Raw genomic sequence first — 60,948 nt, 5'->3', positions numbered from 1 at the left:
GATTAATTAAAGCAGACAACATGACTTAGATAAACATGGGAACACAGAATTGGAAAGAACTGACAGCACACAAAAGACTCCATCTCTCCCTTCCTGGTGTCCCCAGAATCACAATACTACCAAATATTGACAAGTCTAGTTCTGATCAATCAAATACTGTTGTAGTGTGATTTCTGAGAGAAATATTGGGTTTGCAATACATCATCTCTTTAAGTTTTTTCAAATTGCTTTTAGAACTGCCTCTACCCACCATTATTCTTGTGAATATTGAGGGAGTCATAAAAGAACTACTACCCTTCCTGCTCTTCAAACAATCCATTTTTCGTTCTATCCGGCATTAGAGATCAGAATGTAGCACACTCTGAAGTCTGAAAATAGAAACAGTATTAGTAAACAACTGAGAAGAAACATGAACCATCAACATTGGGCCAAATACTAAAATTTGATTTAAAAACAAAAGTATTAACAGTCAAAATTTTTGAGTATTGTCTATTTGCCATTGAGCTTGAGCTTAAAGAAATCACAAGAGGTCCCTTGTGATCTTCCAAGAGTTGCTTTATTGTGTTGGTTTTACAGATGAGAGCTCAACTTCAGTTAAGTGACTTGCTCAAGGAATGAGGGGAGAACTTGTCTCATGTACAGATGCATTTCTTAAATGAGTCTTTGTGCTCCTATGTCTATCCTTTTCTGAAATCTTTCCTGAGTTTACTTTGGCATGATCCCTTTGACTATCTGGAGAATTCTGATTATTTGAGTGGATGTTGGAAGGCAAGATGTCAAACATATTTTTCTGTAGAAATTGGGTACACATACATACAAAATGTATACAATACGTACAAATGAGCAGAACTAAAAGTGCTCTACAGTATTATATGATGTAAGGTTTTATAATCACCACACGTCTTCATTTGCAAAATGTCATCAAATATAGGACATATCACCAATTAAATAACTTTTCAGGGAAAAAATTAATTCTACATTCAATGCACACATCACTAAGATGCATTCCACTGTAAAAAAATGTGAAAATATGAAACATATATATGTTATAATAAGAAATTACCATTATATCTCCCATACAAAAACATATATTCTTTTCAGGATATTCAATTTTGAGAGCAGACAATATATAATCTATAGCAGACAATCTATAATCTTCTCTGTAACTAACATTATTGCATTTCTGAAAAAAAACTTGCAAATAATAGGAATGAAATATGAGGTGATGTCTCTTATATGTAGAGCTCTTCAGAAGTGGTGCATTCTCTGCCTCTAAAATTAGGAAATCAAATTTGGTTTATTACCTTTCAGCATGTGGTTGGAGAGAAATTATAATTTCTTCCAACTCCAAACTTCTATTACTAAAATTATGAACAAAGTAAAAATGCTCCAGTTGACATAACTGATCAATAATAGTAACAATAAAGCTCTCACTGGTACCCTGACTCTTATCCCAAGATATGAAGAAATACACTAGACAATGATCAAATGGAATGAGCATGGGAGAGAGTAGTTGACAGTAGTTGATAATAGTTGAGAGTAGTTGATATTTAACTAAAAATAATAGGTCCTCTTGACCTATTATTTTTAGTTAAATCATTACATATAACCATCAGGCTTTTTTGCTTAGTAACCCTTTAGGAAATTTAAGGGTTTGCCTAGAGTGGACAGAAGTCATCATTGGCCACCAATGATCAGTTCTATGATAAGTTCATTTTAACCTTGAAAATATCAGAATTTTATAAATGTAAATTGCCTGTAGTCTTGGTAAAATCACCTGCAAGCTTGACAAAGAGACTAATAATAATAATAATAATGAAGAAGAAGAAGAAGCAATAAAAAGCCAACAAGTTGCAGAATGTTTGTCAACTGAAAAAAAATGCACAACCTAAAAGTTGAGAATTCATGTTTTATTTGGCGGACTTTCTGAGGACTTCAAGCCCAGTACGCAGCCTCTCAGAGTGCTCAGAGGGACTGCTCCAAAGAGGGAAGGGAGGAGCCAGGATATATAGGAGTTTTTGTAACAAAACAGGTAGTCGGAACATCAAAAGATTACTGTTAATTAAAGAAAACCGGACGTCTCAAGATAATGAATTTAGAGCTTTTCTGTGTATGGGAAGATGCAAGAGTCTAGACTCATTGAAATCATTCCTTTGATATGCACCTTAGCTACCTAGGGCCAGAATCCTGTTCTTTCCCATCCTGAGTCCCCTCAGGGTGCACCGTTGTGGGTGGTTGCAGAGGCCGAATGCTTGGCAGTAGACAGCCCTTTTGTTTCCATCCTGAGTTCCGTCAGCGCTCACCACTGGGGCAGCTGTAGTGGCTGATGGCTTGACGGCCTCAGCATCCTTTGTTTGCTGATATGGCATGCAACATTTTTTCATCCACATGTTAGAGTAATCTGGAAGTGAACTTGGGGAAGAATCCAGCTACCCCTCACCTGAAAACCTTAGGCTTGGTGATGAGGTGAGCAGGCTTGCTGCAAGCCTGGGATAGGGATTGTACACGTGCTCCCCTTCTCCCTCTGGGGGCCCAGTCCAGCTGAAATGACAAGTTCTTCACCGTCTATTGAGATGTTAACTCTGACCTCAGAGTTGCAAACCTGGGGCCTTGGCTTAATATTGGCCATGTTTCCTGGAAGAAAATGAAAGAGTCATTTACGTCTGGTTTGGAGCTTAATAGCATGCTGAAAACATTCAGATCATGTTCGCTATTGAGGAAGATTGTGGGAGAGACAGGGAGAGAAATGAAAAGAGAATGAAAGAAGACAGCTTTGCACCATCCTGATGCATATCTGGTCTGTAACTCGATGCCAGGGGCCCTCACACCAGGGTGCTGAAAGGATGTTCTAATTACCTGATGCAGAAGACCCTGCCTTTGTCCTCGGCCTCTGTACCTGAAAGTCCCAGGTGTGAGCCAGAGAACTGTCTCGGGAGCAAGGGCGGCTTGTGCAGCAGCAGAAGACGCTATGGAAATGAAGGTAACCTGGGACTGTCAACTCAAGTTACAGGGAGCATTAACAAAAGTCAAATCTCATGTTATTTTTTTCCTTGCCACTGCTGAATACAGCTAAACATATAGAAAACTTGAATTCTTACTAGCCAAAAAAGAAAAAGAAGGAAAAATAGGATCCCATCAGAATAAACTCGATCTTCTCTTGGTAGAAAATGACATTTTTGTTTTGTTTGTAGGTTTTGAGCAAAATCTATTAAAGAGAGACCTTGGGCATCTTTGCTGAAAGTCCGACTAGCCAGAGAAATCTTGTTCAAGATAGACTGGTAGCTTTTGGCTTTAAATGTCTGGAAAAATCCACGTTTTACTAAAGGTTCAGAGCAAAAGAATGATTTAATGATGAGACTGACAAGAACATGGAAGTTTGTCTTATACTCATGCCCTTTGGACGATTTTCTTAATCTTCTCAGGTCTGTATTTGGTTTTTTTTTCCCTGGCAAATCGTTTGCAGTAACTCATAGAGGAGAAAGCAGAGGGTGAGGGGTTAGAAGTTCTGGGGTCTTTCCCCATTTCTTGTCAGGACCTTTAGGCAAATCGGCGACTGACATTTTCTGAGCCTCCATTTCATCATAAGTCAAACGAAAGATCTGAATGTGCAACATGAAGCTTCTTTGCTGTTTTAAAGACCTGATTCTTTGATTTATTAACCCTCACCTTCATTGCCTACTTACTGACATGTTCACCCTCTTTTGTAGAGACTGTTCCGTTTTTTTCCTCTCCTCCTCCAGAAATATGATCCAAATTCTCCTGCCTGTCTTCCCAAGGACTATTTCTCTATACTTTAATAACTTTCACTGTTCTGATGACTGAAAAAAATGCACAACCTCAAAGTTGAGAATTATGTTTTACTTGGCAGACAAAACTGAGGATTAAGCCCAGGATGCATCCTCTCAAATAGCTCTGAGGGATTGTTCTGAAGAGGGAAGGGAGGAGCCACAATACGTAGGAGTTTTGTAACAAAAACCCAGGTAGTCAGGACATCAAAGGATTACTGTTAATTAAAGAAAACCAGACATCTCAAGTTAATGAATTTAGCGCTTTTCTTTGTATGGCAAGATGCAAGAGTCTGGATTCACTGAAAACATTCCTTTGATATACACCTCTGCTATCTGGGGCCAGTACCCTGAGTCCCCTCGAGGGGCACCGAGGGGCACCGTTGGGGGGTGCCTGCAGTGGCTGATGGCTTGATGGGGGGCATCCTGCCTCCATCCCGAGTTCCCTCAGGGTTCACCTCCGGCAGCTGTAATGTGATGGTTTGATGGCTACAACATCCTTTGTTTACTGATATGGCAGGCAACATTTTTCATTCACAGTTCTCTGTACTTTTCCAGAGTTACAGCTCAGGGGTGCAGAGCAACATTGAAGAGAGGGCTCTGATAAAAGCCTGACTAGTGCTGAGGTAGGAGGAGCTCCCAGGGCATCCATCATCATGTTTGACAAATCTAAATATCTGACTCCCTGTGCATCTGTCTGGGGAGGGGAGGGAGACCTGGGCTGTGAGAGCAAACCTGACCCCAGCCTAACTTGGCCACCAGCCACTGCGGTCAGTGCCCTTACCCCAGAGACATGCCCTGTTTTCAGCTCAGCACCTTCTTCAACTAAAGAAAAGGATTGGGTCAACTGCCTGATCTCTTTTAGCTCCAGGAGAAATCTTCTGAGACCACCACATCGTTTAGGGCCATGCTTGCTCCAAGCAATTCTGACTACGTTTCATATTTGTGCAGTTTGTTTTAATTTTTTCCTTTAATACAGAACAAAGAAACCTCTCCTTTTGAAGTCCATCCTAGGGGTGTCCTGCTCCATTTAAAATGGTTCACTTTGTGTTTAAATCTCATTCTCCAGAGGAGAGCTACTACCATTCAGATTGGTTGTCAGGCTTCCCCTCCCATTAGCAGATCATTAATAAACAAGTTAATAGGTAACACTGTACCAACACTATACTTTGTGCAATTCAATATGAACAGCCAAGCTCATATTGACTCATTGGTAAGTGCAGATTTGATCCATTTTGAGTAAAACAGATTCTGAGGGGGAAAAAAATTAGTAGTTTTAGGTGTTGAGAATTGGCCAGACTGATTCAGTGAAAAATCTGAATGAAAAAAGTTTTTTCAATATCAATTTTCATTTCCTAGAAATAGTTATTACTATTATTATTATTATTACCATCTGCTCTGTCAGACATCATTCTAAGTGTTTTTTATATATAATACCTCATTTGATTTAACAATGGCTAAATTAGGGCAGGTGGCTAAATTGCCAAGTAGAAGGATTCCCTAACTATATTCTAACAAATAGATGAATGCTATGGAGCCTCCTGAAATACTTAGTCTTTGGCAGGGATTAAAAAGCCTCCAGAATGTGGGCCATTCACATACCTGAGTGAAAAGAGCTGAGTGTGAGACGATAGGGAATGACAGGGACTGTGGAGAACTGCAGAGTACATTCTCTAGCTGATTGTTGCCAGGCAACAGGACATGGATGTCTTTCCTGATCTTGTGATTTTTTTTTTTTTTCAATAAAATCCAGAAATCTCCACATGTATGTGGCACACCGTCTTGTTTTTAGAGCACTGGACAGATCAAACAAGAAGCAGCTGAGAGACAGATTCGCCTTCCTGGTCTCCAGTTCATGACCTTTGCTCTCTACTGTTTATTCATACACATCACACACTACTATTTTGTCACAGATAATCATCTAGGATGTATACAGGGAGTCCCCAGCTTTGGAATGCCTGACATATGGATATCCCTTCTTTACAAATGACCACTATGAATACCCACTAGTGACTCATTTTCCTTCTATATGACTCTTCCAGTGCCTCCAGAACCTTCTCTTATCAAGCAGTTCAGCTATTCCATCCTCCTTGAGATGGTTTTCCCTCTGGTATATTTTCCCCTTATTGCTCCATGGCTAGTAATGGCATGGAGTCAACAGACTACCCTTGAAGCTTCAGATCCATCATCCCTGGATGTCTTCCTGCAGCTAAAGGCCTTAGCCATCACTGCCATTTGTCGAGGACCTGCTGAGTAACCTGATCTTCCCCTTCTTCACCGTTCTCCAAGACTTTGCTTTCCACCCTTACTTCAGAAGACTTGACCTCCCTCCAAATCTTGCAAGACCTCTACCGCAGTCCATTTTCCTGCTACCTAAGATCCTCACCCAAGAACCATGAACTCCCATTTCCTCCTGCTTGGGAGTCTCAATTTCATTTTCTCCCCTACTGTTTGAGACAGACAAGTCAAAGTGTGTTATAGCCAGTGAAAGGGTAGTAGGGTAGGGATGGGATCTTTGTGTAACTAACGTCCAAAGAAATATTGTCCCATAGCAACAATATTGAACTTAGAAGATTGGTTCTGAAGTACCATTGTGTACATACTGCCCTGAAGCTGGATGAGAGGTGATTAGATTTGTCCACCCAAGTGTCCATCAAAGGGCAGAGGCTGGGTAATCCCCTCATTTTCCCAAATCCCTCTCTCTGTGAAATTTTTTGAAGATGTATGACTTATCTTAAAAACTTATGAACATTTTTCATTTTACTCCTTGCTATATTTATTTAAATTTGAAAATCTCTTAGATGATGTATATGCATTAAAAATAGCCACTTCCAAAATATGAACCACATTTATTCTGGGTTTCCATAAATCCTATATGCTATTGCATATACTTGGCAATATATGAACCCCAGATTGAGAACCGCAGAGCAATATTATGATTTAAACTAGACTTTACAGATAGACCTAAAAATCTATTAATTTTCATGTGTGATACTATTTCCATGGAGGGATTTTATTACAAATGGCCAATCTTCAATATTCATTCTTTCAGTGCACATTTGTTGAAAAGGCAAAGGAAGTCAATCTTTATTGAGGGCCAAGAATGTGCTGTGTACTTTAAATACTTTGAATGTGCTATGTACTTTAAATAATTTATCTCTTTCAAACTTCAAAGTAACATTCTAAGACATATATATACATACATATATATATATATATCCCCATCATTTTACAAATGAGAATACTGAATGGAAAATGGCCAAATTGGTAATGGGGGCAGTGGTCACAAAGCCAGCAGAAAGGAGCAGTTGAAACAGATCCTAAGAAAAGATGTGAAAAGTGGCTATTGGATTAATGTTTTCTGTAATGAAAGCAGGTATAATACAAGTCAGTGGTCATGGTTCATTTTATGTGTCAACTTGACTGGGTCACAAGATGCCCAGATATCTTGTTAGGCATTGTTTCTGGGTGTGCCTGTGAGGGTATTTCTGGAAGAAATTAGCATTTGAACAGTAGACTGAGTAGAGTGCATTGCCCTACCCAGTGTGTCTGGGCGTCACTCAATACAGTGGGGCCTGAAATAAACAAAACTGTAGAAAGGGAAGGTTCATCCCTTACTGTCTTCTTGGTTGAGCTGGGACATTGGTCTTCTGCTCTTGGATGGAGATTTATACCATCAGCTCCCCTGTTCTCAGGCCTTCAAACTGAGACTAGAATTACACTACCCACTTTCCTGGGTTTCCAGCTTGCAGATGGCAGATCGTGGTCAGCCTCTATAATGATGTGAGCCAATTTCTCCTCATAATGCATATGTGTTTTATGCATTTTATATGCATATATATATATATATATATATATATATATATATATACACCCTCTTGGTCTGTTTCTCTGGAGAACACTGACTAATACAATAGTAAAAATGTGTTCACAACAAAAACTAAGATTCAATAAAATGGAAGCAGGGAGTTCTGAAAACTCGGACCTTAGAAAATAGAAACAGACATGTTTTTGGAATAAGTAAAGGACATATACATGGGAAGTGAAGTGAGAGAATGGGCTCTTTTTTCAGCTTTTTATTACACATGTAATCAAAAATAATGAAAAAAAATCCCAAAGTATTTTTCTTTTAAGATTCTTCATTCTTGAAGTGTGCTAGGAAATCAAAATCATTTTAATTTCATTTTCAAAAAACTTTATGCAACAAGAAAAAGGAAACTTTGTTTATAAAAAGATCGAACTATTACTAAAAGGTATGAGTTGGTTTCCAATTTCATTTATTCCAATTACATTTATTCCAATTGTCTTTCAGTATACCCACAAACACTTTGATTTATATCAGACATTCTGCTCTATTTTTTTATATTTTCATATGTTTTTGTTCCTCTGTTCCTTCTTTTCTGCCCTCTTTTGTGTTAAATATTTTTTAGAGTACCATTTAAATTCCTGTGTTACAGTAAACTATAACAGTCTTGCTCCAGTATAGCACAGTTCTACCTCCCACTATGTATTTTTATTATCATATATATTACATCCATATATAGTAAACTCAAAAATACAGTGACATAATTATTGCTCTAAACAATTTTACATTCTTATATTATAAAATTGGAAAAATTTATCTGTAGTCTTTTACAGTTTACCACATAACTTACCATTCCCAGTGCTCTCCACCTTTTTCCTGTGAATTCAAGTTACTCTCTCATATCATTTTCTTTGAGCTTGAAGAAATTTCTCTGGTATTTCTTGTAAAGCAAATTTGCTAGCAGTACATTACCTCAGTATTTGTTTATTTGAGAAATGTCTTTTTTTTGGCCCTCATTTTGGAGGATAGTTTTGTTGGATATGGTTGACAGTTCTTTCCTTTCACCATTTTGAATATATCATTCCATAGACTTCTGGTGTAATGAGACAACAGATATTAATCATACTGTTGTTTCTCTGTATGTTGTGTTGTTTTTCTCTTGTCATTTAAAATTTTCTCTTTGTCTTTCAGCATTTTGACTATGATATATCTAGGTGTTAATCTCTTCATGTTTATCTTACCTGGAGTTCATTGAACCTGGGTCAGTAGATTAACATTTTTCATGAAATATTTTATCTAACTTTTTTTTCTTCTGCTGGGATTCCTTTTATGTCAGTATATTTCATGCCTCACAGGTCTCTGATGCTCTCTTCATTATTCCTCAATCTTTTTTCTCTTTTCTTCAGATTAAATCATTTCTGTTGCTCTATCTTGAAGTTCACAGATTCATTCTTCTACCATCTTAAATCTTCTATTGATCTCCCCTATACATTTTAATTTATTATACTTTTCAACTCTAGAATCTTCATTTTTTACAGTTTCTATATCTCTGTTAAGTTTCCTCATTTGATTTTTAGTATCTTTATTTTAGAACAGTTTTAGATTTAACAGAAAGTTTCAAGAATCATAGAGTTCACATATACCTCACACCCAATTTCCTCTATTGTTAATGTATTTGTCACAACTAGTAAACCAATATTGATACATAATTATTAACTAAAGTCCATACTTTATTCAGATTTCCTTCATTTTTTACCCAGTGTCCTTTCTCTGTTCCAGGGTCTCATCCAGGATATCACATTATATTAAGTTCTTATGTTGCCTTAGACTCTTCTAGACTATGACAAATTCTCAGCCTTTTTGTGTTTTTGATGACTTTGACATTTTTGAGAGTACTGCTTAGTATTTTGTAAAGTGTCCTTCAGTTCGAATTTGTTTGATGTTTTTCTCATGGTTAGACTGAAAATGCACTTTTTGGAGGAGGATCATAAATTAGTTTTATCCTCATCACATCATGGGTACACAGAATAAACATGAGATGTCACTGATGATATTATCCTTGATCACCTCACTTTGGAAGTATGTGCGGTTTCTCTACTGGAAAGTTACTCTTTTCCAACTTTTCATACTGTACTTCTTAGAAGCAAGTAACTATGCACAATCCACACTTAAAATGGAGGAAATTAAATTCCACCTCTTTGAGATAGGAATATCTTCATAAATTATTGGAAATTCTTCTATATGGGAGATTTGTCTGTTTTTCCCATTTATTTAATAATTTGTTTGTACCCATATAGATATAGATATAATACATGAGATAATGTATTATCAGTAATACATTATTAAAATATACAAATACTTATATATTTGTAAAATATATTCATAAATGTATATTTGTGTATTTTAAATACACTGTATATTTAATGATATATTTATTAAATTTAATAAGCTATATTTAATATTTAATAATGTATAATAAATTAAATAATAAAATAATATTTAATAAATGTATATTAAATATACAAATATAATAAATTATCGAATAACATGCATTTACCTGTATCTTTCTGGTTTTTCAATATGGCTGTCATTTGAAACATTATTTATGTAGGTTACTACTATTCAATCAGATAAAGAAAAATTTTGTCAAATGACCTTTTAAAAACAAACAAATAAGATTTCCTGTTTAGATTGATTATTTAGTTTTTGCTGTGAATTATCCATGTAATCCATGAAGATTTACTCCTATATTTTTACTCCTTTGTTTTTTCTAAGGAGGGATCCAGCTTTATTCTTTTGCATGCAGCTAGCTAGTTGTCACAGAATCATTTGTTGTGAAGACTGTTCTTTCCTCCTTGAATTGTCTTAACCTCTCAAACAGATTAAATCCTCACATTTATTGATAAAAATCACTGATCTTGCTTTGTTGACATCTTTGCTCTTTAAAGGTGATGTGCAGGCCAAGTGGACCTGAGATCTGTTTCCATGGAGAAGCTGACACTGTCTTCTCCCATAACAGGCGTCTTCCTGTGTGTTTGGTCCAAAAGCCTGAGCCCTGCTGAATGGAAGTCATTGCTTCTATTCCATACTATCCTCCCTACATCTACATTAGTACTGGACAATTCTAAGCAAGACACTACCAATTAACATTACCCTGGAAGCAACTCTCACTTCACTTTTCAATACAGCACATTTTGGGTGATGAGACCCTTGCAAAAGTGAGAGATTGCTATTAGATAGTGTGCATGGTCAAGAACCAAAGTGGGTGAAACCAACATTGTGCTATAGAAGGTCAGAAGGGAGCTGAAAGCAACTCACCCCTGACAACACGCAGGGCACAAACCTGTTCCCTGTTTTACACAGATGCAACCACCAGAAGACTAAGGTGCACTGACCATAATTTCTTTACATTTATTTGTTTTCATAGAAAGGACATATTAATCACAATGATCCTCCCTCTGTCCCCTGCAAAGAGTGACAGTTATGCTGAAAAACCAATGTTCCCAGTGCCAAACCACCCTCCTATTACTGCAACCCCAAGATGCTTACTGATTCCAGGTCAAAAGTGTTTACTGGTGGCCCTGTTTGCACCATTTCTTTTATTAATCACCCCCCATCCCTAGTTTTTTGCATTATTACAAGTGATTCCGTCTTCCAGTTGAGAGGTTGCACAGGAAAGGGAACAAACAGATGATTCCTATGAGAGGCCAGGGCTTTTTGTCATTTATTATCTGAATCTCCATTCAAAAAGTAGTGATTCAATACAAGCTATTGGTTGATGCTGTAGTGGCAACAGGGTATAGAGCCCCTCTCTCAGGGACCATACCATCTGGTTGATAAGATGAAACATTCATGTCCCAAACAGTTCAAATTTGCCACAAAGTAGCACGTGGGCAAGAGCCAAAATGAACTAGAAAACAAAGATTCAATGAGAACTATTTGGCGCAAAGCCTAGAATATGGCTGAGGTTAGTAAATGTTTCCATTATTAATGTTGATGAGAACAAGAAGGACAATAGTGTATCAAGTACGAGTCTGAAGGAAAGTGGTGTTTGAGACCACTCTGTTCTAAACTGGAAGAAGAAATTCTTCTTTAGCTTCCTGGAAGAGCATTTGAGAGGGTTATTTCCCTCTTGAGGGCACTTAATTGATTCTATAAAACTATAAAAGAGACAGAGCTGCAAAACTTGATCTAGATTCCTAGAGTATCTAAAGGTTATTTTACATTTCACAAAGCAGCTGAGAGAGATTTGAAAAGCCCCAACGTTGAAGTTACCTGTTCTGGATTTGAATCCTTTTTCTTCCACAGAGTATCTTTTTTTTTTTTTTTTTAATTCTTTTAAATTGAAATATAGTTGATTTACAATGTTGTGTGAATTTCTGCTGTATAGCAAAGTGTTTTTTAAAATTCTTTTCCATTGTGGTTTATCACAGGATATTGAATACAGTTCCCTGTGCTATACAGTAGGACCTTGTTGTTTATCCATTCTATATATAATGGTTTGCATCTGCTAACCAAACTCCCAATCCATGCCTCCCCCAACCCCTTTGGCAAGCACAAGTTTGTTCTCTATGTCTGTGAGTCTGTTTCTGTTTCATAGATAGGTTCATTTGTGTCATATTTTAGATTCCACCTATAAGTGATATCATATGGTATTTGTCTTTCTCTTTCTGACTTACTTCATTTAGTATGCCAATCTCTAAGTCCATCCATCTTGCTGCAAATGGCATTATTTCATTCTTTTTGATGGCTGAGCAGTATTCCATTTTATATATGTACCACATCTTCTTTATCCATTCATCTGTCAGTGGACATTTAGATTGTTTCCATGTCTTGACTATTGTGAATAGTGCTGCTATGGACATAGGAGTGCATGTATCTTTTTGAATTATAGTTTTCTCCTGATATATGCCCAGAAGTAGGATTGCTGGATCATATAGCAACTCTATTTTTGGTTTTTTGAGGAACTTCCATACTGTTTTCCATAGTGGCTGCACCAATTTACATTCCCAACAACAGTGTAGCAGGGTTCTCTTTTCTCCCCACCCTCTCCAGCATTTATTATTTGTAGACTTTTTAATGATGGCCATTCTGACTGGTGTGAGGTGATACCTCATTGTAGTTTTGATTTGCATTTCTCTAATAATTAGCAATGTTGAGCATCTTTTCATGTGCCTGGTGGCCATCTGTATGTCTTCTTTGGAGAAATGTCTATTTAGGTCTTCTGCCCATTTTTCAATTGGGTTGTTTGTTTCCACAAAATATCTATGTGCTCAAGTTTTTAATCTCAGGGTTTTAGCTTTTTCATCTGCAAAATGGGAATAAAAATTCTTATCTCCCAGAATTTCTGTGAGATTTATTAACATAAGAGAATTATACTCTCATATTAACATAGGAGAAAGTGATTTACATCTATTAGATACTAAATTACCAATGAATGTGGAGTTAACAGTTTTTTTTTCTTCTTAGCCTGTGCTTCCTTTCATTGACTGCAGGGACTGTTAATCTACACTTAGACCAAGCAAATTAATAGTATCATTACCTTTTGCTTCAAATGATTTAAATTTGAACCTTGAATCTTAAGAAAAGTCAACTGCATTGTAGAACTGTCTGAAGATACGAATACAGTTAGATAATCACAAAGAAAAGAATGTTTCCCATTTGTAACAGAGCCAGCAAAGTGCTTCATAGAAAAAAAATTCCGTGGTCTAATGACCTTTTCCCGAAAAGCTGTATTGGGGTCACTCTATAATAAAAATTCAATGGCCCACACTGCAGTGGACAATTGACACATTTGAACACAACCCATGTTTGGGGGACTTTCTTTGCTTTTGAGTACTTGTATTTATATGCCTAGAAGCAGTCATATGCCCTTGGACTCACCAGTAAGGCATGTTGAAATTTCTATCTGGAAGCCAGTAACAATGAAAAAGCAAGAGCCACAGAAAGCCACTTGGCAACTGTACTGGATCCAGTTTGTATGCTCTCCCCAGATTAACTCATCCATGCTGTAATATAAAGAAAACTGTATTTAGTCTTTGTCCCCAGTAGACTCATACCTACTCCAGGGGTTCAGATTCTTTTGGCATAGAGCTTCAAAAAACCTTCCTGAGTGATAGAAGGGTCTTTTTTTATTCATAGTAAGCCCCTTTGGACCACATTTGAGTTTATGCTAACAAAGCCCCTAGCTTTCTTCAGGATGGGGGCTAATTGCCAGAAAAACTAACAACATGATAAGAAGGTTGGAATTTCAGCCCTACCTCCTGATCCCCAGAGAGGGAAGTGTGGCTGGAGATTGAGTTCAAGCACATGGCCAATGATTCAGTCAATCATGCCTACATAATGAAAACTAGATGAAAAACCCTGAACAGTGAGGCTCAAAGAGCTTCCTGGATAGTGAATATATTAACATTCCAGGAGGGTGGCACACCCTATGCCATGGGGACAAAACTCTCCTCCACCCACCCCCCTGCCCTGATCTTGGTCTGTGTCTCTAACATTTGGCTGATCCTGAGTTGTATCCTGTATAATAAACCTGTAATTGTAAAGTATAGCACTTTCAGTGAGTTCTGTGAGCCTTTCTAGAGAATTATCAAACCTGACAGCAGATCATGGAAACACTCAATTTATAGCCAGCTTGTAGAAGTATGGGTGGACCCCAGGACTTTCAGCTGTCTGAGGTGAGGACAGTCTTAGAGGACTGAGTCCTTAACCTGTGAGATCTGTTACTAAATTCTGGTAGTGTTAGAATTGACACTTTGCCTTTAGCTTGTAGGATTTGTGCTAACTCTAGGTCACTAACATCAGACCTGAGTTGAATTGTAGCATGCCCAGGTAGAGTTGGAGAACTGCTGTTGGAAAGCACATGTCTACTGCAGGATTCAGATTCTTGCTTATTTCGTGCTTGGAGAAACCCCAGTGATGGCTCACATTGTTCCTGCTTCATCTACTAGTACTCTGTTTTCTCTGCCTTCCCCAGTGGTGCACCCTGGGCTCCAGCATGGCCTCCATTGCCCCCCTTGGTGAGGGATGCAGCAGCTCCAGGACTCAGGTCCAAACCTACCAGACTCATGAAAACTCTGGCTGCTCTAGCAGTTTCATGGAGGGTCCAGATAATACAACCCCAGTGTCTTGTGGGATGTCTTTCACCAGAGAAGGAATAAGCAGGTATATCACCCATATTCCCTGCCATCAAGGAATTTTGCAAGATACAGTGTTTGCTTATAACCTCTCTAGAGACATCCCACATATTTAAATAAACACTGAGTTTTTGTGTGAAGTTTTAGCCAGTTCAATAATGCACTCCTTTCCTGTTTTTATTCTCTAGTCTTGCTTTCCAGGATTGCACCCACCCTTAAAGCATTAGAATGTAAGCTTTTCCTTAGACTTTATTTTCTAGGGAACCTGAAATAAGACAGAAATGTAGCTAGTAAAATCCTGTATTAAAGGGATCTGTGGCTGATGGCCTGCTTGCAGCATCCCATGTCCAGTGTCTGCAATGTGAACTGCAATACCTGTGCCAACTTCAGAGGCAGGATGGGCTCTGATGGAATCATCTAGAAGTATATTTAAGCATTGCCCCTGGTTGTATAACACACAGACATGTTTTTATGCCCCTCCTATAAATGTATTTACAGCTAAAAATCCTGTCTCATAGAAAAATAATTAAAAATTATAAGCATTATTAGCTACCAAAACCTTCCTATTTTGGAGGTGATAGGATGTCTTTATTATGTAATGATAATGATGGTTGAAGGCCAGTGTGTTTGTTTTTAAAAATATCTTTATTTGACAAAGTAAAAATTACCCTGCTTTTCTAAAATAAAACCCCAAAGAAGCGTTTATCAAATTCAAAAATTCTTGGAACCACTAGATTTCCCCATTAGAGGACAGGGTCCTAGCTATCCATTCTGTGGCTTTTCTTTGACCCAGATATAAGACCCACTGAGGCTGCCCTTTTCCACAGCTCTGAAAAGGAGTAATTAATTGGGGGTTTAGGGACTGTTGGTGAAGCAGGGGAGGTGAATAGTTTCCTCTTGTTAGGTATTCATCAGGGATACAACAGGGAAATTACTCACTAGATTAAGACTATGAAAAAAAATTATAGAAGACATCTTTCTCACACAGCCACTATCTCTCTTCCTACATTTCCCGTGTAGAAGTCAGTTACACTGTAAAATATCAGATAATTAGGTCACCTGTGTCTAGTGTTAGTAGGGCAGTGCATTTACTGAGTCCATATCTTCCAGAGCTCTTCTGCTAGATGAGACTATAATTGTTTTCTTTAAAAAAAAAAAAAAAAACCAACAAAAAACACTTATGGGGAAACCAGAGGAGGCAGATTTCTGGTTATAGTGGAGTGAAAATGTAGGCTAATATTCTCCCCCACAAAAAACATAAAACTGAACAAAATTGTCAAAAATGCAACCATTTCAGTGTTCTGGAAATTGACCAAAGCAAAGGCAAATGACAATTTGAAAAGTGTTTTTTAGGAAAAACTGCTAGAACTTTAAGTGAGAACAGTGGGACTGTTCAACTGTCATGTCTGAAGCTGCACCCATCTACTCCCTGGCTCCAGCTCGCTTACTCGGTGCTAGAGTATGATCAGGGTGGGGCTAGCCATAAAAACCAGCAGCCTTGGTTGGTTGACATGATTTGCAGCAGATAAAGTCCATACCTAGCAATGTTGTCAATGAAAGTAATAAACTTGGTAGACAACAAAAGAGCTCTGCTTGCCTGAGGTTGCAATTTCAGTGAGAATGGTAGACCAGCCGTAAGTTTAACAAAGAGATTTTAGTGAAAATCATAGAACAGTTGTATGTGCTCTTCATACATCCTATCTTCATACATTTCTAACCACTGCCATGTGCAGGGGAGACCTGAGAGATCCTGGCAGAGGGTAGGAGCTGAGGAAGACTTCACAAAGCCTGAACTTTGAATGCACTTCTCAACCCATAGACAGATCCACAAGGAGAGGGTAGATGCGTTAGGATGCATCAGCACAGCATAAGCACAGCATCTGCTCCATCACTGGCTGACCAATCAGCAACAGAGACACTATGCAGACTCAGGAACAATTCTAACAAACCAAGTGAAAAAATAAAAATAAGAATAAAAAATTTAAGTAGAAACATCAGTGACTGCACACTGTTGGAGAGACTAATTCCACAAACTGAATTAAGCTGAGTTAAAAAAAAAATCCCCACAAATCTGAATCCAGACTTGCTACAGTATTTTACCTAAAATATTCAGCTTTCAACAACAAAAAAATGAGACCTTCAAAAGAAACAGGAAAGTGTAAACCTTACTCAGAAAAAAAGCAGCTAAATGTTGACATTAGCAAGGATGTTAAGCAACTATCTATATATAACAGCTATTACAAATACATTCAAAGAATTAAAGGAAAATATAATGACAATGTGAAAACAAATAAAAATACCCAGCACTCAGATCTTGGTTTCTAATGGCATTCTTCAATAAAAGGATGCAGGAATCATTGAAGAAATGGCTGAGCCTGGAAATATACAGGATGAGCCTGGAGTAACTTGTGGTGTAAGAAAATAAGAAAGTACTCAAAAAACAAAAATAATCTTAAGGATTCTAAGCCCTCATACTCGGCCCACATTGAGCCTCCAAAAATTCATTAGAAGTTCAGCTGTTTTTCTTCTTATCCATAACTATGACTCTTTTCTCTTTCTCTCTGTTCTACCAAAGGTGAAAATAGCCATGGTTCCCCTCTCTCTTAGGAGGAATTTGTCCACTTTTGGCCTTTAGTTTATCAAATTGCTTTGCATTCTCAGCTTTCTGGCAGACTTAAAATGATAGTGATTTTGTAAATTATCTGACTTTTTAGTGGGAGTAACATTTTCTTGTGACTTTCCACATCCTAAATAGAGATGAACTTTTTCTAAATATTTGAAATAGTTCTCAAACTCTTATCAAAGTGATCTCCTAAAGTTCTGTCATACAGGTTTTTCTGCTGGAATCTTCTCTCCACTCATTTGCTTGGAAATTTCCACTTATTCTTCAAAACTTCAGTTACCTTTTACTTCTAAAATGTATAATTCAGGGTTTCTCAACTTCTATTGAAATCTAGGGCCAGAAAATTCTTTGTTGTGGAGTCTGTCCTGTGCATTGTAGGATGTTTAGCAGCATCTCTGGTCTCTACGTACTAGATGTTAGTTGCACACCACACTCCTCTGATTGTGACAACCAAACTGTCACCAGACATCCCCAAATGTAGAGAACCACAGGTATACCTTGATCCTTCTTCTGGGATCAGTGCAAGGGGCAGCTCTTATTTGCTTTTGTTCTCATGTTATCTTGGATCTACTTATCATTTTGGCACTTATATTTTCTTTTATTTGCCTGTTCCCTCTCCTCTCTCTCTCTCTCTCTCTCTAACACACACACATTTATCTCAGGTGAAAAGTAATTATTATTTAGAAACCTCCAATGCATTGAAGAAGGTCAGTGTTAAGAGGTAGAGAGGTGGGGAGAGAGTTGATGGGTGTGATGATGTAAATGATTTGGAGAAGCTTAGAAAAGCTAAAGGTCTATGTACAAGAAAAGGGAAAGATCCAGGGGAAGGGATGTGTACGTATGTGTATGTGCGCATACGTGTGTGTTGGCATGGAAATACGAAGTGGAGGGGATAGCCACCCGTCCTGGAGAGGGCTTTGAGTTGGAGGCAGAGAACTTAGAGAAAGTAATGGAAAAAAGTGTTGTGAGGAAAATAACGTTTGGCAATTGAAGTTGTGATTTGAAGAAGTTAAAGAGGTCTAGTCAGGATTCTTGTTGAGTTTTGCCATGTAGTATAAAATTGACATTCTCATTCTACCTAAAAAATCTTTATCATTGCAGAGTTGGATTTGCTTTTTAAGGTTGCAAAGGAAGTTCCAAGTCCTGCTTTGAGGTAGACAAGATGTTGATAACAGTCCCTCGGCAGGAGGGGGGGTGTATAGTTCTTATTTGTTTTTTATGTTGTCTTCATGCTGTTCTTATTTGCTTTTTGTGTTGCCTTCATGCTCTGTTTGCCACTTGAAGGCTCTGTGTACCCCTAGTATAGAGCAGAGTTTACGGCACATAGTAGACTCTCAATATCTGTTGTATAGGTCCATGGATGAGAATTACCTTCTCTCTGAAAAGTGATAAAATGAGCGGTGAATATTATTCTCCCAACTTCTGGGGAAAAGTAATAGCTTGACCATGCAACCTGGGAAAAGGACCTTCTGTGTATTTCTCATCCTCAGATGCCAGGTGAGAACTGGTATTCTTGGGATATAAAGTAGGAGTGGGAGGAAGAGAAAGAGGGGGAGGAATAACATTTATTGAGAATTTACAAACACGTCATCAATTTAAGATTGGAAGATGCACCAAAAAAGTCAATTATAATTTTAATGTCAATCATCATTTCTAAGACAGATGCAAATTTCATAGATATTTAAATATGAAATAAAAGTTAATATTAGAATTGGAAGTATGGTTAATGTCATGCACTCTTCTGAGTCATTTGAATAGTTAACTCAATTTTACCACTACCCTATGAGGAATCTTATTATTAGATGGAAGAATGATCTCTAAGTTTGGGGCCTTGATTCATCCCCGGCTATGAAGTCCTTGGAAAGCCAAATCCCCCATATATGATGAAAGATCCTTTGGTAATTCTGGTGGAAAACTGTTCCTGAAAGATATAAGGACAGAAGCTGATCAAAAGTATCTAAGAAAGAATGAGTGGTGGTGAGCCTAAAGACCATGTTCTAGAAATCTAAATGGGGAAGAATAAATAAGTGGATATCTCATTCAAAAGTATTCTATGATGTTAACATAACCCACAGATTGTGGGGCATGAAACAGTTAAAACATTTTTAAGTGATGAAAAGGGCTTCTGTACCAGGACAGCAGTTTGAATGGGTGCCATAGCATTTGAATACCAAGCAAGACCACTTTCCTTTTGCTCTACAGCTATGGACAGAGAGGGACATTTCTATGGGGAGGGTACTGGGGGAGGGGGGTCTAGAGAAAGAGTTTGTTGTTCCTGAGAGGACAGACATCTCAGCATGCTAAAAGTCTTTCCTTCCCTCCCAACCTCTACCCCAACTCCACAAAAGTTTGGGAACATCATGCTGAGAGGAGAATCAACAAAGACAAAGAAAATTAAGGAGATGCAAGAGGGAAAGCAGACAGGGGAGATGGGGTCATCTGACGGAGAAAATTAAACCAGAGTGGTTAGAAGTGTGGATTCTGGAACATGAGAGCTTGCATCTGAAAACTGGCTCCCTCTGTTCAGCAGCTGTGACGGGGGTAGCCGCTTAGCTTCTCCAAGCCTCAGTTTTCTCGTCTGCGAAACACAGATGATAATAGTATCTACCTCACTGGGATGGTTCTAAGATTGTTAACCTAGTGACTGGCACAAAGTTAAGTACAAGATAAGCATTAGCTGTGGTTATTCTTTATTTTATTTTATTTATTTATTTATTTATTTATTTATTTATTTATTTATTTATTTATTTATTTATTTATTTATTTATGGCTGTGTTGGGTCTTCGTTTCTGTGCGAGGGCTTTCTCTAGTTGCGGCAAGTGGGGGCCACTCTTCATCGCGGTGCGCTGGCCTCTCACTATCGTGGCCTCTTTTATTGCGGAGCACAGGCTCCAGACGCGCAGGCTCAGCAATTGTGGCTCACGGGCCTAGTCGCTCCGCAGCATGTGGGATCTTCCCAGACCAGGGCTCGAACCCGTGTCCCCTGCATTGGCAGGCAGATTCTCAACCACTGCGCCACCAGGAAAGCCCAACTGTGGTTATTCTTAAAAAACTTAGCATGCCTCTCAGATAGATATATAGATATGGATAGAGATATTAGTACATACAGTAACCCTGTGTGCATGGCTGAGCAATGTCTGTACAATCATAGAAGGAAGGAAAGTAACCAGGCACAGAAGACATGACTGGCAAGTTTGTTGACATGTGACCAAAAAACCAAGGCGAAATCCCCTAGAACAAAGTTCTCACCCTCTTTGGCAGGACACGGTGGCATGTCTTGGATAGCTAGGGGCAGAATTACAACTGGCTTCCCCAGCAATTTCTTGTAAACTGTAGCAAGTGACTGTTACTGATAGGAGTGCATTGCAAATAGACATTATCCTTCAGTGGTGTACCCACAAACATCACTGTTTTAGAGCAGTGGCTTTCAACTTGGGCTGCACAACAGAATCGTCTGGGGAGCTTTTAAAAATGTTTGGATTTCTAGACCCCCCTCCAGACCAATTGAATTGGAATCTCTGGGAGATTCGGTCATCTGTATTCTAATGGGCAGCCAGCACTGAGAACCATTGCCTTTGAGCAGTGGATCTCAAACTGGAGCGTGTATCATAACCACGTGGAGAGCCCACCCCCAGAGTTTCTGATTCATTAGATCTAGGGTGGGACCCAAGTATCAGTGTCCTTCAGCCAAAGACCACCAGGAACACACCTGTAGTTAGATAAGTTGGATTTATTATTTGCTGCAGGGAGGGGAAACACACACCTTGGGGAACCATGGATGTGTTAGGAAGATCCTATTATGGGATATGGGCTTTAGTTGTGTGATTTGAGGGATGCAGGTGGAAGTTTGCTCTAGATTGGATGCTGTCAGAAAACAGGGATGATTCTATGAGTGGATATCTCAATAAGTTTTATCTTTAGGGAGGGGAGACTCACAAGAGGCTAAGCTATAATTGGTAGAGAAATAGCAGCCACTCATTTTGGCCAAGAGAGGGGATGTTTGGTAACTTGTGGGCTGCACAATGACCTTGGTTTTGTCTGTATTTAGATAAAATTATGAAGTGGCCTTGTTTTGTCTTATTTTATCCTGGTCTCAGAGTAACCTTGCATGGGATTAGTGTTTTGTGAGATTGTTTCTGTTCAGTAGGGGAATAAGATGACCCACGGTGAGTGCGAGGCCAGCTTTCAAGCGTCAGATACCACCCCCTCCTCTTTCTCTCCTTTCTCACAAGTTCCAGGTGATGTGATACTACTGGTCCAGAGACCACCAGCCTTTGAGAACCACTGTCTGAGAGGGTAAAAAGACCTGAGACCTATGTTTGGAACAGGCACATAATAAAAATACATGAACACAACCTTAAAAAGCCAGGGCACAGAGTTTCAAGGGAACAACAAAACAAAATAAGAATAACATAGCCTGGCGGATAATGTAGCTTGGGGAAACTGAGTCCAGCGCAGATGAATGCAATACACCAGCTTTAAAGAAGGATGAGGCTAGCGTGTCTGATTGTGCTCTTCCTCTCCAGCTCCCAGCTGCCTTCTTGACCAACTTCCAGCTCAGGGCCTTTGTGCCTGTTTCCTTTGCCTGGTAGTGGGTCCATTTTTTACCTCATTCTTGCTCATTCTTCATGTATCCTTTTCAAATGTCCCTTCTTCAGAGAGGCCTGCCCAGACCCACCCCTCACACTAAATTAGCTTCCCTCTTCATCACCCTCTTCTTTTTCTTCAATGCACCAATCATGATTTAAAATCAGATATTTACTTTTATGATGGTTGATTTAACATCTGTCTCCCCCACTAAACTGTGAGCTCCCTGTGGGTAGAGACCATGCTTAATTTGCTGACCACTGTCTCTTTCCCTTCCGGCACTTTTCTGAAAGAACCCCTTCCTTCCACAGCATGCACTGAATCACAGATGGGGCCTTATTTCCCTCTATCCAGCCCAATCCATACTGCATCTTTAAAAAATTATTTATTGCTTTGGCTTGTCAATGACACTCTTCTCTGTTTTTCATTGCTTATATAGAGCCTATCAAACACTTTATATTTTTCTCTGATTACTTCCATGAAAAATGTAAAGTGCTTGCTGAAATCTACATGAGCAAAGAAACGTTGAGTTTCACATGTAACAAATCATGATTTGTTGTCAAGCTCTCCCTGTCTTGATTCAATCTCATGGTGGCTCTTTTAGATGCAATTTTATGAGAGCTAGTAGGGACTATCTTTAAAATAAAAATTTTCCTTTAGGCATTTCATTTGTTTGAAACATTGCTTGGGTTTGTCGTTTCAATTAAGTGTTCTGACACACTTCCCTTAACCCTTCTTCTGGGGCTGGGCTTGCTAAAGCAGCCTTCTTGGCTATGGATCTGGGATGAGAGAAGAGATGTTGCCAAGAATGAGATCCAACGGAGCCTCAAGAGTTTTAAATTTCAAGCCAAACTGGGTCCTGTTCAGATCTGGTTTAGCTGGCTCCTGGATTCTGAATGCAAATGCTTCAAAATGCTCATAAAATGGTAACAGAAGACTCTGTGGACATCAAATGGCACTCACAGAACATCACTTTAATGAGTTAAGCGAAATGAAACAGGAACATATGGATTCCATTGTCCTAAAAATACACAAGGGTTTAAAATAAAGGCAAATAAATAAGTTCCTTGGTGACATGTGTTTTGGGGTTTGCTGAACCAAACACATTGGAAAGTTCTCCAAGACATTTATCAAGTCTAAAATGCAGCTGGCTTCACCCACTCCCTCACGTGTGGTCACTGACTTGGTATGCCTACTCTTCCCTTGCGCTCTCAGAGCCATTTGCTCTTTGCCTAAGATGGAGCCAAGCTCACTGTCATTAGTATATACAGATGTGAACAAAGCTCCATTTTCCCGGAGCCTCAGGGAACATGTGTTCCCCAAGCAGAGAGAAGAAATGCTTTCTTTTCTCTCTACGCCAGCCCATCCTCCCTTTCCTTGGCTCACATTCTTTTCCAAAGCCTAGCCTCTTCCCTGCCTCTTCTGATCACAGGACCAGAGGGGTGATCAGTGGATATCCTAGGTGGAGCTGGCCTCCAATAAAGGCCTGTGAGCCTCAAAAACTTGAACTGGGTTGATTGTGAGGATTCCTACAAGCCCCTGAGCATTCTTTAACTGTAGACCCTTGCAGGTGAGTATGCACACTGTTGCCATAACAGCCTCCTCTTGTCTGCTCCTGCCTCGCAAGCACCCATCCTTGCAAATGTGAGAAGGGCTTCCTTCCATAATTACCCATTAGCGCAGAGGCTTCTTGAGTGGGAGAAGTAGGTAAACTATCATTTTGCCTCCAATTGTGCTCTTCTTTTAGACTTTTTGTATGAGCATGGGCTTTATTTTCCTGTGGTATGTAAGTAATATACTTTACCACAGCAATAAAAAATGGTTCTGCTGCCTTTGTCTCAGACACCCATCCATCAGAGAGAGCCTTTTGGCCATGTTCTGTAGGCCGTCAAAATCACTGGCCCCAAAAAAGCTTCAGAAAAATCATTGCCACCTCCTTTGAAAAGGTAAAATGGACATTTGGGGCTCCCTAAAGGCTTCTTGTTTCCTTATGACTCTTTACTGCCGCACAACTCCAGCAAGTAACTATCTCAGGCTGGAGCCAAGAATCAAGAGCTTCTGTGCGCAATGTGGTCCCCAGAAAAGGCTTTGAGCAGAGGGTCCCCTGCTTTGTTTTCTTCCAGGTGAACAACCCAAAACACACAGGGGGCCATCCCTTCCCTGAACAAAGTGAGTACAGACAGGCAGTCAGTACACACTGGAGTGTCACGTACAATCTGTTTGGCTTGTGGGGATGTGTCACTCCCCTGACGGGAAAGAAGTGACTTAGATTCCTACGCTGTGTTTTGGTTTGGTTTTTCCTGCTCTAATCTTTTCTCCTGCTCAACTATGTCTTGTTCCCTAATGCTTTGTGGCTTGTTTTTAAAATATATCATCAGGGTTTTTCTTGGGTCAAGAGAATGAGGGCATGGGGAAAAGGGTGTCAGAATGTTGGATAAGGAATAAAATGTTAGTTCAGATGGACAAGAGGCCAATTATCACTAAGGGGAAAGTCAAGAATGACTTTTTGGTCCTGGAGTCCTGACCAGCTAGTAGAATGGTAGTCATGTTCATTCTTGTCAGAAACAGCTAAAAAAGGGATCAAGAGTATATTGAAGGAGAATAAGTTTCCCTCACTGTGTTCCCTGGAGCCCCTCTGTTCCAGCTTCAGTCCTTGTTCAGCAAATAAAAGAGGGATTTGAATGCTGAGGGTTAAAGGGAAGCCTGTTCTTCTCCATTTAATGTATGGAAGAAAGAGCTGAGAACATTTTTCCTTGACATCACATGATCCCTGTCAGGCTCCCAGTCAATAAGGCAGGGTGAGATCTCCTGGTGTGCAGGCCTGTCACACACAAAAATGTGTCTAGAGACTCCTACCTCTATGTCCATGCACTGTCAAGCTTTCCAAGATCTCTCAAGATTTTCAGAGGAACATTTGCATAATCTACACTTCCTCACTGTTTTCTGTCATTTGCTGTTGTGTAGGACTGCAGCAACTCCCTTCCCCCTCACCCTCATTTTCCAGTTGTACATTGTGCTCACAGCCAATGCCGAATTCAATTTCTTTTTTTTTTTCACACACACACACACCGTATTTTATTTTTACAAGAGATAGACTGACACCAAGCATTGTACATGGATGACCACAACAAAAGCAACAATGATTGCAATTACCAAACATGAAACACACTCATACTATGTCATAATATTGACATTCAGTCCAGTAATCCTCCACTGTAACAGCTCCTTTACTTTGCAGTGAAAATTGATTTGTATATTCTTTGCCTCTGAGTCCTTGTGGGATTTTTTTTTTTTAATTCAAACAGAAAGTCACAAAAATTATACTCATCCTCATCAGTTCACTCAGTCCCATGTAATTAATTTTTTTTTTCATCTTGATCTTTTGTTAGCACTTTTATGAGTTCATCAGCTTTCCATTAGAGTTCTGAAAATGCTTATTCATTCAGTTCAGCAGTACAGTCAGTTACCAGAAACCTGTACTTGTCAGAGTCTTTTCTATGAATTTCTTGAAGATGAAACCCTTTTATAGGAACATATTTGCAAAAGCATCAGAGTACATCCAGAACTGTCTGTAAATGACAAAAGACTTAAAAATGACCACAGTTAAAGATTTGATGAAAGTTCATAATAATGCAGTTGACAAGAAAATTAGTTATTTCTGAGATATACATTTTAAAGTAATAACTAGGATTATTACTTATAACATTATACCAGAACATATAAGATTTTTAGAAATTTCATGTAATGTCTGAAACATTTATATTAACATATTTCCATACATATTTCCATACAAATACAAATATAAGATTTTTAGAAATTTCATGTAATGTCTGAAACATTTATATTAACATATTTCCATACAAATAACCCAAAGAAAGTTTAGTATTAGTTGTTTTGTTTGTTTGTTTTTTTATACTGCAGGTCTTATTAGGCATCAATTTTATACGTATCAGTGTATACATGTCAATCCCAATCGCCCAGTTCAGCACACCACCATCCCCACCCCACCGCAGTTTTCCCCCCTTGGTGTCCATATGTCCGTTCTCTACATCTGTGTCTCAACTTCTGCCCTGCAAACTGGCTCATCTGTACCATTTTTCTAGGTTCCACATACATGCATTAATATACGATATTTGTTTTTCTCTTTCTGACTTACTTCACTCTGTATGACAGTCTCTAGATCCATCCACGTCTCAACAAATGACTCAATTTCGTTCCTTTTTATGGCTGAGTAATATTCCATTGTATATATGTACCACAACTTCTTTATCCATTCGTCTGTTGATGGGCATTTAGGTTGCTTCCATGACCTGGCTATTGTAAATAGTGCTGCAATGAACATTCGGGTGCATGTGTCTTTTTGAATTACGGTTTTCTCTGGGTATATGCCCACTAGTGGGATTGCTGCTCACATTGTGCTCACAGTCAATGCCGAATTCAATTTCTGTAAAAAAAAAAAAAAAAAAAAAAGAAAAATGAGATTCAATTTAACCAAGCAAGTGGTTGAATTTGACTACAACAACAGACAGCCTTGTGCATCTCCTGTATACAATCCGAGAACGCCTTAAAATGTTCTTTTTATTCTTATTCAAAGAATGACTAGACAAGATTCACCAGGGACCATTTTGGGGAACGTTCTTTCCTGGATGGCAGAAGGAAGGGGAGGATGACCTCATAAATTTCTTCCATCACTAATTTTTACAACTCTTTATGAGAACATTGGCTTTGTAGGCTTTTACCCGGGGTAAGCTGGCATTCTTTGTGGGGAAACCATTTACATAGCCACATAGCCCTGTGAAATACTTGATTCAGCCAGATTGCATACATGGTGAGTGAAAAAGCAGACTCATTTTCTCAGTAAACACATCTGCCTTCACAATTGCTTTCCTTTGCCTGAGCTCTGGCGACATTTTGAGAAATGACTCTGCAATCAGTGAAAATAGGGGTGAAAGGAGAGTCTTCATCCGTTTGCTTTTTACCACCTCTTCCCCTTCCCTAAATAAGATGAATTAACCAGGTTTTACCTGCTGAAACGTATGGAAACATTGAATCTGTCTCTGACATCCTGCTACGACATTGATTATCTTGCTTTGTGTTTTTAGTTCATAACATCAACATAAATGTGGCAAGAACAAAGCTTCCAACTCAAATGGTGATGTTCTGAAACTGTTTGCCTTGATGCATCTGCCACAAAATCTTATCAAGCCCTTTCTAGAATTTTCTTTACATAGTTTCTCCATAGATGGGCATCATTTTTTCCTGTTTAGCCTACTTTATCTATCTGTCCTAAGTCCTCTTATCTATCTTATTTCTTTGCAGTACATGCCTAGGTTTTGTCTGACCAACCTAACTCACTCTGGCCCTGTTTTCTGGGAGCTACTACTTCTTCTCCAACACCACATTCACATTCTTACAAGGGGCGCAGCTGAATCATGACCTCACTCCAACCTCACCACGTCCCCAACACCAACCCTCAGGCACTGTTGATTGGGCAACAGTGGGTACCTGATTCAACCTGAACCAATTAGAAACTCTCCTTTGAGAATTTATATTCAAACCTGTCAGGCTGGTCTCCTAGACAAAGGAGATATAACATTGTAAACTTTTGGCTATTGAGTTTTACAGGAAAGAATAGAATTTTCTACCACATTGGGAAAGAGAGAAAGCTGGCCTGCAGGTACAAAACAAGCAGATAGATTGGGAGAAACATAAATGAGATAAAAGTTGGAGAGAGGATGCCTCTGGGATTCCCAAGGTCTCCCTTTTAAAGTCTGGCTATATGCTTACCTGTGGGTCCAATGAGTTAGTCTTGTATAATAATAATAATAATGTTTCCTTTTATGATTAAATTTGCTAGAATTGGCATCTGCTATTTACAACCCAAAGAATGGGTAACTAATCTATCTTCCAAATATCCTCTTATAGCATATGTGAAGCTACTTGACATAATTTGACATTGATCTGCCTACAATGACCACCTGGTTTTCTCTGACTAGATAGAGATCATTATCCTTCATGACGCAGTGGTCATCTAATGAACCCAGTAGCTCCTTGAATGTGGTCAAAGTTTCTCATCGCTGAGACCTGGCATAATAGGAGTTCGACACGAAAGCACCATAAAATGTCGATCGGGTCGAATTATTCTTTGGTTAACTCTGGTACTTAATTTTCAACACTGCTGATGCATCATTTTGTGATCCATTCCCTTGTGTCTCTTCTTCCTGTTCAAGCCCAACCACTTTCTCAAAGTTAAGAAAAATCTGTATTAAAAAACCTGTGGCTTTCATTACCAGTCATACTTTCTTCTGTCCTCTTTTTTTTTTGTAAAGCTTCTTGGGTACATTGCTTTTTGGAGACCGTAAACACTGAACTGAAAGTGTTTATTTATTTATTTATTTTTGGCTGTGTTGGGTCTTTGTTTCTGTGCGAGGGCTTTCTCCAGTTGCGGCAAGCGGGGGCCACTCTTCATCGCGATGCACGGGCCTCTCACTATCGCGGCCTCTCTTGTTGCGGAGCACAGGCTCCAGACGTGCAGGCTCAGTAGTTGTGGCTCACGGGCCTAGTCGCTCCGCGGCATGTGGGATCTTCCCAGACCAGGTCTCGAACCCGTGTCCCCTGCATTGGCAGGCAGATTCTCAACCACCGCGCCACCAGGGAAGCCCCTGTCCTCTTTTTTTAAACATCAGTTCAGGTCAACGCAAGGCCTTTCCTAGACTGCCTATTTACACCAGTCATTCATTTCTGGTCCTCTGAGCAATCCTCTGCTAATCCTTTCACTCCATTGAGGTGCTTCTGTCCTTGCAGTTACCTCAGTCTCTACAGCTCAGGGAGAAAGAACACATAAACTACTTGTAGACAGCCTAAACACACATGGGGGTGCAGGACACAAATAAATGTCCCTGCACACAAAGCAAGTTATTTTCAGCCCTGAGAACTCAGTGAGAGTTCATTGAAAGTAGCTTTCATTGAGTATGAGTCACAGGTCGTCAGTCTTTGTGATATAACCCATGAGTTAATGAATTCTTACAAGTCTTGATGAAAACCCTTCTTTGTCCATGTGGTTATTAATGGGTTTGTAAAATTGCATGATAAGGTGAAATGAAGCCTTAAAACCTTACTTCTCCTTGCTAGTGCAAAAACAAAACGAACAAACAATCAATAAAAACCCTGTCCCATAGCGTGTCTCATGGCTGGACCTATGGTTTTGAGATCTGTACAGTTTAGGTTAGCAAGAAACCTGCCTTTACGGAGCCACCTTTTTCATCAGAGGACCGACCACTTGGCATAAAAATTGAAAGCCTCAGTGATTTAAAAAAAGACAAAAAATGCAGGATATATTCATATTTCTGAGGTTATATGAGTCTGTGAGAATGTGATTTCTAAACGCAGGTTCTAATTTGCTCTGGCTACAAAGTGACACTCCGTGTGTGAGAGTTCCATTTCAGTGGTGAGTTCATCTTTTACTACCTTTTATCAGAGCAAATTATGGTGTACCAGATACTTACTTCTCTGCACCAGGAGGGGTCAAGTAGTTAATTAATGAGAATTAATCTGTAAAAAGGAATAAAATCTCCAATTTGAATCCTGGTTTATGACTTGGTTTATGATGCAAGTGTGAAACTTCAAAGGGAGCTAACTCAACGTGGCACTTTAATTGCATTTTATTATATTTAAGAGCTTTATGGAAATTTTGCTGCCTGCCAAGAAATGGCTCTTGGGAATACTTTCCTCCTCAACAGGCTGCTGGGGCCCCTGTCCCCAGAGCAACTACAGAGAGGAGCCGCTTGCACCTTCCTCGAATCTGAGAAAAAAGGTGCAAACGGCTGGTAGGCGGAACATTGGCTTAGGGAGCGGCCAAGGATCATTTCTCTGACGGAGGGTAAAGGTGCAGAACCCAACAATCCCCCCTTTGAAGGCTCCGAATTCAAACATTCCCAAGGGCAAACTGGAAAGTTTATGTTTAGGGACAGGCTTTTAAGAGGATCAATACCATGAGGTGTCAATTCTGTGGGGAAAGCAAAAACAAAAGCAAAAAACCAAAAGTGGAGCACACGCATCTCTTTTCTCTGTAGCTTAACTAGAGAGAACTTTCTTAATTGTGTTGGCTTTGGCAATAAGGAAAGAGACCCTTTCTTTAATAGCTGTATTGTTTCCCCACCCTCTTATCTTCGGGAGAGCATGACACTAAGGAAAAAGCATTCCTAGGTTAACATGACCTCGAGTCTGAATCCAGGGCTGAGGGCCAGTGTTCCAGCTTCCAGATCTGGTACTGACTTGTCCTGTGGCCTTGGGCAAAGCTGCTTAGTCTCTGTGCTGGGTCTGTCCACTCCTAAAATGACAAGGATGATGCCATCCACCCCTACCTCCTGAGACATTGTGCAGAGTAGTGTTTTCTGATGATGGCAGGCTGAAGGAATGCTTAGAAAGGGGAAAAGTTAGGGAATAGGTTGATTTATTTGGCAGGGTATCGGATAGAACAGTATGTCCAAAGATGTTTCTGCAAAAAGTAAATCAAGTAATGATATTTAAAAGTGACTTTGTTGTGAGAGGAAATTGCCCTCGGGCTTGAATAGTTTGACTTTTCCTTTTACCCCTACTCATGGATTAGCACTATCTTTTCATTAATGGTCAAATCTAGGGATCTTTGGAGTAAATTTACATCACTTGAAATGAAGGAAAGAAAAAAAAAAATACACCATTTCCTCAAAGGTAAGATGAATGCTGTAGAAAAAAATGAAATGTGGAGATTGGGATAACATTGGCAATTGGAGGGAGTATTGCAATTTTCCAGGTGCTATTGAAAGTTTTATTTATAGCTTTGGAAGTTGAGAGGGGAGATTCAACCTCATATCTAGTGCTGTGAGATGATGGTCAACATTTATCATTCATTTAGTTATTTAGTAAACATGCATTGAACATATTTATTGGGACATAGTTCTTGCCCTCCAAGAACTTAGAGTTTATGAAAAAAGGTGCATACATACAAAATTGTTGCAAGGTCCTATGACGAGTGCCATAGTAGAAACACAGAATGGTACCATACTAGTAGGGATAAATGAGAGGGACATCTTGAAAAGCTCTTTGGAAGTCAAAATCAAACCTACCTAGTAAGATGATGAAAGGATCGTGGAATGCTTCTCAGGTATAGTGATGTATAAGAGTTTCCTGGGAATCGGAGGAGATTTGGAGAGAAAGCAGAGGGACCCATATGTACAAAGGTGGAGAGGCATGAAACAATATGATAAATTCTGAAGACAGGGCCACGAAAATGGAGTTTCTGATGAAACAAAGAAGATGGCAGAAGATGAAGCCAGAAAAGTCAGCAAGGGGTCATCAGGGAGGGAGAATAACTCTGCAATCAGCCTGCTTTTTTATTCTTTTTTTTTTCTTTTGTATTGAAGTCTAGTTGATTTACAATGCTGTGCCAATCTCTGCTGTACAGCAAAGTGACTCAGTTACACACATACAGACATTCTTTTTTAAATATCCTTTTCCATTATGGATTATCCCAGGAGATTGGGTATAGTTCTCTGTGCTATACAGTAGAACCTTGTTGTTGCCTTCTTATTCTTATTCCATTGCTTACTCACCATGGCACCTAGGGCAAGTTCCTCAGTTCCCCCATAAGTAAGATGGGGCTAATAATGGTATGTATGTCATAACGTTGTTGTGAAAACTAAATGAAATAACATATGATAATACATGTGAAGATTAAAACAGTGGCTGGCACAAAATAACTTCTCAACTAATGTAAACTTATTGTTATTCATATATTAGTTGAAGAAATTTGGTCTTTAGTCTACAGTCAGAGGAAAGCCACACAAGTATCTTAAGAAAAGCAATGTCTTGTCAAGATTTGCATGGAGAATGAAAAGGAAATAGACTAAGAAAGGGGGTGTGTTAGAGGGGAGGGAAGATTGAGATTAAGGAGAGGAATTTATGGAACTGAATGACAGTGAGATGAAGGATTTCAGCTGTCTCCCAGGTCTGGGACTTGGGTGACTAGAACAGTTGGTGATAATAGTAACCCGAGTAAGAAGATATATAAGAAGCAAGAAGTGTAGTGGAAAAATAATAAATTCAGTTTATTTACATGTGAATTTTGAGATACCCAGGGACATTCAGATGGGGCTTTCTGCAGGCAAGTAGAGTCAGGTCTGGATCTCTGAAAAGAAGTCTGGACTAGAAGTACAATTTTGGGGTTTTTTGGATTGGTAAGATTATTCAGGGAGAAGGGCTAGTGTGTTAGTCTGAGAAAGACTAGAAAGAAAAGCATGGGGGAACCAAGAGAGAATGAGGCTGCAGAAATCAAGGGAGAAGAGTTTGATTAAATTTGGAGTCATGTTTTGACTCTTAGCTCCACCCTTCTTTCCTATTTTGCCATCCCTTCTATAGGCAACCTCTGGGTCCTCCCACAAACATCTGGAATTATTCGTATCATCTTCTGTGGGACACAACACTCTCTTGTGACTCCTTTACCCTTCCAAGCTACAGGGTTTGTTTAACACATGATATTCTTTTAAATCACCACATAAAATGTGGAGCAATATTGATAAGAAAGGTCCAGGCAAAAATTAAACATGAAACAACTTTCTTCCCTCAAATTTTATTAACACATAAAAATTGGAATTGGAATCAAGTATGTTTATGTGGCTAACTAGAAATCCAGAATCAATTAAGAGAGAGAGAGACTGTAAATTGTAAATTTACCCATGTAAGTTTTTTGTTTTTTGTTTTTTGTTTTTTTTAAATTCAGCATGAAAACAAACGCCATAAGCAAAGACAAAACTTGGAAAAGTATTTGCAATTCATATCACAGATGAAGGGGTAATCTCTCTCATTACACAAAGAGCATCTAGAAATCAAGGTGAAATTTTTCAGTGATAATAAATATAAATGGGCATAAACAGTTCACACACACAGAAGAAGAGATATGAATGGCCCTAAACAAATGAAAAGATGCTTACTCATTTATAATAAGAGAAATGCGAATTAACACTGCAATCACATTTTATGCTTACAAGTTTAGGGGAAAATACCCCCAAAAAAGCATGTTGTATTGGTGAGACTGTTGGGAAATAGGCACTGTGATACACTGCAGATGGAGATGTAAAACTGAAGTAACCTGAATAACCTTGAAGGAAGGAGATATAGTGAGATTTATCAAAATTACAGATGCCTTTACTCTTTGCTTCAGAAATCTCACTGCTAAGAATCTTGCCCACAGATACCCCCATACAAGTGCAAAATGATATATAGAGAAGATTATTCATTGTGACACTGTTTATAATAGCAAAAGGTTGCTATTACAAACCCAAGTGACAGCAATAAGGTATTTGGTTGAGTAAAGTATTATACATTCTTAGAATGTAGTAACATGCAGCCGTTGGGGGGGGGGGGGAAAGAATGACAAATTAGACTGCTGTGTACTAAGATGCAGAGATCTCTAAGACACTGTATATTAAAAATACAAGGAATATAACAGTTATTTATTTGCTACTATTTGTATGAGAAAGTAGGATGATAAGAACATATATATGTATTTGCTTATAATTACAAAAAAAAATTGGGGAACAGCTTTTTCTGGTGAATCCTTTATTCTTTGGTAGTATAAATATTTAATAAAAATGATTACCACTGGGGGGGGAGGAAAATGGGTCAGAAGGTATATTTTTAGTGGGATATGTTCTGTACACAACACCCACAAATAAATTTTAAAAAACATTCAGTAGTTTTATTAATGTTGTTAGAATTAAAATGTTGTAGTGTGAAAGAAAATTTTAGTTATAAAATTAAAGAAGTTAAGTAACAACCATATAAAATTAAAAATAAATTAGAAATATCAACATGAACTAGTAGTTTAAAAAAACATGTTATTTATTATCTAGCACTGAAGTTGCCTAGAAAGAAGGTCACCTTGGGAGCATACATGCCCCTCATGCCAAGAGTTTGGTTTTTAATATCATTGCCCCCTAAAGGGAGCCAAGATCTTTTAAGAAATATCTTAGGGCAGGGAGGCCACAAATGATAAACAAAAAAAGTTTTCACAGATTAATGAGATCCTATTAAATGGTATAGAATCTAGTTGTTGAGGCTCCAACTGGCCAAAGATATGACAATTTGAGCATCAGAAAGAATACTGTTTGTAACTTATATTGAATCTATGAAAATCCATGAATCTGCAAGAATGCTCAAAAAGAAAGACGGAAAAAATATATTGGTCACTATTTGAGGGGACTGTTAAACCAAATCAACTTTGACAATTTGTAATTTAAAAGGAGAAAATTGAGCATTTATCCTGTCTTTCTCAAAGAAATTGTATTCTGAGTTTACCAAACAGCTCCAGTTAGTAAGGGAGAGGTCTACTTTACAGAAGAATAGCAATTGATATATATGAAAAGAATAATAAGTTTAGAAAAATGATCGTGCAACCACAAATGAAATTTTTGATTCAGGCAGATTACTCACTGCTAATCAGTAGGGATGGGTTTTCTCCATCTGCCACCATGTCCCAAAGATCTTGAGTTTGAAATCATCAGGTGGATGGTTGATGAGGAACTAGACATTGGTATGGTGCCCAAAATTCCACTATATTTCTTGAAGGGAAGAACTTAGCAATGGAAGGATCGGACTGTTACTGGTGCTCAATCTAGCATCGTTAATGGTGGGGCAGTCCATTTGGAGTGCAATATGAAGTAACTGATGGCACAGGGAATATACTGTCTCTAAATGTTTAACTCGAATCTAATAAAGTCCTTCCTGTTTATAAGAAATATGGCAATAATTTCCTATTTGTAGGAAATATGGGGCGAATAGGGATAAAGTAAATGATGTCTTCAGAAAGCAGTCAAACAAATCATGGGAAAGAGTGACAACTAAACAAATGGGAGCAGAGATTGAATGGAGTGTTTTCCCTCTATCTTTTCATAGAGCCATACAACTTATTACCTACTAAAAATGGAATAAATAAATACTTAGTAGTGATTAGATATTTTATCATATCTTGTTAAACATGAACTCTAAGATATTGAAATAAGAGAAAAATAATTCTAACTATAGCCAGCTATTCTGCCATTTGTGAAGAGAGGGTTGCCAATCAGTAAGAATGTGATTTTTTCACCTGCCATTCTGTCTCAAAGTCATGTTTATATAATTCAGCTCTAGCTCTGGACCAGTAAGTGAAGAGTGGCCTTTTGTGTAAATATAGAAGTCATGCTCCTCCTCCTCCCCCTACCCACTTACCCATTGCATAAGAACCTAAGCCTGCCAGATAGTCAGGCAACAAGGAAGGAGCAGGAGAAATTCCATTCTTGATGCCTAAGGAGAATATCAGAGGGCATAGGGTTTTGATACTGATGTTTCAGGTTCAGTTTCTCATAAGGACCCATAGCTGTTCCCACAGCAGTTTAGGTTTGCCAGACCTACTCTTGCAGCAGCAAAGACCTGGTAGACCTGCTTTCCCCTTGCTGCTTACTGACATTAAATAGCAATCATAAAGAAGACCCTTAGAAAGGTAGATTGTCCAAATGTAGAACTTAGGGAAAGTTGCAAAGGGAAGATGCACCCATGGATCAGAGGTGCCCCTCCTTCTCCCCCGGGGGCCTGGGCGCTGACTGGCAATTCTCAGTGCCTCTGCTTCTGTGCACACATCAGGGGAATTAGATGGACCCAAACTTTTGATTTTCTACTTCCTGCACATGGCACAGATATAATTTTTGAGTCATTAGATAGACGTGACACTTTCTTATTTCAATGCCTGGTAAGGGCCCTTCAAGTCCCTGGGGAAAAGGCAGTGAGTGATCTTCTTTGTAGTGATTCTTATAAACCAAATAAAGGATAATAGTGACCTCAGGAGCAACATACAAAAAATGGAAGGATTTAAAACTAGCTTCCCTGGGAGGAGGATTCTTCTTGAACCATCACTGGGGTCTCAGACTGGAGGGCAGGGTGGGCAAGGGGACAGATATTGCGGGTATTTGCAGGGCTCCGAATTGAAGGGGAATTAAATTCAAAGTCTGATTGATATTTGACCTGGCCAGTCACCACTAGCCGCAAACACCATTCCCTTGAGCAGAGGAGAAATTATGCTCGTGGTAGACAAAAGGAACTCAGAAAGCAAGAGAACATTTGAGCAAAGAGTTTTGAAGAAACCCCAAGTGAAGGGTCCACAGAAGTGGAACAGTTGCAGAGAAGAGAAGTGGAGATTGGAAGACAACATCTGGGAAGATTCTCAAGGGCATCAAGGCAACATGGGGGTGGATAGGTTTATGGGGAGCCTGATTAAGCCATTTATTCAACAAGTATTTGAATATCTTCTAAGTGTTAGGCACCATCTTCTAGGTGCTAGGGACACAGTGGTGAGGAAAAGCAGACAATTCTAGCCTTGATGGAGCTACTGGCGGAAAAGGGCAGACATCAACTAATAGCTCAAACATCAAGGTCACAACTGTGCCAAGTGCTACAGAGGATAGGTGCTCAGTGCTATGAGAGTGTACTGTATAGTGGGGAGATTTCTCTTAATTGAGAAGGTCACAGATGGTTTCTTGAAGAAGTGATGCTCAAGCTGAATCTTGAAGTGAAGGTAGGATACAATTCAGGGCAGCAGGAATAGCATATGCAAAATCCAGAGGCGAGAAGAGCATGGCGATTCGAGGGACAGAAGGAAGGCCAGAGTGCAGGAGAGCCTGGTGCAAGATCAGAATGGTCTTTCTGATGATTCTTTATTTGGCGATGAAGCTGGCTGTTTTCCAAACATTCCCTCCCCGTTTGCTAGTCCAGGGACTGCATTACAGTGACTGTGTACTAGGTCAGGATGCCCATGACCCATAGCTAACAGATTCAAGAGTGTGCTTGTCAACCACTCAACAAAGGTTAATTGAACATTATTTAATGCTGGGTTCTGAACTAGGAGCTGGTGCTTTAAGACATTCACACTTCTCTGGGTCTTAGAGGTTTCGATTGGTCCATATTAGTGAAATGTTTCACCTGCTTGGATATTCTGACCAATCACTTAATTTTGACACAGCATCCGCCAGAAAAAGGAAGTGCTCTTGAAACCAGAACTAGCATATGTTATAATGAATTGTAGAGTACAGTCTTGCCAAGATATTTTCCCTAGTTTCTTGAGATTCCTCAACACAGATCCATAGTAAAGAACAACCCAACTGAAAAAGAGAACCCAGCTAATTTCTTCCTTATATACTTATCCATTAATCTGTGGGACATTTCTTCAACTCTCAAGTCTGCCTTATTTTTCCACAAATAGTACTACTGGACCTTTAAACCCACAGTAGGACTAAACAGATTTGTAAACCAAAATGTTTCTCTATCGATGGGGATGTTTCATCCTACTGAAAATATTGTTAAGAACAAGATCCTCCTAAGGTTCTGTTGCTCTCTAGGCAGCCTTTTATTCCAAGGCAGAAAGAGTCTGGACTCCGAAATGTTCAGTCTTGGGAGAAATTCCAACTTGGTAATGGTTTATCAATATCATAAGCAGGATCAGAATGAGTAAAACAGGTGTATGACAGATGTAATTCCAAATCCAAAGTAGTAAACCATGATTGTGCCCTGTTTCTATTTGACTTATAAGTGATTGATTTCATAAACAAATTGGTTTGGTACTGCTGCCTGCCTTAGCAAATAAGAAAACAAACATCCTTTAGGTAGTTTGGCTTTGTTATGCAATTATCACACTGCTGTCTGCCAGCATCCCCTGTTTGCCTGCAGCCATGGAACACTGATATAGGGTTTTTAGAAAATCCTAGAGTCTTTAGAAACTCCACATGAATCATTTAAAGGTGACCTGTTTGCATGGCAAAATGAGTGTACTTTTTCCCTCTCCTTTATCTTGAGTTATACCTTGTCAAATTGTTGCCTGGCATTAGATTATAGACCCTATATGTTAATGGTGGTTCCCTGTTAGTTTGTCTGCATAAATCTGGCTTATAATACTGCTAACTCTTGATTTCTAACTGCCCATTATAATTCAACAAGGACTAGGGCCACCACATTGTGCTAAGTCTCTACAAGGGTCAGAATAAGATTTATATATATAGCTCTGTCCTAGCATCTTAAAGTCTCTTGAGGAAGAAAAATTAATGCACACAAACCAACTAGAGGGTCTACTTTTGTTTCTTAGGAACTCCCTGTTCTTAAAGATTTTCACTGCACTTGAGGCTCCCAAGTGAAGATTATTTCCTTATTTTCTCTGCCTCTGTATTCCTGTGGTTTCAGTTCTGTCCCTGTACCATCACCAGACATCAAGCTCTGCCCCTTCAAAGTCGGAAAGTGACTCACATCGAAACATTTCTTAAGTTTAGTAGCTTCACCGAAGATTTCCGGAGTCCTGGACGGGGCATTGCATCGCGAAGTCCTCCGTGGTTTGACCTCCTACTGCTATACCCTCCTGACTCCCATGTTTTTCTGTCTCTGTACCTTAGCCTCTAAAGTAGCCAGCACATTCTTTCCCCTTTTCTCACAAATGGTTGCAGAGAAGTGTAGGTTTTCCAGGAGAAAAGGTCAGGGAGGTAATGGGTTTGCTACTTTAGGAATATGCAGGGAGTAGGACTGACTTGTTGTCTTGGGTCCACCCTGAAGCAGACCCTGAGTTAAAGAAACTTTTTCTTTAGGAGGTAATCCCAGGAAACAGAGATAAAGAATGAGGAAGTGAGACAGGAAAAAGAAGGAATCCAAGGAGAGTTCAGTGCTGCCAGGGAGCTCTGGAAGGGAATATTGAGGGAAATTTTTCAAAAGGCAAAATCATACCTCTCATGCAAACATTAACATGTATCAAAGATTTTGTTCAACTCCTCACTTGTTAAGGAAACCAGTAAGATGTTACAACAAGTTCAAATGAAAATTTTACTTATTCTCTGCTGGATAAAATCCACTGACTTTGTCAGGAGTGGAAAACATTGGCTTTACCGTCAATGCTCTACAAGTTAACGTGTGTCTCTGCATACTGGTGGAATATCTAGTCAAAGACAATCCAAGTTGCATACCCTTAGAAAATAGACAAAGCCCTAAGGGTTGCCAGACCACACCTCAAATTCCATTGAAAGAACATCCAATCATCTCTTTCACCCGTTTCGAAACCTTTCATAATTTTTGCTGGCAGCAGTGTAAAACATACCTCAGAGTTGTCCCACCTGAATGGCAAGGAAGCTGGAGTATTTATGTATTGAGTCCAGTCTGCCATTGGTTGAGGAGTTTTAACATTCTGGCTTTTCCAGCTTGCTCTATTCATGGGCCAAGCACAGTATCCTGACCATTAAAAAAAAAAAAAAGCCCTCAGGCAGAGTCGCAAGTACTGGCAGGAAACAGCCTTCTGTGTGTAGAGGTGAATGCCAAGGGGAATTGAGGAGAAGAGGAGAAAAGGAGGGCACCAGTAGTGCCTGCTTTATTTGTCTTATCTATTTATTGGCTGATTTACCATTTTGTCTGTTTCACATTTCCCGCCAGAATTTAAGCTCCCCGAGGGCCAGAAATTTTCTGTCTTATTTTTCACTATCTCCCCGACACTTAGCCTACTATCAGGCACATGGTAGGTAATCCAGAAATATTTGATGACTGTTGTTGAATAAATATGGGCCTCAAGCTGGGCCTTGAAGACAGACTGTAGTCCCAATTAGAGGAAGGGATTTTGCAGGAACTTCTAAGAGGCCCATACAGTCAGGCTTTGTGCAGCATCCTTGGAACCAGTTACTTGCTCCATAGCCAACCTCCACCACAAGCCAAGCCTTGTTCGTATGAAAGCAGACAAACACAAAAGTACAGACTCTGCTTTCAACGTACTTGAAAAAGACCAAGAACACAATATTACACCTTCTTCCCACTGTTATTACTACGCATTCGATATTTTTATGCTCATACACGCTAAGACCCTTATATACACTTTCCAGGACTCCGGGCAAAGAAAGTAGAAAAGAGCCGAGGGACATTTTCTGGGGAGCACACGGTACGCTTGTCAGGACTGACATGGAAAAGTCTATGAAAAAGCTAACTTGCATGTAGGCATCACTGAACAGACCCAAGAGATGTACTGGTTTTATTAAGTAGCCAGATGGCCTTCAAGAGTAGCTAGAAGAGCAGACAGGCCCCAGATGACAAATGATGAGGGACCCTCCCTATGGGCATTTTTTTTTGAGACAATGTGTTGACATTAGGTATGGAATAAATCCATAACTGTACTGTTCATGCAAATTCTTAAGACGAGCAGGTGCTATTCACCGACCTTACCCAAATGAAATTTTGCCAGAGAAAATAACCCAACTCTCTCTTAAATTCAATTTTGGCAGGCTCCTTCCCCCACCCCCAACCCCCCCAAAAATTCAAAACAAAATTCCAAACAAAAAACAAAGTGGGGAAAAAATAACTTGATAATTGCCCTTCATTTGGAATGGTTGACAGATGCCTTGCAGAAATTTGAAGTATTGTCCAGCTGCTTAGAATCTACTCATTTTAAATGGAGTGCTCACGAAAGCATCACCATTGTCAGATTATAAGGGAGCATTAAAAAAACACTGTTAAATGGATACATGCATTTTTATTGATGTCAATACTATGTACCAGTGACATTAAATGGTTTAGAAATTCAGAGAACGTTGTAGATTGCACATAGGTTTTAGTCCTCAGAAGAAACTCTAGGGTTTGTCCCTGGTAATGTAAATGTCCTTTATGTGTATGTATGTGTATGTGTTTGTTGTTGAATCCATATCTGGATTCTCTAGGGAGAGAGGGCTCTAAGAACCTGACCACCCTTTCACTAGCTGACTAACCCACTGAAGGCCACCAGATACCCAGAAAATAAAATAGCAGTGGATAGGCTATTCCACCTCCTCTTATAGGTCATGAGTTTACACTTTAGGATGACTTAGAAATTATCCAATCATTCATTCAAAAGAATTTTTTGAATTACTACTGTGTGACACACACTGGTTTTTTGGTGTTAGAAAAAAGATTTTTTTCCTTCATGGAGCTTATGTATTGTTGTGGAGAATAGCAGCAGATAGATCAAAGACACACTTTACAAAACGCTAAGCAATGAATGTACAAAATTGCAGAGAAACATTTTAGTAGAGCACATATGCTAAGAAAATAGAGAAATATATGCAGTAACTATAAAAATAGAGTAGGGGAACTTGGTGAAGGGAACTGAGAGAAAATTATGGAAATTTCAAGGAAGCCAGCAATCCATCACTTGTCAACTAGAACTTCTAGAGCCTCTGCCACGTGCCCAGGACTATGCAAGAGGCACGTAAAGAAATTTTAAGTATAACTTTTGCCCTATGGGGCCCCAGATCGCAGTGAGGCTGCAACTCTGCACAGATAACAAAATTAGTGAATAACTCCTGTATGTAATTAAGAAGAAAAAAGTCATCAGCATAGAGAAGGAAAGTTCCCTACAGAAAGCATGTCTGGGGGAGTCTTGAATAGGAAAAAAGGACCTAGGTTTTACTCTGGCCAATTCTACCCAAGAGATTATTCAGATGCAGAACCAGACCAAAGTGCCTCAGATTCTTGCCTGTTCTAAAACTCCAGCTTCTTTACCATTAAGAGAGTGATCGTGATGGGAACAGTATATAGCAGCGTCCAGCATTTCGTGTGACAAGCAGGAAAGCACATGGCAACTGTAAAATGCTGTCAGAACATTCAACAGTGATCACCATTCCAGGAGGAGAAGCAGGAAATTGAGATTCTGTCCCCACACCCTCCTTCTGAATTACCACTGCCTGTCAGCAGATATGAGGAATCTCTTCCTTAAAGCCCTGCTTAGCAGACAGTTTCATCCTCTGCTCTTTACACCTGACCTAACGGAGTGTGCAGCAGCAGCGTCTATTCAGGACCCAAATATCCAGGAGACGGAGATTTTCTTTCTCTTCAGGTCTAGGTCAGCAAAAGCCTGATCTGGCAATTTGAGAACAAGTTCTGTTTTACAATTATTCTGATTGCAGGAGCATAAATATTGACAGAAAAAAATGCCCCTGGAATGGTGATAAATGCAAAGCACATGCAGGATTTGTATAACACGCACTGGGCGGGCTCCATCAGACAGACTGAAAGCTTTCCAGTATCCAAAGGAATCGAATACAGCAGAATCCATGCGTGTTAACATGCAGCTTCCAGACACAATGTTTGCAGAATCATGAGGAGCTCATGGAAAGGACTGACTCTGTGTCATGTACGAGTACACAGAAGACAGCACTAAAATGAGGGGCCAGCACCTGGCTTCTATTTCTGACTCTGCCAAAGATACCCTGGCAGTGTCTCCAGAAACTGCAAAGCTGTGGGTTTTAAATTGTTGGGAAAAGTTAGCCTGTGGCATTCTTTGCCCATGGGAACAGAGAGATAATTTTGCTACTTTTTTTTTTTCTTCCTTCTGCAATTGTCATCACTGTCTTCTCTTCTTGTTTGGAATTTGACCAAGTGCTTTCGGGACAATCTGGGGCTTAAAGTGAGGACTATCACTTTGACTTGGTGACCCCAAACTCTTTCCTCCATGCTCAGAATAGGGCTAGACCAATGGTTGTAAAGCATCATGTTATGACTAAAGATCACATGAGTAGTTTCTGCTTGGAGTGTGGACATTTGTCTAACAGAAAATACGCCCCTTCAGAGCAAACATCCTCTCAACTGATAATAGCTCATTAAGAACTAGGCTAATTTAATTCTATTGGAAATTAATAAGGTTCTAGAAATGTAGATGATTCATAGTTAATGTACCAAGTATCAGTCATTCAAAATATGTGAATACTTACTTCCAGCATAAGTAAAAATATTAAAGTATAGAGTTCTTCCTTTCAAGAAGGCCAAAAAAAGGAACTCTGTTCAACATACATATTTTTTAAAAATGCTATAGTTGGAGCAAACCCTAGCAATCTCTTAAAGTCCGTTACCAATGTAAATGAGCTGGCTGGATTTACAATAGACTCGATGAAACTTCAGAGGATCTCTGGCTTGGAAGAGCTCTCATCCAGATGAACTGCCTGGAGAAGAATGAGAATAGACAGAGGAACTGGCTTGCAGAAATTAACCCCTTCTGGGCTCATCCCTGATGTTTTCAGAGGGAGTCATCTGGATAACCTTTGGAGGGTGACTCAGTAGAGAGGAAGGAGCAGGAGACCAGGAGTAAGAAGTCCAGGCTCCAATTTACTTGAAACCTCAGAGACTCATTTTCCGCATCAGTAAAATGGGGCTAATAATACTGCTGTTTGCACATCTCACAGGGTTGCTGCATGGAATAAGTAAACCCAAGAACTTTAATACTTTGAAAGATGTTAAGTTCTGTCCAAATCTGTATTATTCTTACTGAGGTAAAAGAGCAAAACTGTGGAAGCATTGGTTATTAGCGTTGAGTAAAAGCTTGAAGACCCAGGGAAAGGACACCAGGACCGGGACACTGTACTGGGACCAAGTCCAGCCGGGGACATTTCCGCATAAGACCCCAGGATCGGCCCTGGGCATTCGACAACCTTGTGTGAGTGTTCAGTGGTGACACTTCAGCATTCTTGGCACCGCGCACCATGATGAAGGTCTAGCAGGTGCTGGTTCTCCTTATCAGCTGTGTCTGACAATCCTATTTCCAATGAGTCAACATATACACTGTTCTCTCCTCGCCTCGCCTCTCCGGCCACTCCTGGGCTCAAGACTGCATATGGGACTAAAATGTCACAGTTGCCATCCCCTGCAGGTAGTGAGGCCAGCAAAGCCCCCGCCTGCCACTGCTGAGCCCACGCCTAAGTCTGCTCCAGTGACAGCTTCTCTGTGGTCCCCTGCATCTTCACAGGCACAAGGAGGAGCCACTCACAAGAGGACCTTGACCCAGGCCTCTGCTGCTTCTGCAGCTTCGTGTCGCAGCCTCAGACCCACCCTCCTCTTCCCTGCTTCGTGAGCCTGCAGCTCAGTGAACCACAGACCATCCTCCTTTATCTCCTGGCTCCAGTTAGGCTCTGCTGCTAAGGGTGTAGGGGAGGCTGTGAGGCTGGGGGAGGGAGAAGGAACCTACTGTTTCTTCGCTGCTACTTGTTCTGGTCTGTGTCCTTGTAGCATCATTTCTTTACTCAGAGCAGCAGCAGTTGAATTAACCTCAAGGCTGCCCTTCGGTTTCCGTGGGCTCCTCCTCCAAGTCTCTAAACTTTAAAAATACCAAAATTTCCCTTTATTCCTCATCTGTGGGTAAAACAGCTGCTCCTGCAGTTACTGCCTGTACAATGTCTCACTATGCAATTCTTGCCTCTTTGCTTCTCTAGCACAGGGAGTCCTTGCTTTGCACAGTTACAATAGGTATGAGTTTCAGTTACCGCAGTTTCGTTAACTAACACCAGTTTCCCAACAACACAGTCAAATTTTAGTTACCGTGATATATTAACTAGGAGTAATTGCATAACATACAGAATTTGTTGCCAGCTCTTTAGTCCACAAACCACTATGTAAATAACAGACGGGCACCATGATTGGTGACCAATCACATTATTTCTTTCCAAATCCATTTGATTGGTCACTCCATGTCTCTTGTTGCTCCCTTCACACACACAAACAGCAAAGCATGTGGTTGTGTTGTCTCTCCGATGCCCAGTGATAGACCCACGTGACATTTGATGAAAACAGGTAACTGAAAGTGGGAATTGGCCAATAAAGATGAAAATGCAGCAAAAAAGTGAAAAGTGATACCATTAGAAGGGGAATTTAGATTGGACAGAAATGGAGTTATAGGAGAAAGAGCTGACCATCGGGAGGGAACACTGATATTGCTGTCCTTTGACAGACTGGCTGTGTAGGCAGAGGAAGTTAGTGAGGGCAAACTTACCAAATAAATGAGAAAAGTGGATTTGGCTTAAAGAACGAAGATGTCCCAGAGGAAAGGACACTGGCAAGACACTTCACAGTAAAGAAACTCCAGGAGATAATTTATGACATCGAAAGCATGAAAGGTAAAATGTTGAGAACTGATCCAAACTTAGAAATGAGTATGACAATTTGCCAAGGCACAGAAAAGATGCTTGATCAGTATGGTAGATTATAAGACTGGAAGAAGACAAGCACTGTTCAAATGCTTCTTCTTCTTCTTTTTTTTTTTTTAAAGAAAGTGATTTATTAGAAAGAGTAGGTCTTACACAATTGTGGGAGATGATGGAGTTGGCCATTGTCTTTGTGTCTAGTCCTGAGCCTGAAGTGATCATAGATCAACCAGGCTGGTGATTGGAAGCCAGCAGGAGGTGGAGAGGAGCAAGGACACAATGGAACCTGTAAGGATGAACTAGAATCCACAAGGACAAGTTGGAACCCATGTCTGTCTCTCACCACCTCTAATTTCAACTTTGGCCATGGAGCTGTCCACGCATGGCTTAGGAAATGAAGAAGCTGAAGTAAGAGATCTGGTAGGAGCCTGAGGAACAGTAGATTCAGGTGCTGCCCCACACCAGTGAGGTGAGCTAGTAGATCTAAGATAGCATGCGCGATCCGCCGCAGCCCATGAAGCCCTGCACCAACCTTCAGTGCATGAAAAGTATGGCTGGTGCTTCCCTTCTGCCTTCCAAATCTCCCACAAAATCTCTCTTGTGGCCTAAATAACCCAGAACCATACGAGGAAGGGATTTCTGGGAAACATGGTTCACCTTAGTTAAGTGGACACAATTCAAAGCCACCACATGTGCCCTGTAAGACCTGGCATGATCTGACCCCTGCCTATTTCTCCATCCTTGTCTGAGTGAACTCTCCTTTTCTATTCTTTTTTTCTTTTAATTTTATTGAAGTATAGTTGATTTACAATGTTGTATTCATTTCTGCTGTACAGCAAAGTGACTCGGTTATAGACATACATATTCTTTTTCATATTCTTTTCCATTATGATTTATCACAGGATATTGAATACAGTTCCCTGTGCTATACAAATTGTTCTTGAAAAAATTTTACAAAGATATAAAACACTTTAAATCCCCATGTTTCTAATGCTTTAAATTATAGTGTACTAAGTAAATATCAGTTTTTGTATGTTTTTCATTTCCTTATACATTTACAACTGACAATAGAGACTTTTTAATGTTTTGACAGAAATTTCTAATGTTCGTAGAACAATCGTAATTTTTTCCTTTGATTATTAGGATCACTTTCTGTAGCTGCAGCTTGTACAATTTTTACACTGCCATATTACCAGGAAAAGCAAAGACTGCCTATGTCTGGTTAATTTTTTAGAGTAAATTCTCTCTGTTTAAGGTGTGGATTCTGTTCCCTGACTTGACCTGGATCAATATGCCAGCCTATTGGAAATCCCCACCTCTCACGGCATTTTTCTGCCTTTCACTGTGAGTTAGTAGGAGGGAGCAGTGAATGAAGAATCAGAAGCCTTGGGTTGGAATCTAAGTTCCGTTAGTTTCCTGAACATAAGTCACTTAACTCTCTGAGTTCCTATTTCCTCACCTAAAAATGAAGTTGATAACAAAATCAGCTACAGTAACAGTTGTTATGAGAACCCAGTGACACACACATGTGAAGTACATATAGTAGTAAGGTACTGAGGTAGGCTGGTTAATGGCTCCCAAAGATATCCACATCCTAATCCCCAGAACCTGTGAATATTACCTTACATGGCAAAGGGGGCTTTGCAGATGTGATTAAGTTAAGGGTATTGGGATGGGAGGATTATCTTGGATTATCTGGGTGGGCCCTAAATGTAATCACAAATGACTTTAGAAGAGGGAGGTAGAGGGAGATTTGACTACAGAAGAGATGATGTTGATGAAGGAAGCTGACACTAGAGGGATGCATGGTAAGATGGGGGAAGTGGCCCCAAGCCAAGGAATATAAGTGGCCACTAGAGACTGAAAAAGGCAAGGAAATAGATTCTGCCCTCACAGGCTCCAGAATGAACCAGCCCTGCTGACCTTAGGTTTAGCTCAATGAAACTGATTTTGGAATTCTGACCTCCAGAGAATAAATTTATCTTGTTGTAAGAAACTGAATATGTGATAAAATGTTACAGCAGCAATAGGAAACTAATACAGCTACAAAGTGCAGATATTATTGCTACTCTCAGTGAAACTGCTAATGCAACCCCTTCTCCCTTAAGTCTTTTCCTTGGATTCATCCTACTTAGAATTAAGACCTTTAGAAAGCACCAGGAATGTTAAGTTGGAGGAAGACAGACAGCTGTGCTCGTTCACCGTTTGTCAAGAAGAACCCAGGAGGGGCTTCCCTGGTGGCGCAGTGGTTGAGAGTCTGCCTGCTAATGCAGGGAACACGGGTTCGAGCCCTGGTCTGGGAAGATCCCACATGCCGCGGAGCGGCTGGGCCCGTGAGCTACAATTACTGAGCCTGCGTGTCTGGAGCCTCTGCTCCGCAACAAGAGAGGCCGCGATAGTGAGAGGCCCGCGCACAGCGATGAAGAGTGACCCCCACTTGCCACAACTAGTGAAAGCCCTCGCACAGAAACGAAGACCCAACATAGCCATAAATTAAAAATAAATAAATAAATAAAAATTAAAAAAAAAAAAAAATAAATAAAAGTTTAAAAAAAAAAAAAAAAAAAAGAAGAACCCAGGAGGGCACAACCCTGTCTTCTACTGTGCTCATTCACATGACCTGAAGATCACACTTTGTCCAAGTGTATTCTGATGAATTCTCTCCAGTGGAGTGAAATGTTCTGTTCTTCTTGTACATCTTTTGCCAGAAAGATGGAAGTAAACCAGTTGCATCTTTCTTCTTGGCTTCCATTTCAATGCATTATGCATAGTGAGATAAATTCTCTGGGCCTGCCCTCCTGAGCAACTCTAAGGGAACTGTCTCCAGAGAAAAGAGTGTTCTGGCAAAGTTGTATGCAGCTTTAGGACCCATAAAATGACAAGCTTCTGTAACTCCCAGATAGAAGTTGGAATGACATGTTTACATCACTGGCAGTAAAGGGGTTATATGTTTGCCTCAGTGACCCACAGAATGTTGACTCCCATCTTTGTAGTTTTGTTTTCTTTCTTTTTTTTTTTTTTTTGGTCTCTGCCTTTCAGTCATCTGGGTGCTTAAATTGTTGATTGGCATATATTTTTAAAAGAACAAAAATCAATGGTAATAATGCTTCAGTGGGTTTAGCACTGCCTACCTGGTCATGCCCAGAAATGGGAACCAGCCAGTACATGGCCTGCTATCTTTACTGGAAGAATCTAGTATTATGGGGATAAGTCTTAACACGTGCCTTTCTTGGTAAAATGCCAGTCAAGCTTTCTCTTGAATGGATTGGCTTAGCCTGTCATTAGTCAAACTGGTGGCTCCAAAAGGAAGTTTCTCCAGCAGTACCCTTACTGGTCATGCCTGGATGGCCTTACCTAGTCCCCAGCATTGTCAGCTGGGGTATGTCTCAGTGGGGAGCTGTGGAAAGGCAGCATGCTAAGGGAAATGGCTAGGAGGCTTGGTGCCGTGCTCTTTGGAGTTTTCTCTAAGATAGCTCAGCAAAATCCAATCTTAAAGTTATCACAGTTGCAAGTGAAGGGACAACATGACATGTTGTGCCCCTCATCTGAAATAGAAAAACATACACAATATCACCTTATGTAGTATTTTTGCCAAAAATGTTTAAAAGTAGTGTACTTATGAGAATTCAATCAAATAAATACAGAGTGTGGGACATTCTGTAAGACAGCTCCTGGAATCTTCAAAAAAAAGTCAATGTCATGAAAAACAAAAAAGGCAGGAGTCGATGAGAATATTCTAAGTTAAAAGAGACTAAAGAAACATAACAACCAAATACAGCGTGATAACTTGATTGGATTCTAGATTTTTAAAACTGCTATAAAATATATCATGGGGTCAATTGGGGATATTTAAATATGGACAGTACATTGGATTTTTCAGAACAAATGTTAATTTCTCTGGGTGAGATAATACTTCTTAGCTAGAAAAATGTCATATTCTTAGAAGATATAAGCTGAAATATTTAGAAGTGAGATATCATGATATAAGCTATTTACTTTCATATCTTTTAAATAATTATAAATAAAAAGAGACTAAGAGAGAGCACATATGTGATAAAATGTTAACAACTGCAGAATCTTGGTGAAGAGTAAATGACTGTTCATTGAATTGCTTTTCAACTTTTCTACAGATGTGATATTTTATTATTTTCAAAATAATTGGGAGATTTGAAATATATTTCATTTATCAAAAAAATTCAGAGCACTATAGAAATTTACTTCATTCTGAGAGTATCTAGACACAACTTTTTTTTTTTTTTCAAATTTAACCAGGTGCCCTCTGTTTATTTTATTTTATTTATTTTTTATTTTTTTTTACACACACACACTGTATTTTATTTTTACAAGAGATAAATAGACTGACACCAAGCATTGTACATGGATGACTACAACAAAAGCAACAATGATTGCAATTACCAAACATGAAACACACTCATACTATGTCATAATATTGACATTCAGTCCAGTAATCCTCCACTGTAACAGCTCCTTTACTTTGCAGTGAAAATTGATTTGTATGCTCTTTGCCTCTGAGTCCTTGTGGGATTTTTTTTTTAATTCAGACAGAAAGTCACAAAAATTATACTCATCATCAGTTCACTCAGTCCCATGTAATTAATTTTTTTTTTCATCTTGATCTTTTGTTAGCACTTTTATGAGTTCATCAGTTTTTCATTAGAGTTCTGAAAATGCTTATTCATTCAGTTCAGCAGTACAGTCAGTTACCAGAAACCTGTACTTGTCAGAGTCTTTTCCATGAATTTCTTGAAGATGAAACCCTTTTATAGGAACATATTTGCAAAAGCATCAGAGTGCATCCAGAACTGTCTGTAAATGACAAAAGACTTAAAAATGACCACAGTTAAAGATTTGATGAAAGTTCATAATAATGCAGTTGATAAGAAAATTAGTTATTTCTGAGATATACATTTTAAAGTAATAACTAGGATTATGACTTATAACATTATACCAGAACATATAAGATTTTTAGAAATTTCATGTAGTGTCTGAAACATTTATATTAACATATTTCCATACAAATAAACCAATGAAAGTTTAGTATTAGTTGTTTTGTTTGTTTGTTTTATACTGCATGTTCTTATTAGGCATCAATTTTATACACATCAGTGTATACATGTCAATCCCAATCGCCCAACTCAGCACACCACCATCCCCAGCTCACCGCAGTTTTCCCCCCGTGGTGTCCATATGTCCGTTCTCTACATCTGTGTCTCAACTTCTGCCCTGCAAACTGGCTCATCTGTACCATTTTTCTAGGTTCCATATACATGCGTTAATATACGATATTTGTTTTTCTCTTTCTGACTTACTTCACTCTGTATGACAGTCTCTAGATCCATCCACGTCTCAACAAATGACTCAATTTCGTTCCTTTTTATGGCTGAGTAATATTCCATTGTATATATGTACCACAACTTCTTTATCCATTCGTCTGTTGATGGGCATTTAGGTTGCTTCCATGACCTGGCTATTGTAAATAGTGCTGCAATGAACATTGGGGTGCATATTTCTTTTTGAATTATGGTTTTCTCTGGGTATGTGCCCAGTAGTGGGATTGCTGGGTCATATGGTAGTTCTATTTTTAGTTCCTTAAGGAACCTCCATACTGTTCTCCATAGTGGCTGTATCAGTTTATATTCCCACCAACAGTGCAAGAGGGTTCCCTTTTCTCCACACCCTCTCCAGCATTTGTTGTTTGTAGATTTTCTGATGATGCCCATTCGAACTGGTGTGAGGTGATACCTCATTGTAGTTTTGATTTGCATTTCTCTAATAATTAGTGACATTGAGCAGCTTTTCATATGCCTCTTGGCCATCTGTATGTCTTCTTTGGAGAAATGTCTGTTTAGGTCTTCTGCCCATTTACTGATTGGGTTGTTTGTTTTTTAAATATTGAGCTGCATGAGCTGTTTTTATATTTTGGAGATTAATCCTTTGTCCGTTGATTCGTTTGCAAATATTTTCTCCCATTCTGAGGGTTGTCTTTTCGTCTTGTTTATGGTTTCCTTTGCTGTGCAAAACCTTTGAAGTTTCATTAGGTCCTATTTGTTTATTTTTGTTTTTATTTCCATTACTCTAGGAGGTGGATCAAAAAAGATCTTGCTGTAATTTATGTCAAAGAGTGTTCTTCCTATGTTTTCCTCTAAGAGTTTTATAGTGTCCAGTCTTACATTTAGGTCTCTAATCCATTTTGAGTTTATTTTTGTGTACGGTGTTAAGGAGTATTCTAATTTCATTCTTTTACATGTAGCTTAGACACAACTTTTAAATCATATTGTGAGTTCTCTTGTCTATCAGTTTTCAATAAAGTAATAAAATCAACAGTAAATATAGTGTTGATAGTCCCTTAAAATACACAGCGTTGTAGTATTCAGAGTATATTAATGCCTGCATCCTATTTGATATGACTTGGCCACTGAACACAGAGGTCCTCATTACAGATGAAAACCAGTTGCCCGGCAAGCCCAGTCCTCTTTCCATCTCTTCACTTTGCATTGGTGATGTCTACTTTTCTTACACAAATAGCCTTCCAGTATGGGAGCTGGACTCTGCCTCAATATATATATCCTGACCCCCTGATTTTGCTCTGCTCCCCAGATCCTGAGAGCTCTTATTCCCAGACAAATAATGGATTATATCTGATGGGGTGGGGGAGTATTTTAGCTGCTCACACAAGACTGCTGGCCCAAACTAATTAATAGTGAGTATGCTTACCATCAGGAAAAGTATGTAGAGTGAGTACTACACTAATTATAAAATTGTTGATTATTGGAGACCTGAAAAGGCAGGAAAAGAATAGAAATTTGAAAAGTAATAAGTACTTGTTAGGACCTTTTTCTTTTGATTATTGGAGAAATTGAAGATTTAAGTTCCAGGACTTGTTTAAGGTCAGAATTCCACCTGATTTTTCTTAATATTTGCACAGCTTAGAGAGACATAGTTGGAGGTTAATACAAAGGAATGTCTTATTGATTTGAACAGTGACTAGAGGCATGGCTTACTGAGAGCAGCCTTCATGAGAGACATGCACAATAGAGGGACTGTTGTAACAAAGAACCGAAAAGGTTAAATAAATAAATAAATAAGAAGGCACTCTCATCCTCAAGCTTGCCATCAAAAAGCTTAACTGAATTTATGTGGAGAAATGCTTTACTGCGTACATACTAACTCAAAAAAAAAAAATCACTAAATTGTTAAATAGGTAATAATTATCCAAGAGAAGACGAGAGATCCATACAGCACTCCAGAGGAGTAAATTGTAGACTCCGACCCAAGATCTATAACAACAGCATGGAATGTGGTACAATATCAGAACAATGACATTAAACACTATAACACTTCTGCAGGAACTTGTTACCATCATGGGAATTTCCTAGTCTCAACCCTTAACCCTCCCATTAAAGTTAACAGACACACCCACACTTAGAGAAAGCCTTGTCTGGTAACAGAGGCTCAGGTCTCAGGAAAAGCCCTGTATTTTACTCACATCAAAAACCTAAGGAGTCTGGGCAAATATTAACCAGTAACATTTATTGAGCACTTACTATGCATCAGGCCCTGTGCTAAGAGACTTATATGCAAACCTCCTCTAACCCTTAACAACAACCCAGTGGGGCAGAAGCTATATTTTATTTATTGTGCAGGAAGAGGCTGAAGATCAATAAATCAGACCATTTGCTCAAGTTCACACAGAAAGCAAGTAGCAAAGCTGGGATTGGAACCTACTTAATCTGCTTCCAGAGCTGTGTGCTTTCTTTTTTAATAAATTTATTTATTTATTTATTTATTTATTTATTTATTTATTTATTTATTTATTTATTTATTATTCTTGGCTGCCTTGGGTCTTTGTTGCTGCGCGTGGGCTTTCTCCAGTTGCAGCAAACAGGGGTCACTCTTCGTTGCGGTGCGCGGGCCTCTCACTGCAGTGGCTTCTCTTGTTGCGGAGCACGGGCTCTAGGCGCACAGGCTCAGTAGTTGTGGCGCACGGGCCTAGTTGCTCTGCAGCATGTGGGATCTTCCTGGACCAGGGCTCGAACCCGTGTTCCCTGCATTGTCAGGCGGGATTCCTAACCACTGCACCGCCAGGGAAGCCTGACCTGTGTACTTTTAACATTCATGCTTACTCTTCAAGCAGGAGATGGAAGCACAGTAATTCTGTAACCCATAATAACCTCCTTCATGTAGCTCTTCGGAGTTTAGAAAATTCTTTGAAAATAGTATTTCAAGTGACCATTACCCGAATGCAATGGAATCAGCCACGTCTGTAAAAAGAGGAGCCTCACCGTGGGCAGGACTCTGAGCCCATGAGCGGGTCTGGGCTCTCCATGACCCCCATCTCCCATGGACCCCACCCTGCGGTTGGTGCCAGCTCCTTTTGCACAAAACTTCTTGGCAAGTTCTCCGTTTTCTCCTTGGTCTGGTTCCTCAGGATACAAGTAAAAATGCAGGATTGGCTGTCTCCCTTGAGGTTGCCTCATTTGCCATCTGTCTCAGACTTGGGCCCACCCAGAAGCTCTGGCACACTCAGTTTTTTTGATCATTTTCCTTCTTTCTATTGATCCTCATGGAGATTTCAGTCCGGCGGGGACATTGGCTCTCTGGTTTCAGGAACTTTCTCTCCACTTTAGCAGTTATCGGCCCCATCCTCTAATGAGAAGAGAGTAGGCGATAAAACATCCACAAAGCCTGGAGTGCAATACAAATTATCTGCAGCTTTCGGATGTTTATTTTACTAATTATCTGCCAAAAATGTGATTTCTTTTGCTGCCTGGCAGAAGGTTTTTGACTCTCCTTTTGCAGACAGAATTGCTTGATAAGGTTTATAGATGTCAGCAGAACCAGGGAGACTGGCCTTTTCCAAAACTGCATGGCTTTTAAGCAGCTGTGTCGGAAATCAAGTGACGGACCCAAGGCGAGTGGACCCAATGAGATCACACACATTAAAAAAGAGAGTGAGATTTTATGACAGTGCTTAGCAGCTATAGACATTTGGAAAGATATCAGAATTTACTCAGAATTACCTAGCACAAACAGGGTGATAATTGAAGAGTGGTTATAGGTTACAGGTGGATAGCAATGAATGACCAGGTGAGTGAACAAATGCGGGGACAAACATTAGCTAAGCATTAACAGTGATGGGTGGTTTCATGTGTACAAATCCTCCCCATGGCTCTGTGAGGTAAAGACTGTTATTTCAGTTTTTCTAGAAGAAGAAACTGAGGCTCTAAATGGTGGAGATACAAGTGCCCAAGATGATCCAGCCAGAAACTGGAGACTTCTGAATACAAATTTCTCTCCCTTTAGGTTGTTTAAAAATGTACCTGGGATTTTGTTGTTATTCAGGTTTGGTGAGGCCAACAGATCAGGAGACAAATGCCTTTGAAAAGATAAGAGTTTGTTACTCACGGTTCTCCAGAGGAAGGGGCACGGCACACCACACACGGCTACATGGGGAAGCACCAGGGTTTGTCAGGAGGCAAAGGAGTGAGAGAAAAGGATGGGCACAAAACTTCATTGTGCTTGTTGCCCGGAGGAATGTGTGAGGCAGGATAAGCAGCTGAGCAGATGTAAGACTGGGTAGTTTGAGTAATTTCAGCAGACTCTGGGATACTGGGAGTCTCTAGCTGTCTGGTAACTGACCCTGGAGTGATTTAGAGCAGAGGGATAGTATCCTCAACATCAGGGCCTGGTAAAAGGAAGCAGGTGGAGGTATGGATTCAGGATTGGTTGGTTTGCATATGAAAGGCACGCCCACCGGCAATTGTTAGCTATCTCTAGGAATCGGCTAACCCCGAGAGGGGCAGTCCTTCCCCAGGTCTGCAAGGCCCCAAGATAGCAAAATATCATAAAATATAGAAAATTTAAAACATGATTAATAGTACATGGGTAAAAGGTATAGTTTTTATATCTGAGATTAGAAATGCCTAATGACTTAAATTCTGGAAGCTTAGGATGTGGTCTTCCAAAATACAGCTGAAAACTAACCTAAAATATTTGACAGTCATTTTTAAATATCTCAAAGTTCCTTGACTTCTGTGTTTGGGGTTCATCCCAAAGCAAAACCTTTATCCCTAGCTCTAGTCTTGCTGCCTCTTCATTTTTAAGGAAATATCTTCCCTGGCTAGGAGGCAACCCCCTTGCATGTTCTGCAGCTATCTGTTGATGTGGTCACTCTAGAACCTGCATGTCAATTGAGTTCCCAATTTTTCTCTCAAACTTCAGAGACTATGATTATTTAAGAATATAACCTGTGTTACCTTTGCCTTCTCCATTTTTGGATGAGTTGAAGTCCACAGGCAGAAATCTCCTCCTTTGTGTTCATGCATACCTATTATTAAATAATTATCATGATAACACTTATAAAAATATCTGATTTTTCTTGAGCATTTACTCTGTATCTGGCATTGTGCTAATTATTTTATATTCATTTTGTGATTTTTATCCTTGCAACAACTCTATGAGATAAATATTGTTAGTCCAGTTTTTAAAATGAGGAAACTAGAGCGGGGGAAAGTAACTAAATCGCTAGGACTAGTAAGGCTGTGCCTAATTCAGCCCCAGGTCTGTCTGATATCAGTGCTAATGCTTTTCACCATCAGCTGCCTTTCAGTCTTCAATGTACATTTTTCTGCTACAGCAAGGTACCACTTATTTGTATCTGCCAGTTTCATGGTCTCACTGACATTGATGATTCAACAAATCCCCAAACCAGGTGTGCGCTCTTTATTGGAGGGGCAGAAGTCAGGGACAGAACCTTAGGTCCTGAGAGAAGAGGAAGTGGGAAAGCCTGGCCCAGGAGGAAGGGAAATTCAGTGATAACTTTGGAGGAACTGGAATATCAAGCAGGGAGTATCTGAGGTCATCATGGAGCCACCAAACAGGGACTCAGTTACTGAAAGTGAGAGGCAAGGCAGAACTTGGTAACAGAAGAACAAAGGAAAAGGCCAGCACTGGAACTGTCATAGGCCAGAACAGGGCCAGTTGCTGGGTCAGAAGGGTGCAGACCCTGAGAGCTTGACAGGGGAAGTGTCCTCTACTGGCTTTGTTAGAAATCATGAGTGTTCCTGGGTCCTGGGCGGGGCTGAACCTCTAGGTGAGACCTAAGTATTCCAGCTTCAAGAGTGTAGGGTAAGCAGAGGTCTTGGGTCGGAGAGACCTCGAGAATATGCATTGCAAACACTTGGTCACTAGTCTTATCAATCTACTGTTAGGTTACCAGCACCAAGGTTCAGCCCTGTGTATTGAAGCAGAAGGGAAGCACTTGTGTATGTACTCTGAAGGGTGAATGCTGAAAAATGACCCCATACACACGTATTCTTAAACTAACTCCCTGCTTCGCCCGAATTTCTTCCCATCATAGGCATTCCTTTGGATTCAGACATAATTTTTCTGAAGGTTCTAGATAAAATATTACACTTAGTTGGGTGGAGTAAGAGGTTGACCCATTGGCACCCATTTCAACGATCCATGAGCTGTATGTGAGGATATCACAGTGGTGAGCCTACCTGGCAGAGACAGGGACCTGAGGACACAATTAAAGGACAGTGCAGGTAAATTTTAATGGGGAATGCCACCCTAAAATACAGCTAAGTAAGACCCAGGAGGGCTGCCGTGAGTGGAGATCTCAGTACTGGGGAGGTGGGGGAGGGGAGCAGGGGAAAGAATGAGCACCCACTGTGTGCCTTTCACGTGCTAATACCGTTCCATGCCCTGTATCTTACTGAACACAAAGATTGCAAAGTAGGTATCCTAATTCTGCTAGCTATGTGGAAATCGACTACATCTTAACCCCTGCAGGGGGTTAAAATAAGTGTCCAAGGTCTCTCAGCTAGTTACTGGTGGAACTGGAATGAAAATCCAGATCTGACTCTAAAGCCCATGTTCTTTTCCACTGTGTCAACGGGGCAGGAAATGCCGAAGACAAATTTGTCTCTCCTAATTTTCCCCAGAGTCCACCCCAACGATAACCAGAATTGATGCACATCTGCGAAGTGGGTCCTTTAACATAAGCCATGTTCACAGGCTCTGACTCTTCAGTCCTGTGGACCAAGGTTATTTGATAGCGCTCCAGGGAGGCCAACACTCAGGGTCACTATTTTGGAATGCTAAATGCTTTCCTTCATTTTCAAATTGCTTCTCTGTTTAAAAGGCAACATGACAAGCTTTTTAAGTTTTAAAAATGCCCGCAGGGAGACGTGTACATGTCATTTTGAACTGTGATTGTTGAGAAATGTCTGTTTTTATTTTTAAATGTTCCTTCAACTCACGAAGACATTTAAGAAACAAAAATGAGGCTTTTAAAACATCCTACTTATCCCCGGAGTGATTTGTTCTTTGCAGAGCAAGAGCCAAATGGTAGTCAAAAAGGACTGCTTAGACTGGGTTCCCCAGCCCAAGGGGTGGTCTCAGGATTTTGAGGGACTCCTTAAGGTCTTCCATTACCCTGAGTCCACTGACACCCTCAAATGAAGTGTGTTGCTCTCAGTACTAGCCCAGGTAGTACAAATCTATAGCCATTTATTGAGAGCTTACAAGATAGTACACTCTGTCTCCACTGTTCCACACACCAACATATAGGAATTAGGAAGTAGACCTGATTAATTATGTCTAGGCTTTGAGACAATATTCTATTCATTTTCCATCTGTATTATATGGAAATCACTGGAAGAAATGTGGCCCAGGACAAGCCTTGGTGACAAATGAATCTAGGAGATGGTGTGAGACACAAACCAGGGTTGTAGAGTAGAAGATGACCAAACACTGTGTAAGGGTTGAATAAGAAAACTCTTCATCATCTGAACACTAAGTCAGGAAGAATTCCAAATGAAGATTTTAAGCCGGTTGCTAACAAATACCTGGTAAACCCAGTGGGATAGCTGTTTTTGTTTTGTTTCATAGCGTAAGTGAAATCCTTTCAGCCACGTTTGAGCCTGAAAGATTGGAGGGATAACATTTTCTTTGTTTACCATTAGGGCAAATAAGAACTCCTGTTTTCTTCCCAGTGTAACTCAGAGAAAATGAAACTTCAACTCTGAAATATTTTTTAAAATGTACATTCTTTGATCATAAGATTAAAGGATACAAGAAAAGTTGACTACTTCAAAAAATTACATATAGGTTAAAATTCAAGAATTCATTTTTATAACCTCAGATTCATCAAGGGTGCCAAACTCAAGCTGTCTGCCACTTTCATTTATGTCTCATGGGGTGGCCTTGAACAGAGCAGTGCCTCTGTTTTTCTTTCTACAAATACTTGTATAACAGCTAACCTTCAGGTTGAGGGACTTGACTATTTCAGTGAATATAGGCATACCTCAGAGATATTGTGTATTTGATTTCAGACCAACGTAATAAAGCAAATATCACAATAAAACAAGACACAAATTCCTTTGTTTCCCAGTGCAAAAAAAGTTATGTATACACTATATGTTTACACTATACTGTAGTCTGTTAAGTATTCTCAATAGCCTTATGTTAAAAACAAACAAAAACAATGTACATACCTCAATTTAAAAGATTTTTTATTGCTGAAAAATGGTAACCATATGATCTGAGCCTTCACTGAGTTGTAATCTTTTTGCTGGTAGTGGGTCTTGCCCCAGTGTTGATGGCTGCTGGCTGATCAGGGTGGTAGGTGATGAAAGTTGGGGTGGCTGTGACCATTTCTTAAAACAGACAACAGTGAAATTTGCCACAGAGATCGACTCTTCCTTTCATGGAAGATTTCTCTGTAGCATGCAATGCTCTTTGATACCATTTTACCCACAGCAGAACTTCTTTCATTATTGGAGTCAATCCTCGCAAACCCTGCCTCTGCTTTGTCAGCTAAGTTTGTGTACTATTCTAAATCCTTTGTTGTCTGTTCAACAATCTTCACAGCATCTTCACCAGGAGTAGATTCCATCTCAGGAAAAACCACTTTCTTTGCTCACTCATAAGAAGCAACCCCTCATCCATTAACGTCTTATCATGAGACACAGCAGTGCAGTCATATCTTCAAGCTCCATTTCTAATTCTAGTTCTCTTGCTATTTCCCCCTCTGCAGTGACTTCCTCCACTGAATTTTTTTTTAATATTTGGATTTTATTTGAGTATAGTTGATTTACAATGTTGTGTTAGTGTCAGGTGTACAGCAAAGTGATTCAGTTATACATATATTCATTCTTTTTTAGATTCTTTTCTCATATAGGTTATCACAGAATATTGAGTAGAGGTCCCTGTGCTATACAGTAGGTCCTTGTTCGTTATCTATCTTACATGTAGTAGTGTGCGTATGTTTATCCCAAGCTCCTGATTTATGCTTTCCCCCTCCCCACATTTCCCCTTTGGTAACCATAAGTTTGTTTTCAATACCTGTAAGTCTTGAACCCCTCAAAGTCATCCATGAGGGTCGGAATCCACTTCTTCCAAACTCCTGTTAACCTTGATATCTTGATCTCTTCTCATGTATCATGAGTGTTCTCAATGGCATCTAGAATGGTGAATCCTTTCCAGAAAGTTTCAAATGACTTTGCCCAGATCCATCAGAGGAATCACTATCTATGGCAGCTACAGCCTTACAAAATGTATTTCTTAAATAATAAGACTTAAAAGTCAAAACTACTCCTTGATCCTTGGGCTGCAAAATGGATGTTGTGTTAGCAGACATGAAAACATTACTCTCATTGTATATCTCCATCAGAGCTCTTGGGTGACCAGGTACTTTGTCAATGAGCAGTCATGTTTTGAAAGGAATCTTTTTTCTGAACACTAGGCCTCACCAGTGGTGTTAAAATATTCAGTAAACCATGTTGTCAACAGAGGTGCTGTCATCCAGGCTTTGTTTTTCCATTTATAGAGCACAGGCAGAGTAGATTGAGCATAATTCTTAAGGACCCTAGAATTTTCAGAATGGTAAATGAGCGTTGGATCCAACTTCAAGTCACCAGCCGCATTAGCCCCTAACAAGAGTCGGCCTGTTTTTTGAAGCATTGAAGCCAGGCATTGACTTCTCCTCTCTAGCTATGAAAGCCCTAGATGGCATCTTTTTCCAATAGAAGGCTGTTTCATCTACATTGAAAATCTGTTGTTTAGTGTAGGCATCTTTAAGAATTATCTGAGCTAGAGCTTCTGGATAACTTGCTGCAGCTTCTACCTCAGCACTTGCTGCTTCACCTTGCAAGGTGAAGTATTTTATGTTATGGAGATGTCTTCTTTCCTTCAACCTCATGAACCAACCTCTGCTAGCCTCAAATTTTTCTTCTGCAGCTTCCTCAACTCTCTCAGCCTTCACAGAATTAAAGAGAGTTAGGGCCTTGCTCTGGATTAGGCTCTGGCTTAAGGGAATATTGTGGCTGGTTTGATCTTCTATCCAGACAGCTAAAACTTTCTCCATATCAGCAATAAGGCTGTTTCACTTTCTTATATTTTATGTGTTCACTGGAGTAGCACTTTTAATTCCCTTCAAGATTTTTTCCTTTGCATTCACAACTTGGCTAACTGTCTGGTGGAAGAGACCTAGCTTTTGGCCTGTCTCAGCTTTTGACATGCCTTCCTCACTAAGCTTAATCATTTCTATCTTTCGATTTAAATGAGAGACATGTGACTCTCCTTTCACTTGAATCCATAGAGGCTATTGTAAAGTTATTAATTGGCCTAATTTCAAGATCTTTGTGTCTCAGGGATTAGGCAGGCCTGAAGAGAGGGTGAGAGATGAGGAAATAGCCAGTCAGCATAGCAGTCAGAACGCCCACAACATTTATTAAGTTTTCCAGCCTACACGGGTGTGGTTTGTGGTGCCCCAAAACAATTGTAACATCAAAGATCACTGATCACAGATCACCATAACAAATATAATAATAATGAAAAGCTTAAAGTATTGAAAGAATTACCAGAATGTGACTCACAGACATAAAGTGAGCAAATACTGTTGGAAAAATGACACCAATAGACTTGCTCAATACAGGGTTGCCACAAACCTTCAATTTTTGTTAAAACACACACACACACACACACACACACACACACACACACACACACACACAATATCTGT

At 39.7% G+C, this 60,948-nt stretch overlaps 1 long non-coding RNA gene across 1 annotated transcript; it reads right to left on the bottom strand.

The window, feature by feature from the left end:
• Positions 1 to 24,977: 24,977 nt before the first annotated feature.
• LOC309658640 lies at positions 24,978 to 48,333 on the bottom strand. The gene is made up of 2 exons (XR_014262347.1): positions 47,488 to 48,333; positions 24,978 to 47,131 (listed from the first exon to the last, which is right to left on the bottom strand). It is a non-coding gene; the product is annotated as an uncharacterized lncRNA (long non-coding RNA).
• Between the last annotated feature and the right edge of the window lie 12,615 nt (positions 48,334 to 60,948).

This window comes from Balaenoptera physalus (genome assembly GCF_965194825.1).
Source record: "Balaenoptera physalus genome assembly, chromosome: 3".
Classification (NCBI taxonomy): Eukaryota; Metazoa; Chordata; class Mammalia; order Artiodactyla; family Balaenopteridae; genus Balaenoptera; species Balaenoptera physalus.
The sequence above is the reverse complement of the archived record's forward strand: the minus strand, read 5'-3'. Positions and strand labels throughout refer to the sequence as shown.